Consider the following 72,089-nt stretch of genomic DNA (forward strand, 5'->3'; position numbering starts at 1 on the left):
GTTTATCATTTCTTTATCTTTTTCTCAAAGGAGCTCAAAAAAACCCTGCAGCTCACCATAATTTTCAATTTCAGCCTGAAGTTTGTGAAACGTGTAAATATCCTGACAATGCACATGAGATTTTTAAACAGTATTAATTGTTGTTTTGTTTTTGTAGATGTGGAAGGAAGAGACACACCATCCTGCTTTCAGGCAACCTGTACAGGCATTCTGAATTCTGCAGCGGGCAGTGTTATAGACTCTAACGCCAGAGCGCTCCAATACTGCACATGCAATTATCCTCGTTATTCACAGATTCCAAATCTGCCAATTCACCTACTTCTAGCTTTTATGAGCACCCTAAAATAAATACTGTCATTTTGTGGTCATTCACAGACATTAAAAATGTGGCCGGTTGTTTGAATCAGGCAACACACATGCGCGCACTAACACACACACACACACATACATACACACACACACACACACACACACACACACACACACACACACACACATTTTCCCAGCTGAGGTCAGTCAAGGTGATGCTCTCTTTAATTGTTTCAACTCCCGTCCTGTAATTGAGCACTTTCTGGGGTCAAATTAGTGCCATGCTTTTCACATTTCCGTGATTCTTGGCGATTGTTTAAAGTAGTCCCAGGCATAGGGCTGAGGAACAGTCTAGTGTCCCTACGCACAAGTGGCTGTGAGTGGACTTAGGGAAAATATACATGAGACATCAGCTTCATTCAGGCATGAGTTATATGGCCATGGGTGCTGAAAATGATACTCATGTTTCCAATATAAAGTTCGTCGGAAACCTGAAGACAAAACTCGTTGCTGCACATGGGATGCAGCCTTGGAAACTTCACTTAATTCCAAATACAGCCTGGCAAGTGTGGGCTTATGGCCAAGAAGAGGGTGGGGTGGAGTGGACTGGAAATTATTAACAGAAGAAATACAGGCTAAGGGGATTCTGGTTACATAGACTCAAAAGGATTCTTGCTAAATGGAGACCAGGGTGATCAGATACCGTGTGGGTGATAGGAGGTTTGATGGCTTTGATCAACTACTGCGGGTGATCAGAGTTCAAGGGTAGGGGATTCTCATTATTCTCACTTAGCAGGGCTCTTGACAAAAACTGGTCATGCACATATAAACACAGAAGCCCACAGGTCAAGACTAGTTGAGAAGAGAATTACAAGGATCCTGTTGGCAAAGGGGTGGTCAGGGGTCTTTGTCACACTTAAGAAGAGGAATAATGAACAGACAAGTAAACCAGGGATGCACACAGAAACACAGAGAAAAGACCATCTGAGGAGTCAGTGAGAAGACGTCCATCTGCAAGCAAAGGAGAAAGGTCTGAGAAGGACCCAAACCTGCTAACACCGTGACCTTAGACTTCTCGCCTCCAGGCCTGAGAGGAATCCATTGCTCTTGTTTAATCCACCAGTCTGTTATTCTGTAATGGCCACACTAGCCAACGAGTACACCTATAATATAGACGCAGATAGACATATATGGAAATGTAAGTATCGTATTGGAAAAGGAACATCACCCATTCTTCAGAGGTGACATGAAGCTGTGTCCACTCTGGATCTCAGCCAGCACCCTCCGCCAGAGCCCTAGAGAAGGACCAGCCATGACCATCTTTATATGGAAACATGCTTCCCACCTGCACATCACGCCCAGGCTCAAGGGGAAAGCACAGCACCTCTGCTAGTCAGAATCAGGGTTCTCAACTTCACTGACATAACTCTCTGAAAGTCAAAGCACTGATCAAAATGAACATGAAAATCTTCTGGTCATTCCTCCTCTTGCGGGCATCCCTCAGCTGTGAGCATCTCCTGGGTCTGAGGAAGGTGGAGTTACAGGGTGACATCAGTGAACTGGGTGTTTCCTTGTTTCCCCTTTGCCAGGTGTCGTGTCCCAGGTGCTGGTGCAGGAATCGGGCCCAGGACTATTGAAGACCCTCTCCCTTACCCGCTCAGTCTCTGGATTATCCATCACAAACAGTGCTCAGCCCCCAGGGATCCCTCAGCCCCCAGGGAAAGGGCTGAGGTGACTGGGGTGCTTTGGTTCTGGGAGTAGCACAGCATACAAGATGTCTCTCCAGAAATGTCTCTCCACCTCCAGAGACACCTCACAAATTCAGTTTTCCCTGCAGCTCAGCTCCGTGATGACCTAGGACACAGCCCTGTGTTACTGTCCCAGTTGGTTCAGTGAGAAGTCAGGGTGAGTCCAGACACGACCCTCCCTGCAGGGGCCTCCCCAACCACCAGGGGGCGCTCAGGGTCATCAGGAAACAAGAGGACCCATTTCAGGGCAGGTGCAGAGGTTGGTACGGAGGGATTCTCTCTCAGAAGCTGTGGTTTCTCCACTGGATCATTGCCACCCCGGAAGCCTCATCCACAATGATTCCAGGGAACTTTCTTGTTTCTAAACTTGAGACGTTTTTCATGGATTCAGGCTTCTCTGTCTTTCCCCATCTATCTTTGGAAGAGCCGCACAGATATATTTCTTCTTGAGACCTTTATTTGAAGATTAGGTTAATACTTTCTGTTATTACTTGTCAAGTTTTTAATCGTTTAATGACATAAATAATTTTTACTGTTGAACTTTAAATCTGCTTTCCACCATCAGATGGATTTATCCTACCATCCCCATTAGATATATTTATTCAATCTCTTTATATAAGTATGAATCAAGATATTTGTTTCATACATTGTGTTAAGGTTATATACTAAGGCATTTTCTTTGCTTCTGTAATTGTGACCACTTGTCAGCCACGGGGAGCTCTTTCAGATTGTCTCCTGTATCCTCTTTATGGGCCCCCATCCATTTCTGTGAACTTCCTTACTTTCTGGTGCTACAAGAGTCTGCAGGATAATCATGTGTATTCTCTTCTCTGGCCCTAGAATTAGCCATGCCTCAGCTGAGTTGCGGATCCTTTTCTGGAGAATAGTAACAGGAATCAGAAGACTGGGTATTAGGATACTAATGTTGGTGTCCTGTCTACTGGGAGCATTGGCTCTAGACCCTATAAGCTAAAAGACCTTGGAAATATATCTGTGTGCACTACCCCACATATACACACAGACGTCTGCAACTAGCTCTGTATCTCACCTTCTGACCTGTGTTAAGGTAAATGTGAGACAATTCTTACATCTCCAATCCTAGTGCAACAACACATGGTTAAATCCAGAGTTTCCTCCTTGCTTCTCTGTTACTTTCCATCCAACAGTAAGAAACCTCTCTCCACAGATTCCATCCAGCTACTAATTGTTCAATTCCACATGCACAGTAGTAACTGAATGCTTAGCCTGACTCCTGATGGAAATACCGTTATCCACCAGGCTCTAGTGCTTACGTGCAGTGGCTTAGAACTTAGTCTTCAGACTCCACTCATTTCCAAAGTCAAAACCTACTTTCCCTCCTTCTCCAGCCATGTTAATTCATAGATTCACTATATTAGGTATCATCTATACAGTGTGCATCGTTCCACCCTTCAGTCTCTGAACTTCTAAATGAAATTTATATTTATATTAAAAAGGTTCTCCTATTACTGTATATATTTTGACATATTCGTAGTGCAATGGTTCCACCACTGCAATTTCATAGAGAAGAATTTCACTATCCTTAAATATTGTCCATGTTTATCTTATGAAAATCCTTCTCCCAAATTCCTGCTAAATGCTCATCTGACTGGTTCATATATAGACTTGCCTTTTCCCAAAGGTGAAATAGATGAAACTGAACGTTTTCAGACCGATTTTTTAATTAGCAATATGCATTTAGGATTCCCTCATGTCGTTTCATGGTATAATAGTTTAATATTTAGATTGCTGAATACAATTTCACAGCATGGATACATCGCTCACTGTTTATCTGCTAATTTATGGAAGAACGTATTTGTGGCTTCCATTTTTTCTCTATTGTAAATGAAGAGACCACAATAATTCATGGGCAGTCAATGATGGAGCTCTAAGTATCAAGTCACTTATGTAAATATTACAAGCATGACCTCTGGGGTCTTACATTAAGCTCTGTCTAGGTGTGTAAGTGACTGCTCGGCCCACAGGGCCTGCACCCACTCACCCTGCTTACTCATGGGCAGCACTCCCGCCTCCCACCATCAGTCAGTGTTGGTCACAGAGAATGTGGTCATGACCAGGACCTGCAAACTCCACCCAAATGAATGAGGTTCCCCAGGGAGCTCTGTGTGGACGTGAAAACCACCCCCAAGTCGTATGTATTGTTTATGACTACAGAACTTTGACTCCAATTTGCATGCTGTTCTTCTGATCCTGGTGAGTTCAGCTGGACCCGAGCTGTTGGGTGGACTCCCTTTTGTTCTCTGTGACTTAGAAGCCTAGCCTGAAGGCAGCCAGGCTGTTTTCTTGGCCGTTTTTCTCCTGGCTCACTGCCTAACCTTTAATGCCTTACCACTCTTATGGTAAGAAAACAAAACAAAAATGAAAACAAAACACAAAAGTCAAATCCAACCAGGAAAAGATAGCTTATGAGAGAGATAACCTTGAGATCTCAGAAAGATCCAGTGTAGCCAGGCCAACCTGCTACTCATTGCTACTCACCACTACCCCCTCCCCGCCCCCCCCCCGCCTTCTGATTACCTCTTGACCTTTGATTGGAGGCTGTTTTCATTGATTTCTTATGGTGAGGATGCTGGAGAAGAGATGCTTCTCTCACTCAGAAGGAGATCCTGGGCCCATATTTTCACTTCAGCTGCTCAAATGACAGGTTTAAATAAGGATGAAGAATCCAAAAGAGGAATTCAGGTGGGTACATTATACAGAGACAAGATTATTTTTATATCCTCTTCACTCTTCATGCTTCAGAAGTCGACCCATTAGCACTTTGGCTCCGTGTTCTCCTGCTCCTTGTCCCAAACCTGCCCCCATCTTAGGAGGGAGTGGGTGCGAGGGTGGGAAAACCCAGCTTCTTCGATAGGTACTGTAACACAAAGCCAGTGAATTGCAGGCAAAAACCACTTCATCATAATTTGCAGGAAGCTCTGTCCTGGTGTTTTTTTTTTTTGGTACGCGGGCCTCTCACTGCTGTGGCCTCTCCCGCTGCGGAGCACAGGCTCCAGACGCGCAGGCTCAGCGGCCATGGCTTACGGGCCCAGCCGCTCCGCGGCATGTGGGATCTTCCCGGACTGGGGCACGAACCCGCGTCCCCTGCATCGGCAGGCGGACTCTCAACCACTGCGCCACCAGGGAAGCCCTACCTTTGACTTTTAAATGAACACTGAAATCAGCCTCTCTGGGGTATCTCGCTATTTTCTTCTTTCAGGTGCTATGGGACACCTTCAATCCTTTTTAGAGAAGGAGGACTGGAGCAGTGCCCTGTGCCCTTCCGGCAGGAGAGAAGCTCATACACTTTATCGTTTCTCTCTCCCATCTTTTGTCTGAGGGAATCCCAGAAATAGCTATGATGGTAAAATATGTGAACGGCTTACTATTTATATCTGGTCTTCAGGTGCCATAATAATCATAATACATATAATTAAATATGTCCAACTAAGTTGGTGGTAAGTCTTATCTCATTTCAATGTTACTGTTCGTATTTGAAAATCCAGGATAGTTTCATCTGGAACCGGCTGTTCTGTCATTCATCAGAACTGGCTTTCTGGAGAACTGTGTTGTGCCTCCGTGATCATGCTGTGCACCCCATGCTGGAAGCTTCACTCCCCTCCCAGTGGGAGCGCAGCTTCTCATTTCCTCAGCCTTCTGTTCATGATTTATGGATCAGATGGAGGATGATGTTGGCTCCATCTGGAAGGTGGGTCAGGCAGTCTTTGAGGAGACACATTGGAGGTCTTGAAATAGTGCTCTGGATACAGACTCCATAAGTAGAGAGACTGATATGGAAGAGAAGAAAGGGCTGGACTCTCCGGAAGTGAAATCAGATTTCTCCTAGAGTGGACTTCGTCAAAGACAGAGGCTCAGCACAGTTGAAGGCAGGCATTAAAAACCCTTTCTGATCTCAGATACCTCCCTCAGAGCCCTGTCTGAGCACCGAAACTGGCCACAAGTAGACTGTTGGCCATTGGGCTAAGTCAGTCAGAAAAGCTGACTGTGTTACCGAGGAGGAGTAATATCTTGGCACCTACTGGAACAGTTACACCATTTCTTTGCCAGACTTGTCAGTCCAATGAATTGTAAAGGGTGAGGGGTACCCTATCCCATGCTCATACCTCCCCCCAACCCAAGGAGGTCAGCCATCTCCCTGAATCCTGTGTTCATAATTTCCTTGTTTTTATTTTCATCTGTGTGAGGATAACACAGTTCATTCATCTGTTCTCCTGTGGACAGGCATTCAGGATTTCCAGGTTTGTGCTGTTTAAACAGTGATGTTATTAACATTCTTGTATATATTATAGGGTATACATGGGACAGAGTTTCTTATGTGTATATATCAAGAGTGAAAGTGCTAGACCATAGAGTAGGTGAATGTTTGGCATTACTAGATAATCCAAAATTATTTTCTAAAACGATCATACTAATTTACATTTCTACCAGCAGGGCATAAGAGATTTTGTGAATCCACATCTCCTCCATCCTTCCCACAACCAGTGCCAACAACTTGGCATTATTGGACTTTTTAATTTTTGCCAATCATATAGATACAACTCATATGTCTCGTGTTTTGATTTGCATTTCCACGCTCACTAATGAGGTTGAACATTTGCTTTATGTGTTTACTGGCCATATGTGTTTCTTCTGTTTTGAAATTTCTGTTCATGTCTTGTGCTCATTTTTCAGTTGGGATATAAGTACTTTAAACTGATACATAGGAACAGTGATTTTTCTAAGGAATAGAATTAAGTTTTATTCTAAAATTAGGATTCTACTCCCAAATGAAGTTGGCACACATTATTTTATATATTAATATTATTCTTACTCTAGGAAAACCTTAATTGCATCTGAAATTCAGAGGGTATGAATGGGCAGCCACATTCACGACCTTTGGAATATTACAATCCTGAATTCAACAATTTTCAACCATCTCAACCATTATCATCCTGCTTTCCCCATCCACTTCTAGTCTAAACCACCCTTGTCTCTCACTTTGACTAATGCAACAGCTTCCTAACTGGTCTCTCTGCTTCTATTCTTGCCCTCCTCAGTCAGTCTCTATAGCAGCCCCCATGATTTTGTTACTCCTGTCAAAACCCTCCCATGACTTTCAATTGCCCTTGTAATAAAACCAAAACTCACTGCCCCAGTGCAAAAAGCTCTATGTGATTTGATTGTTGCCTTCTCTCTCCATCCACCTTTCCTTGACCTCTATCCACACAGAAATTTTTGCTGTTCCTGGGACAGACCAGGCTTGATACTCTCTCAGGGGTTTTATGATCATTATCTTCTGCTGGGAAAGTTGTTCTCCTGAGTCTTCCCATGTATCGGTCTTTCACACCGTTCACTCTCCTACTCAATGCCACTTAACCAGAGGTGCTTTCCCTGACCTCCAATCTTGATATATCTTCTTATCCCACTTTATTTTTCCTCACAGGACATATTACATCTGAATGTAAGTGCCACAATGGCAGAAACTTGACTTGTTTCCTGCAGCATCACTTTTATATAGAATGGTGTCTGGCACATAGTGGACCCCCCAATAGGTATTTGTTAAATAAAATAAAATAATAAATAATGTAGATGAGAATGCTACCCAAAACTTCTTCGGTTGTTCACCTAGATGTTCACAGATAGCATTAAATCAGCATAGGTAAACCATTATCATACAGAATCGTTTCTAAGAACTAAGATGATTCTAGCTAGAATCAGGCTGATTCTAGAAAATCAAGTCAATCTTGGAGAATACCTAGAGTTGGTAGTTCTTTTTTTTTTTTTTAACAAACTTTATTAGGTACATTTTACATATAACCAGTTTCTAGTGTAAAACTCAAATGATTTTAAATAACTTTACTGGAAATAACTTTACTGAGTGGTACAGCTACCATCATCAGTTTTAGAACATTTTCATCCCCCTCAGTAAGATTCCCTTGTGCCCATTTATAGGTGATTCTTTTTTTTTTTTTTTTCCTACAGTTGATTCTCATTCCCATTTCCAGCCCCAAGCAACCACTAGTCCACCTGTTGTCTCCATACATTTACCTTTTCTGGACATCGCATCTCAATACAACGTGTGGTCTCTGGGTCCGGCTTCTCTCACTTAGCATAACGTTTCTGAGCTTTATCCGTGACACGGCATGTGCGGGCAATTTGTTCATTGCTATGGCTGACTAGGATTCTGCCATATGGCTGTACCACACTGTGTCTATCCATTCCCCAGTTGATGGGCCTTGTCCGTGGTTTCTGGACTCCGGCTACTGTGAGTAAAGCTGCCGTGAACATTCATGTGTGTGTCTTTGTGTGGACATACTGCTTTCATTTCTCTTGGGCAAATGCCCAGGAGTAGAGTCGTTGGGTCACACGATAGTTTATGTTCAGCTCTTTTGAGAAACTGCTAATCTGTTTTCCAAAGTGACTGTGCCACTTTACACTCCCACCAGAAGTATATGAAGGCTCCTGTTTTTCCACATCCTCACCAGCATTTGTTATCATCTGTCTTGTTTATTATAGCCCTTCTAGTGGGTACGTAATGGTATCTTGTGGTTTTGATTTTCATTTCCCTAAAGGCTAATGATGTTGAGTATCTTTTCATGCGCTTATTAGCCAATCGTATATCTTCTTTGGAGAAATGTCTATTCAAAGTGTTGGCAGTTCTTAAAGGTCTTAAAGGAGAGGAAGCGTATTTGTGGAAGTTTTCTCAATACACAGAATTAACTTCTACAAAGGCAGACATAGGATGGGAGTGTGCAAATTACTTATAAAGGAAGAGTGTAAACAGCATAGCTTTGTTAGAATGGAGTATCTCCAAAATGTAGTGGAGGACTAGTGGGATGGGCAAAAAAAGTTAGTAAATGGCCTTGAATGCCAGGTTGAGTAATGCAGTGTGAGAAGAGTGGTAGCACAAAGAGATTGGACATTGATGCCTAAAAGAAGTACTTGGGTTAAATATGCCTGCACTAGTTTTCTTGTTTGTAGGGACATAACAGGATATATTCCTCAGTCTATTATACGACTGTAGGAGAAGAATAGATTCCAATGACCATTTGGTTCATTTGTCTATCCAGGCAGAATTAAATATAGCTCATTTCTGATACATGGATATAGTTTCTACTGGAGATCACAAATTATTCTTCAAGGAAAGATATTCTCTTCTGCTCTTGGCTAATCCATTTCAATTAAAAACAACCCTGACATTCAGAAAAGCCTTCTTATTGCTTTCTTCTTTCTTTCTTTTACTTTTTTTAATAAATTTATTTATTTATTTGGCTGTGTTGGGTCTTCGTTGCTGCACGCAGGCTTTCTCTAGTTGCGGTGAGCGGGGGCTACTCTTTGTTGCGGTGTGCAGGCTTCTCATTGTGGTGGCTTCTCTTGTTGTGGAGCATGGGCTCTAGGTGCGCGAGCTTCGGTAGTTATGGCTCGTGGGCTCAGTAGTTGTGGCTCACAGGCTCTAGAGTGCAGGCTCAGTAGTTGTGGCGCACGGGCTTAGTTGCTCTGCGGCATGTGGGATCTTCCCGGACCAGGGGTCAAACCTGTGTCCCCTGCATTGGCAGGTGGATTCTTAACCGTGGTGCCACCAGGGAAGTCCCTCTTACTTCTTTCTTCACTTTTAGTTACATTTTAATTTTTTACTCTAAAATATCTGATTTGAGATATAAAAACAAACAATTGAGATAGCTACTTTTCATCACATTCGGTCTTCATGATACTGCAGATTCTTGAAAACTGTTTCTCTTTTTAGCCTTTGTTCCCTAGTCTGCTTTTTCTATGCTCATGAAGAACCCATCCCTCCGTACACACTGTGATAAATGATCGCCATATAGACTGGAAGCCAGCCCCATCACCCAAGAACATTCACTGACACAGTGAACAAAAGGAACTGAAAGCTTCCTGTGCCAAAACTTCTCTAAAATTCTCCTGTGTTTGAATAGGGAGTTGTTGGTAAAGACCAGGCAAAATTTTCCCTGAAACTATTGATTCCCAAGGGTAAATCAAAAGGACAAGTGGAAATGATTTATATATGCCACAGGACTCAGGCTTCTGCCTCAGACCTACTTAAATGCTAGTACCGAAAGCAATCAAAAGAAGACACTTCTAAGTAAACGTCAATAACTGTCTCACAGGTATGGACGTTCTCTCTTCCCTTTCCCTGGGGACAACCCAGACTTACAGCTAATCTGTCATTGAGCACTTACTGTCTGTAAGAGGAGGAGAAAGAGGAGGAAGAGGAGGAGAGACCAACTGACCACAGATTAGATAGGAAATCTTAAAGTAAATTTCTTTGCCTCCTTTTTTTTTTTTTTCTTTAGGGATAGCAGCAGAGGTCTGGAGGAAACTTTTTTTTTTTTTTAAGTAGGCATACATAATATTACTGTTAAAATAAAACGATAGATTTGCAGAACTGTTTTGTACCTGGATTCATACTTAGGTTTGTCATTTTCTTAGCCTGCGGCTATTCCTGAAACATGTGCAGTGATTGTCTTCTTTCACGTTTTGTTGGCATATATTTCCATGTTATGTTTCTTTGTTTTCCTTTTCCATACAATCCTGATGTTAAGATGATGTCTGCAATTTCAACAATATCAACGTTACTGGATTAATTTCCTTCAAGCTTTTTAAAATAACAGCAAAAATTTATAAGCAGCTTACTACTCTAAACTTGTTCTTTATAAGTTTGTTTGGATTTACAAGTTTCTGCTCTTCATCAATGAGGAACTGTCATTAGTTAGTGTATCCTATGTGTGCATGATCCTGGGCACTTGAAGATCTCAACTTGCAGAAGCTCCTGTGTTCGGATGGAGAGACGAGTCCTAAACTGATCATGAAGTAAACCCCCATTATGCCCAAGGTACTATGCTGATGAAAGCTATATCATGAATTATAACAACATATGGGTACATATGGTGTGAGGGGCTTCCCTCCAGCAAGGGAAGCAGGCAAAATCGAGCAGAGACAAAATAATCCATTTCCCATCTTTTGCTATCCACAAAGTCCATATTTCAGTAAACTTTGTTTCAAATTTTTTGGTTGTTCTTATTTCTTAATAAGAAAAAGAGACGATCCTTGCATTGAATGGAGTTGAGCTTTGAATAATTAATTTGGTGTAATTTTTTTGTGAAGGTCGTATTGGTCCTTTCCTGCACTGCTGAATGTCAGGTCAGTGTCATGGGACATTGTTTGGAGACATACTTCGCCTCAGCACATTCAGGATTCTCCTAACATAAGTGCCATTTCCTGGCGTTTTCTTCCCTTGTGATCAGGAAGTTCTTCAAGTGTCTTTAGTTTACAGAACCATTTTGTGTGCATGGGGGTAAGGGGATTAGGGAAACTAGCAATTTGGGTCAAAGCCCTAGTGACTCTATAGATGATACTGCGTTTGCACTTCACTGGGAATGCAGGAACAGCCCAAGTCATGACTTCACAGTGAAAAACAGAGGAGACGACTCTGGAAAGAGCAGGAGTGTTGTTAGAAGCGATGCTGACAGGGAGTAAGAGTTTTAAGGGTAAACTGGAGGCAGATGAGAATAAACTGCTAAGTAAAAAACATAAACATCTTGAGTAAGCTTTCTCAGTTAGAAATAGTTTTTTTTTCTTGCTAGATTTCAGGCATATTTTCATCCCTTAATTTGACTTTCTCCTCTTTCCACATTAAATGGATGGAAAAGTGTTACCAAAAAGTCAGGGATTATAAGGATGAAAAGCACATCTCAGAGCAGTGGTTCTCAAAGTGTGTTCCCTGGACCAGCAGTTTTAACATCACAGGGGAATTTGTTAGGAATGCAAATTCTCAGGCCTTATTCTAGACCTACCAAGTCAGCAGTTTTGGGGCTAAGGCCACTAATTTGTGCTTTGACAAAAGTTCTCCAGGTATATCTAGTGTGTATCAACATTTGAGAACCACTGGTGTAGTGATTAAGGGTATGACATCTGGAGCCAGATAGCTGTAGTACTTAGGGCAATTCATTTGTTTGTTTGTTTCCCATCTGTAAAATGGTAGCTGTACCAAACTCACAGTGTGGTAATGGAGACTAAATGAGCTAAAGTGTGTAAAATCCTTAGAGCAATGCCTGGCCACTGTAAGTGCTATATAAATGATTAGGTGATGATGATAATCTCTTTATAGGTGTTATTTTCATTTTTTCCCCCCACAGGGTACATTTCACAATTTACAGCACAGCTTTTTGTTTACCAGGAGAGCTTCTCCCCTATTATCTTAGAGTTATTTTCCATGGCTCAAAGCAGCATTTCTCAGCATGTGCTCCATGGCTTATTTGCATCAAAACCACCTGTGGTGCTTATTAAAATGCAGATTCTTAACTTCCCCCCAGACCTACAGCAGTGATCAGAATTCTCTAGTGACTCTTCTTCACCCAGAAATTTCAAAACCACCACCCTTGGATAACAAAGACTATGATCTTCATTTTGCAAATGGGAACGTGAGGCACAGGGGGTAGCATAAGCTCAGGGAAATCCAGAATCTCAGTAAGACCACGAATAAGAACTGGATTTCTGATTTTGTGTTCTATTGACAGATTATGCTGCTTCTTTGTGGCTTTATTTGCTTTATCAAGAATTTGATTCGGGTTGTGCCACTTTGTTTACTGAGACCTAGCATTATTTAACCTAAAAATAACATTTACATTATAAATCTAGCACTATCAAAAATGATGAGTTCCGAAAAATATACCTGGACCATTATCCATCACTCAGCTAAAACTGTTTCAGTTGTGGCTGTATCTAATACATCACTATTTTTTTTTTAAGTTAAGTATTCTTAAAAATTAATTAAATTTTTTTGGCTGCGCTGGGTCTTCGTTGCTGTGCCTGGGCTTTCTCTAGTTGCGGACAGTGGGGGCTACTCTTCGTTGCGGTGTGTGGGCTTCTCATTGCGGTGGCTTCTCTTGTTGCGGAGCATGGGCTGTAGGCGCACAGGCTTCAGTAGTTGTGCCTCGTGGGCTCTAGAGCGCAGGCTCAGTAGTTGTAGCGCACGGGCTTAGTTGCTCCGCAGCAGGTGGGATCTTCCTGGACCAGGGCTCGAACCCATGGGCCCTACGCTGGCAGGTGGATTCTTTTTTTTTTTTGCGGTATGCGGGCCTCTCACTGTTGTGGCCTCTTCCGTTGCGGAGCACAGGCTCCGGACGCGCAGGCTCAGTGGCCATGGCTCACGGGCCTAGCCGCTCGGCAGCATGTGGGATCTTCTCAGACCGGGGCACGAACCTGTGTCCCCTGCATCGGCAGGTGGACTCTCAACCACTGTGCCACCAGGGAAGCCCTGGCAGGTGGATTCTTAACCACTGCACCACCAGGGAAGTCCCTAATACATCACTCTTATGTTAAAGATGAACTAAAAGGGCTCAGAGAGGTTGAGGAAACTGTCAAAAGTCACATGACTAGACATCAGCAGTGTGGAAATCAGAGCTTGGTCTCCCAACTGCCAATCCAGTGTCCTTTCGCCATATCCCACTGTCCTAATCCTTGCTGATTTAAATGATTTAAAGGAGCACTTAAATTTTAGAAACAACTTTACCTATACTGCTCACATAAAATCTGGTCTCAGCAGTTTTTTTTAACCTCCTTTAATTTCTTTTACTTAAAGATATGCTAATATCACATCTTCCTTTTTACAGTAATGATAAATCAATAATATACTGACAACTAATAACTCAAAGCTCCACTGCATAATGCTTTTTCATCAGTGCAAATTTGACTGTTCTAAAGCAGTTAGATTGACTTTTCAGGCTGTGATGAAAACGCTTTGGGCCTTGTCACACAGGGCCTACAGGTCTTGTATACACTGACCTATTACAGTCAAGCTCCCACACAGTATTAATATGCATTTAGATAACTTAGCTCTTAACTTGAGGCTACACAGGGATATTTATCTCCTCTACAAATCACGCTCGTGTAATTGGTGGGACAGAGGTGCTATTCATGCCAGGATCACTTGATTATCCTATAAAATGATTTTCTTTTTGTCTCAATTGTTTGTATTTTTATATTATATATGAACTTCATCTTAATGCAGTCATCTTTTCCCACTTCTCTTTCCTGCTAAGTTTCTTTTCATCTTACCCTTAGCTAGTTCACTACTACTTACTACCTAGTTAACTACTCCTCATTTTTACATCTTAGCTCAACTGTTACCTCCTCATAGAAGTCTTCCTTTTCTTTCTCTCTCTCTATAAGAATCTCCCTGCCCCCATACCATGCACTCTTTGTAACTTTACAGCGTTTATTTCTTCATGGCACTGATCACAATATGTAATTTTAAAATTTATTTGTTTGCTTTTTTATTGTTTCTCTCTCTATACACTTGACTGTGAGGTCCATGTGTCCATCATGCAGGTGTCTGCCCGAGTACTAAGCATGATGCCTGATACACAGCAGAGGCTAAGCCAACATTTGTTGAATGAATATGTCTGTGAGTTGCTGTGGAATTTTGTAGTCTGCTTAGAGGGGTATGAGTATGTGTTATATCTTGGTCCCCTATGATAACTTCTTTTGGATGATCTCCTTCAGTGACAGACACTAACATAGACGTAGGGTTGTCTATCTACTCAGTTAGTTTCCTTGACTCCAGATCTATTAAATGGACAGGCCTCCTAGACCATTTGGACCATGGTACCTTATCGTGAGTAAACCTAGGTTTTCTAGATCATTCTAGACCACGATGTACTATCTTCCAGAGCTTGTATTCTATGGTAGCCTCTGGTCACAGGTGGTTATTGAGCACTTGAAATGTAGCTAGTATGAAGTTCCATATGCTGTGAGTGTAAAATACACATTGGATTCTGAGGATTTAGTATAAAAATGTAGAATATCTCATTAATACCTGTCATACTGTTTACTTATTGAATAACATTTTGGGTCTATTGGGCTAAATAAAATATATTATTACATTTAATTTCACTTTTTTTCTTTTTACTCTTAAAAAGTGCTACTGGAACATTTGAGATTATATATGTGGATCACATTTGTGACTCACATTATATTTCTATTGGGCAGTGTTGTTCTAGACCTAACTAGTTCACCTCTGTTGTTTGGCAGTGTGGACTGAAGGTGATCCCCTGAAGGGAATGCCCAAATTGCAAGAGCCTCTCATAGCCTGCTCCATTCTTGTTAGCTGTGCACTAGGGGAAGAACTGGCACTCCAGGAGAGTGGCTCAGGTGTCATTTCAGTACTCCCTCAGTGTCAGATCACGAGGCCCACATACAGTTTGCATCCCGAGACACAGAAACTTCAAATATATTGTTAGTGTCCATATATCTTGCTTAAAATAATGATAGGACCAGAACCCAGATCTTTCAATTATGCTAAGTCATTGAATTACTTATAGAAGGACTGACTAATAAAATTATATCTTCCTTTTAAAATGCAATACTAGAAAATTTTAAAGGATTGTTAATTAGTTATACAGGTTTTCTTTAAAAAAATCAATTAATGATGAAATTACACCAGTCTTTAGACAACTAAATAGAAAATCATATTGTATACTCTGATAAATTAAACAAACAGAAACTCCTATTATTGCCACGTGTGCTATAGTAGAGGATTAAACTGGGATGACCTTTATTTGGCAAAAGCGTATACACTGCAAAGCAAAATTTAAACAAGTCAGATATGAACATGAACTCTACTTGTAAATAAACACAAATCTAATAACCATTCTTTGCAAAGCTATAAAAACTCCCTTGGAGGCCATACACTGCAGTTTGGAAAACTGGTTGCTATGTCTTATTCCAAAAGCCCTCACCACTGACACATCAGGCAGACTTCTCTTCTTAGGTAAGGAGATGGATTCCTAAATAATTAGCTTCATCATCATTATCTTCTGGTTCATTCATTAGTTTAGCAAATATTTAGTGGGAACCAACTATGTGCCAGGCATCTGTGTGTTCTAGGTGCTCAAGATGCTACAGTGACCAATGCAGACAAACTTTTGCTCTTTGGAGCTTAAATTTTTGTGCTTAGGTATTTTCTCAACAGGAAGAATAAAATGAAAGGATAAAGCAAATCTAAGCAGTGCTACCTTAGAATGCCACAGGTAACTTTTTTTTTTTTTTAAGTTGGGAATCGAAGTGAATTTGAGACTTTCTATCCTGTGTCTTTCTTGGGGAATTTGAAAGTGGAGGTGCATATGGAAGGTGGAGGTGCATAAAACCATACCTATCCAAAGTACTAATTAGTATTTTCAGAATGAAAATGTCAGAAGACCCTATTAAAGCTTCAAATAAAACCATTAGACTGTGTTAAGGGATTTTCCAATCATTCTGGGGGGTCTTGGCATACTTATTCAGGTCTTCTTTCTTCTGCTGGGACATCCCAACCTATAGTTAACCAGATGTCTTAGTTCTTACATCCATTAATTCTAGGAACTCCCAGTCAGAATGGCTTCCCTTCCCGCCCAACAGACTCATTCTCATTCTCTCACAGTCCGAGTCCTGCCCCGGCACATATTCTCTCCCTTCCACATATTCACTTGCTTACACTTCCACAGGTTCCCCTTCATCCCTTTCAAGCAGAGAGGCTCCTTTAATATGGCATTTTCCCCTTAAAGTTCAGCCGGTAGATGTCTCCATTACTCCCTTATAGCTAAGACCTCGGCAAGTAGGGTTTAATCATTTCTTTAACCGACAACAAGGAAGAAGATTTGATAATTTGCCCAAAATGAGCAGATGCTCGGGAGGACACGTCTCCATCCTACGTCCCTTCCCTCCGATTTAAGCCACAAATGAAAACTACTTTCTCCCTCTTTACCAGGCAAAAGGAAAGGCTGATTTAACTAAGCATGCAAGATGCCAACACCCTCCTCCTCGGTACATCCAAGTTTCCTTCGCTCTGAGCCACCACAAGTCTGCTTCTCCCTTCACTCCGCCCACCCCACCTCTCACCCCCTCAGGTTCCCGAGTCATCAGGGAACGCGAGCGGGTGAAAGGACTCAGCGAAGCTGCATTCCGCGCCACCGCCTCCTCCTGCGCCTCGGGTTCAGCACTGGACAGCTCCCGCACCAGCCCAACAAACGGCAGTCGGCTGATTGACAGAGGAGCCGGCCAAACAGGGCACAAGACGACTTGAAGCCGCCCTACCAGGGTTTGGTTGCGGCCAAGCCGCCTCTTTAAACCGGCTTTCCTCCCGAGAGCAGGGAGAGGCAGGAGTGTGGTTTGCGGCCAAACTTAAAGACTCCAATTAACCAGCTGCCTAGCCCTCGTGGTTCCGGAAAGACAAACGCCTTAAAAGAAACCCTAGCTGCTACGCTCGCGGTGCGGGTCTGGGCGCGCGCGCTCCGCGCCTCGGGGCGAAGCGGACGAGGAGGAGCCTGAGCCGGGAGGCGGGAACGACCTGCCACGGGCGAGACGATGGAGCAGTGTCTTTGGCGGCCGCGGCGGCGGCGGCAGCAGCAGCAGCAGCAGCAGCAGCAGCAGCAGCAGCAGCTCCTGAACACACCTCAATGAGAGCGGCGGTGGAAGCTGCTAAGCAGAAAGACGTAAGCAGGCCAACTATAGCTGCCGGCGGCGAGAGGGGATGTAAGCTGCCGGGCTCCAGGCTGCGAGGTGCGCAATCCCGAGCAGACCCATGGTGGAGCAGGAGCAGCCGGCGTTGCCACAGGTGATCTGATCTCCTGCGACGGTAGCTCAGTCAGCCGCGCGTATTTCAGAACATCCCTACTTTAAAGTCCTTTTGGACTGGGTGCCAGCTGAAAAGGGGGAAGACTCCTAGAAAAAGTCTTAGTGCTGATAGATGGACGACCAAAATTTAAAAAGTGACTCCCTCCGTTACCTCCTCTCCTTGCTGCGAGGCAGATGGGAGCCATGGCTAACCCCTTACTCTGCTGCCTCCTGCTCGTTCACCTGGGATTGGGAGCTGCCGGCGCCAGCCGCGACCCTCCAAGTCGGACGGATTCCTCTCGAGAGAAGGCCCTGAGGGCGAAGCAGCACGCCCAGCAGCCGGCTCGAGCCTCTGCCTCGGACCCCTCGGCTCCCTGGAGCCGCTCCACCGACGGCACCATCTTGGCGCAGAAAATCGCCGAGGAGGTGCCCATGGACGTGGCCTCTTACCTCTACACCGGGGACTCCCACCAGCTGAAGCGAGCCAACTGCTCCAGCCGCTACGAGTTGGCGGGCCTGCCGGGGAAGTCGCCTGCCCTAGCCAGCTCCCATTCCTCCTTGCACGGGGCGCTGGACACGCTGACACACGCCACCAACTTCCTCAACATGATGCTGCAGAGCAATAAGTCGCGGGAGCAGAACTCGCAGGACGACCTGGAGTGGTACCGGGCACTGGTGCGGAGCCTCCTGGAGGGTGAGCCCAGCATCTCCCGGGCGGCCATCACCTTCAGCACCGAGTCGCTGTCCGCCCCAGCCCCGCAGGTCTTCCTCCAGGCCACGCGCGAGGAGAGTCGCATCCTGCTCCAGGACCTGTCCTCCTCAGCACACCACCTGGCCAACGCCACGCTGGAGACCGAGTGGTTCCGCGGCCTCCGGCGCAAGTGGAGGACTCACTTGCACCGCCGCGGCTCCAATGAGGGGCCCCGGGGCCTGGGCCACAGCTGGCGGCGCAGGGACGGTCTTAGCGGGGACAAGAGCCACGTCAAGTGGTCTCCGCCTTATCTGGAGTGCGAGAACGGCAGTTACAAGCCCGGGTGGTTGGTCACTCTCTCCGCTGCTTTCTACGGGTTGCAGCCTAACCTGGTCCCGGAATTCAGGTAGGGAGGGAAAAAAGATCAAAGCAAAGCCTTCCTTCCGGGTTCATGGGTAGGTGCGCGTGTGGGGAAGGAACACTGTGGCTGTGACATTTAGGCCTCCCACCTTCAAAGCAGAGACCCAGGCTGAGGGACACCCCACGCAGGCGCAAGTGCTTAGGGACAAGAAGTGCCCCGCATTTGTCAGCTTCAGACACTCAGCAAAAGCTCTTCTCTCAAATCAGTTCCCCTGCAAGGGGCAAGGGACGGGAGCTCTTGGTAGAGCTGAGAGATGCCCTATGTTTCTCTCTAACCCTCGGGAGAGCAGGGAGGGGAGTTCCCGGTCAGGGGTGATGCACTGCACCCTGGCAAGCTCAGGGCATGCCAGCCAGGCACGGAGTGGCGTGCCAACTCACAAGAGTAGGAAAGGGAGTGGGAAGAAAAGAGTTCGTTATTCCCGCTACTTCGGGATAGCCTCTACCTACTTCCTCCTATGTGTGTAGTTTGAGGCGCCAGTCTGTTGTTAGTCAGTTACCAGAGCGCCTAATGAAAACGCTGCAATCCCCTGGGCAGTTCTGTCCCTTCAGCAGTGAGTCAGTCCCAGCAGCACAGCTGTCTCTAGGATCCATACTTGGCAGTTTGACAGGTGCGCTCCTTCTACTTGTCTCCCTCCTTCCCTCAACCCATCTCCCATTCCTTGGTCCCCTCTTTCTCCTGTTTTCTGTGTTAGGCACACCTAAGGGTTCTCTGGCCCTTCACATACACACACTTTATAAATGAACCTGGTTGAGTTATCCTAGGGAGGGAGGGATCAGTTCTCACTGAATGCACTCAGGGAGCTCAGAGAAAATTTAGTAATAGTTCTGTATTTCCTGCCTCAAGGTGTAGCATTTGTGGGAAGATGAGAATTTGCAGATTAGCAGGTGGTAACTTGTGCCCTGGGACGTGCCTGATTTTTGAGGTGAGGGACTTTTAGAAGTAGCCCTGTTGAGTGAACATGAGGAACAGAAAGGAAAGAGTGGAAACTCCAAAGAAGGCCTGGGAGAAGGCCACAGATTGACTGGTATCCTCCCCAATTCCCAATGGGAAGAAGGTCTTGGGGGTTGAGGTTGCTTCTGTACTTTTTGGGAAACTGGGCAAAAGTGAGAAACCTGTGTGTGTTTTAATGCCCTTTTGGTACAACAAGGACAGGATGATGACCTGGTGAAAGTTACCAGGGGGAGTACTGGGTGGGCAAATGGGAGGAGTCAGAAAGCTTATTTGTCTTGGCACTGTTATTTACTGCTGAATGACCTCGAGAAAGTTGCTTAATCTCTCTGGGCCTCAACAACTTACCTATCAAGTAAGGGAGTTGAACTAGATGGTCTCTAGGGAGCCATCCAGTTATAAAACTCTGTGGCTTTTAATGCTGGCAACACTTGAGAAGGTATAAATGAAAAGTAACCTCCTTTCTCTAATTCTGTATGACCATATTAAATGTTTTTTGTGTGTGTCTATCTCTTTAAAGGATCTTGTCTTAAACCAGCGTAACTCTTTCCTACTTTAAGGATAATCTTACTTCCTCCTGATTTCTGTAGGATCCTATTAGTAAAAGCTGAGCCCAGCTTTGAGTCTTTGCTATATTATTTGCTCAGAAAAGATCTGCAGATGCCATTCACTGCTAGAAAATTGCTTTTGGCCTTCGCATAAGCCTTTTCAGGGAGTCCCAGGGCCCAGGACTGAAAGATCAGTTGATCAATCGATCGATTGATCTATCCATTCATCCAGCTTACTAACGTGTATTGATACTTTATGTTAGGCTCTGTGCTAACTGCTTTGCATGTATTATCTTGATTAAGCCTCACGACAAACCTGAGTTAGGTTTTATTAGTTTCCCCGTTTTACAGAAAAGGAACCTGAAGCACAGAGAGATTAAGCTTCTTTCCTAAGATCACGCAGCAGTTAAGCAGCAGAGTCGGGATTTGAGCTCGACTCACACTTTTAACCACTATGCTAAACTCTGTCTCATGAAGGTGTCCTAGGAGTGCTGCATGTATTGCAGCTGCTGCATAAAAATATATGTATTTTCAAGGGTCAGATGTGAGACTGGGGATGAGAACCATTCATTTTCAGAAGTATTTCTCATAAGGCTCAGAAACCATAGGTCACCTACATGAACTCAGGCCTTCCACAGGCCAAGATAAAAGGCTGAGACACCAGGGGTCATGTTGTGTAGGCTCACACGACCCTATCTAATTTTTGGACTATGTTCAGAAAATAGATTGTTTCCTCTGGCTGAGTCTCTTTAAGTGCCTTCCTAGTCATCGATGGTGTTCTTTAGCCAAGGCACGAAGCCAGGCCATTTAGTGTGTGGCTCTCTACAGAATCTGGCTCCTCCTAGCAGCACGCATGAAGAGCAGAATAAGTGCTCTCCTGTGAGTACTTTTGCCCCATGTCCCATGCTCCTCAAGTACTGTATTGAGGATTCGCACAGATGTTAATTATAGGAACTGGAAGAAATCTTAGATCAGATGGTTCTTCCTGTTTCATAAAGAAACAGATAAGAAAGGTGAAGTGACTTGTCCAAGAATCACATATCGAGCTTTTAACAACAGCAGAAATAGGATCCAGGCCTTCTGCCTCTGGTTCACACTATGCCATATATATATATAAATTTCAACGGGCCTTTTCTGTCTCTTCATACTCATAAAAGGCAAATGTTTTTGATGTTGTTGATGTTTTATCACCTAAGATGTGTATTCTAAACTTTTATAACGTAAGTGAATAATATTGTACAGGTATGGTAACAGGTAAACCTCAAATGAATTTCTGAGAAACCATGACTAGGCTCTAATCATGATTTTAAATCTATTTTGAATCTATAGAGTGTTATTTGCAAAAAGCCTTATCTGTAATAAAAAAAATTTGCTAATGATTTCCTCATGGAAGAGAAGAGGAGGATAAACTTTGTAGTTAAGACTTTCATTTAACTTCAGTTACTATTTCAGCTAATATTTCGCCAGGTCTTACTTACAAGGTTCAAGATTTAAATTATATTTTATTTTTAGAGAATTCAAATCTGAAATATGAAATTCAAAAGTAATGTGGAAAACATGGTCAACTACCTTCTTATATTAATGCTTATCACTGTAAAACACCTCTCAGAATAAATTTTATTCCCCTCTGCTTCAGAATGACACAGGTTTCTTACATTTTAAGGCCTAGTGTAAGACTCACATGTGAAGAGAAGTTTATTGCTCTTTTTTTTCCCCCCCAAAATGGCATTAGTGTTTTACCTAAATGGCTCCTGAGTCTTGTTATAGACCTATAGTATAAACACTTAAGTTCTCATCTTCTATCCCAGCAAAAAAAAAAGAGAGACTAACAATTTAAGGTATACTCTAAATTATTTTTATTTATCATCTTAGGTTTGTGATGTCCTTGCAGAGTTTTCTTCAAAGTTAAGTCCTTTGCTTTTGTATACTAATTTTTCTGTGTGGAACTTAAAGTACTATGGAGTTTGAGCCCATTCTAATGAACTCATAGACATATTCCTGGTGGTGGTTGGAACTGTTTAGTGCCTAGGATGAATATAAGGTACCTAAGTGTTTGTTGAATTTAAATTAAGGTAAAGGAACCTTTGGGAATTCTTACTTGATGAGCCGTAAGGGATTTTGGAATTCATTTGGTTTCTTTCCTCTTCTCATTGTACAGTGGAGGAAAGTGAGACCCAGAGGGCTAAAGGAATTTGCTAGAGTGGCACAGCTCTTTTGTGGTGGGTTAGAATTAATGGGAACCAATATATATTGAGCATCTACTATGTGTCAGATGTTTTATAAATATCCCACTGCATGTAGTTCTTAGTATTCTCAGGTAGTTACAACTTCAGGAAAGTTGAGCAACTTGCCCAGGGCAACACAGCTAGTAAATTAGGGAGCGTGAATTAAATTTAGATCTATCTAGCTATGAGGCTTGTATTGTCTTTCTACTACCCTATGCTGCTATCTCTTAATTACCAATTTTGTTTTCACCTTGTTATTAAAAATGTAACATGGTATTGGCTTGAAATAATTAATATATTTGGCCAAATACGTGACAGACACTTGTTTTTTTGGCCAATCATATAATCAAGTATGTTGTATAGAGAGAAGAGTATTAGACTTGAGTCAGAACTTTGCCCTAAGTCCCAGTTTTGTCTCTGACTGGCTGTATTACCTGTCTGAAAATCAGTTTCTGCACAATTAAAACGTGGAAAGAGACTTGGCGATATCCATATACCTTTATAACTCTTTGTTCTATGAGTTCTTAAGCGACCTATCCAACGGGCAACAAGGAGGCTTTGGAAACAGGACTGATACACATAAATGCAGTACCTTGTGGAAATGATATTGATGGGGGAGGAACGTGCAGAAGAAGAGGACACCAAATGAATGTCAGGTGTGCATTTTTCCACAATAGTGTGGAAACGCCTTTTTAGAAACTTACATAAGTAACATTGGTGTCACTGAGTCACTGACTCCTGAGGGGTTACTTCTCTCTCCTTCACAAACATGTGCCCACACACCTCCATCAGAGATTCTGGTATAGATCTCTGCAGATGGCAATTTACATAGTATTAGAGAAATGACCATCTTGCTCTAGGCCAAACATACCCTGTCTCTCTTGTGGGTACTGGTAGTGGTGAAGAGGTTACCTACAGGAACACGACAGAGCTGTCTACCTGGGTAATGGATCAGAGTTTTTAGATGGACTTCTGCTATTGAGGCTTTTGAGTCTCAATTATTTCATCTTTAAGCTGTGAATAGTAAAGTGTATCTTTGGGATTTTGTAAAGACTAAATGAAGGACTGTTATCACACAGGAAGTTCAGTAAATATTTTGTGTCACAGCGTCTGTCTTCCTAAATACTGAACACTTTTAGTTGTATTAAAGTCACATGATTTATAGTAATTTATAATTTATATAATGACTTAGTTTCATTCCTATTATTGCGAAGGCTTGTAATTACAGTGGATCACGGGGGAAATACTGGCCTTGGAGACAGGAGACATTGACCCCAGCCTGGACCACATCCTTGGCTATGGTGTTCCCATGGGCAGCAGTTGCCTTTCTAATCCTGTTTCCTCATCTGTAAGTTAAAGGGGGCTGGACTAGGTGACCTGTTGGGCTCCTTATAATCTAAAAGCCTATGATTATGTACATAACTAAATGTGTCACTTTAACTTGTGAAGTTTCGATGGTTGTGCTGAAACCAGTTAATGTATCCTCACCTGAATGCAGATCATGTTCATATATGTTCAGTGTTTAACTTTATCATGGTCATTTACTCACAGGCTATTTAGAGAAAGCCCTCTCGGTGTACACTGGATTAAGTATACATACTAAGGGAAATGAGAACTCCATTTCAAAATAAGAATAAGCATGATCTGAGTTTCTAGATCTTGAAAGATCACCTGAAATTTACTTAAAGTCAACAAGAAGCTGTTTCACAGATTTCTAAACCAAGGGCCTCAGTACACTTGTGTAATTTCCCCCAAGGTAATCAATGTTTAGGCATCCTGAAGCTCCTACTTACTGTTTAAAAACAACCTGTCTCTGACTTAACTCTGTAGTTGGTGTTAATACTTCAAAGGAGGCTATTTAGTGTGGTGTAGCAGTGGTACAGCATTATCTTGCCACCTTCTAGAACACGCATTCGGAAGCTGAAATGGGATTTCAAGACTGCTAAATAAATGACAGGAGTTTGGGCCTCCCCTCTGGGGAGAGAACTCATGCCTCACAAGACTGATTTTATGGCCTCAATTGCTGGCTAAGTCAAATTTTACTTTCAACTTCATAAAAGCATCAGTTTTTGTTCACTGTTCAGGGTTTTAAGGCTACCTTTTTCCAAGATGCACCGTGTTTTATGATTATATTGTAATATACTGGGATGCCAAGAAGTATGCTGTTGGTGTTATTTGTACTTGGTTGGTACAGAAGCATTAGGGCCTTGTTTGTCTTCTCTATTCAGCTCTGGATTGATGTTCACAGGGTTATTTAAACAGAATTACTGAAACAGTACATTGGAATTTTGATAACTTTAGCAGCTTGATGGCCACTATGTGCAAACAGGCAGTTCAGCGGTCTTGGGACTATGTTTCGGACACTTTGCAGACAACAGCATCATTAGGCTCTTGCCCAGCACAGCTATGGCACATACGTACATTGGCTTGTTTTGCTGGTCTTTTAGTATTATTCGTTTTCCAAGTTTTAGCAAGAAACCTTTTCTGGTGTAATTTCTACTTTGGCTGGGCATTTACTCATCTAACAAGTCTTTCTTCCTAAAACTTGACCTATGAAAAGATTTAGGTGGATAGGCTGTTCTATAAAATACTTCTTCAGTTTAGGAAAAAATTAATGCTCTTGGCTAAAAGTCTTTCTCAGGTACCCACCCCCCCAGCCCCATTTTCTACAATACCAAACTTAGTGTAGGAACCATGACTGACTTTCTCTTTTACACCAAAGGATATTATAGTGTCTCAAAGCAATCACAGGAGTCACCTAGTTTTATTACCTTCATTATAGGTAGAATTTATAGAAAACAGAGATTAGCTTAAATGTGATCTGACCCCAAGATCATTTTCTCCAAAAAACAGTTTCCTTCCTTTTTATTAAAGAAGGCAGTCTCTTTCTCTTTTATAGTTAACTGATACTTATAATTAATTGAAATCCAGTTAATTTTTATTCATTATAATATCTCTTGTAACTTTCCCCCATTTAGAATAAGACAAAACAGGATTAAAAAAAAATCCTGTCCAGTTAGCAAAGTACCCAGTGCACTTATAACCTAAAAGGGAACTTAGAATTACATAAGATGTTGGTTTACTTTCTTAACCTGGTTTTCTCACCACTTATGTGTTTTCCAACGTGTATGCCTTATTACATTATCGTGGAAGGATTTTTATAGAATAACAAGACACATGGCTTTTATCTGAGAAAGAGGAAAAGGTATTGTAGTACAAAATAATGTATTTTATCAATTCTAAGATGTACCTTTTCCACATTTTGATGTCTCTCAAACTGAGATGTGTCTTAATGATTGGGGGCATGTCATTTCCAATTGGCATACACTTTTCTTTTAGTGGTACAGAATGTAATAGCATATCTTACAATTAATGGCATCTTATATTTGATGAACTGTGATATTAGAAAATGGGAAATTAAATTCCATGGTCTCTCCAACTATAAAGTTCTACTATCATCTATAAGCTATCAATATGCAGCAAAATATGCCTACATGGAAACAAAAAACCTAGACCTTACTGCTGTATATCAGATTGCTATTTGTCTTCATAATAATTTTTAAAACAAGACAAGCTATACTAAAACATGTAACCACACTGTCTTTTTAATATATGTGAAATACACAAAACATCGGGCCAGAAGCTGCAGAAACTTATTTTCAGAATAGGTGAGGTAAGGATTATCAAAATCTTTCCTACACCATCTGGCAAAGAGTTTCACTCACACTGTGGGGAGATGGATAGGACAGTGAGAATACAAGACCACTTATAAACTAAAAATAGAGGGACTAGATCTGTCTTTCCTTTCTAAAGTGCTTAGAGGTTTCAGGGTGGAAATAAAAGCTTTGTGGTGTAGCCGTGTAACTAGTTTTGGTTAAAGAGATTTAAATGGAATTGTGGAGGTATGTGTTTTTTCTCTTTCTTTTCTAGTCAGTTGCCGGGAATGGAATGAAGAGTTTGGCTGTCCCCTTATTTGATGCCTTAGACCACTGTGTAGAGCAGGGTGTCTCAACCTCAGAACTATCGACATTTGGGGCCAGATAACCCTTTTCTGTGGGGGCTTTTTCGCTGTAAGATGTTTAGCAGCACCCCTGACTCTACCCACAGGATGCCAGTAGCAACCTCCCTGCCCAGTGTGACAATCAAAAATGTCTACAAACATTGCCAAGTATCACCTAAGGGGTAAAAATGTCTCTGGTTGAAAGCAGCTGGTGTAGAGGGAACACATATAAAAATGCTATTCTGTGGCTATCCTATTGCAAGAGTTCTATATGTATCTATGTGTGTGTGTGTGTATGTGTGTGTGTGTGTGTGTGTGAGAGTGAGTGTGTGTGTGTGTGTGTGTGTGTGAGTTTGTCAGATCACATTTCTATTTGTTTGTCTGGAACATAAGATCACTGCATATATAGAATCTGACATGAATGAGAACTGGAAAATTTTGATGAATCGATGGAATATTAATTCACATTTAGATGTCATTAAGGCTCAAAAAGAACATCTGGCCAAATTATTTCCAGAACTTGTTGCTAAGCATGGATTTGCTACTTATATAGCTAAATGTCTCATTTTTAAGATTTCCCATTAAAGGATGCATTTGGAAAAGAAAATGTGTGTGTGTCTGTGTGTGTGTCTGTGTGTGTGTGTGCGTGTGTGTGTGCGAACCTCTGTGGGGACAAAGAGGAGAGAGGGAGAAAGCAGGGGGTAGAGAGGAGTGTGGACAGGGAACAAATGGAGATGAATGAAACGAAAAACAGTTAGCAACCTATGATAGTGTTTTACTTTTTCATGAAGCTCTGTTTACCACTGAGCACTTTCATAGTTCTGATGAAACTGAATTATTCTTTTCTAGCAAGTAGTGAGGAATCAAGTTCCTGACGATTTAATCATTATAAAGATAGGTTGGCTGTGCTTGCATTTCAGAACTTTATCTCAGGAAGTCAAAGCTATAAACAGGCTGATGCAGAGCTTATCCCATTAAAGGAATATTAATACCTTACAATATATATTCTTAAAATGCTCTGGTTTTTTTAATGATTTTTTGTTTTTTGGCTGCGCTGCATGGCTTGCAGGATCTTAGTTCCCCGACCAGGGATCCAACCCAGGACCCCTACAGTGGAAGCTCGGACCCTAACAGCTGGACCACCAGGGAATTCCCTAAAATGCTCTGTTTGCCACTTTACCTTTATTGATTCAACTAGAAGCTGTTCATAATTTGAACATATTATAAATGAAATTTCCTAGAAGAAATAATTAAAATGACATATTATATAGACATTATTTAAGGCTTTAACATGTTTAAAGACAGTTTTTAACATTACTATGTTTAGAATCCTGTCAGAAGAAACCTTAAAAAATAACAATGGCTACATGATGGAAAAGAATGTTTAGGCTTTACAAATTACCATAGCACAAACTGATGCATGCCTACTTCCTCCTGTGCCATCCATAAACATGTAGTACATGTGAGCTTCAGGGGCAAGAAACGAGGAGCGTGCTGCTGTATACTGTGTTGATTACAGAGAAATGAGAGATGATGTTGTGAATGTTAAGAGATGAGACCAAAGCTCATGAAGCGAAAGATGAAGATTACTATTTATCTGGATAAGGCACACTTCAGAAAGCTGTTTCAGGTACTAACTTAATAATTAGATTTGTGGGAAGGCCCTCATATTACAGCCCTCTGAAAGTTATTTAGAAATCTATTTGTCTTTCCACTTTTTTGAGAAAGAAGCAAATAACAACTGGGGCATTCCTGAAAGAAACAATGTTCTAGTAAACATCCTGGGAAAGCTCCTTTTTGAAGAATTAGAATTTTAGAAGTAAAAAGGATTTTAGAGATCATGTAATCCAACTTATTTTTACTTTTACACATGAGGAAATTGAGACCCAGGGAAGTGGTGACCATCACTTGCACTGGCTATGGCTGCAGTGAACTTGTAGTTTAATAACAGGCACAGATAAAAAGACGCTGAGTCATCAAGTAAACGTTAATTTACGGTCATTATTCACTGATTACAAACTTAGCTGGGTATCAGGATCACCTGAAAAGCCTGATAGTACATTCCTAGGCCCTTTCAGACCCTGTGAAGAAGACATGTGGGGACAGCTTCAGAAGTCTGTATCAAAAACAAAGTCTTGGGGCTTCCCTGGTGGCGCAGTGGTTAAGAATCCACCTGCCAATGCAGGGGACACAGGTTCGAGCCTTGGTCCGGGAAGATCCCACATGCCGCGGAGCAACTAAGCCTGTGTGCCACAACTACTGAGCTCGTGTGCCACAGCTACTGAGCTCGTGTGCCACAGCTACTGAAGCCAGCGCACCTAGAGCCCGTGCTCCACAACAAGAGAAGCCACTGCAATGAGAAGCCCGCGCACCGCAACTAAGAGTAGACCCGCTCGCCACAACTAGAGAAAGCCCACGTGCAGCAACGAAGACCCAACACAGCCAAAAATAAATAAAAATAAAGTAAATTTCAAAAAAACAAAACAAAACAAAAACCAAAGTCTCCATAATTCACAAGGAGCTGGTCCTTAAACACAAACTTGGGAAAAATTAAACAGTATCTGATAAGCTTGAAACACATAAAATTCCTTTTAAACGATTTTAAGAGTAAGAATTAAGAGTTGTAAATACTTGGCAGCTTCAGCTGTAGTCGTCCAAAAACTTTGGCTGCCGGCCATGACCCTACTGGCAAGGGCAGAATGACTAGAAGGTTATGAAGGCAGGGGGATCACAGAGACTATCATGAGAGCAGCTGCCTCTGGTTGTTATAATTTGTCTCTTTATGTAAACATAATATTTCCCCAACCAGTTCTACAGGTCCTTCAAATGCAAGGACCACATTTCATGGCTTCCCATATTCACTGCCTCTTGAAAGTGCCTTGCATATTTCAGGAAGTATGGAATAGTGTCTAAGAAGAAGGGTTTTAGGATTAAAAACCTAGATTTGAATCTATGAGCTTCCACTTTCACTTACTGTGTGATACTGGGCAAGTTATTTCCTTCTGTGACTCAATTTCTTTATCTGCAAAGAGTACAGATTACACTGTAAAGAGTAAACAATCTTACCTATGTAAAGAGCTTAGCATAATGTATGGAATGTGTTATTTAAAAAAATAACGTGGGCTTCCCTGGTGGCACAGTGGTTGAGAGTCCGCCTGCCGACGCAGGAGACACGGGTTCGTGACCCGGTCCGGGAGGATCCCACATGCCGCGGAGCGGCTAGGCCCGTGAGCCATGGCCGCTGAGCCTGCGTGTCCGGAGCCTGTGCTCCGCAACGGGAGAGGCCACGGCAGTGAGAGGCCCGCGTACCGCAAAAAAAAAATAAATAAATAAATAAAAAAAAAATAAAATAATAACGTATATAACATGCGCCTGGCTAGGAGTATGGGTACTGAGGATATAACAGTGAAAATGACAGATAAAAATCCCTGTACCTGTGGATTTTTTTGGTGGGTGGGGGAATATAGATGACAAACAAGCAAGATAAATATAATTCTTGATACAAACAAATGCTATAAGAAAATAAATATGATGTGGTAAAGAATGGCTGAGAGGTAAGGCGTGTTGCAGTAAATAGGGTGATTAAGGAAAACCTCTCTGAAGATGTGACTCTGAGTTAAGAAATGAAGGATGAGGAGACAGCCATGAAACAAGCTTAAGCTTAGGAATCATGCTTGAGATAGGGCACAGCGAGAACAAAGGCCTTGAGATAGGAATGAGCTTCAAATGCTCTAAAAGCAGAAAGAAAGTCAATGTTGCTGGAATGTAGTGGGGGGGGGGTTGACATAGAAAATGAGAGTAAGGGATGTAGAAGGTGCTCAGTAAGTGGTTAAAATATAGAAACATGTTAAGGGCTTTACAAATGTCTAGCCCTGCAGTACTATGTAGATTGTGGATGTATTTTCGTTTTCTTTGCTTTCCATTTTTCTTTCCTCCTTTCTATCTTGGCCTTCCTGCCCAGTGCCTCCCTTAGCTCTGAGAGCGTGGGCTTTCCAGCTTCTCTGATGAGATCTCAGTCAAAGAAGCTATTTACAGCTGCTCCATTCTTGACTGTGAATGAATACACGGAAAGAGTTGAGTGGTAAGGGAGGTAGAGATTGAAAATCTAGAATTTCTTGCAAAAATCAGCTGGGTACTTTTCTTGCTCCCTGGCTTAAACCTGTACGGTGAAACCCTTTCCAAACACAAACAGCAGGAGACTAAAGGCAGAGGCACAGCAGGCAAACTCAGGGGCAAAACACTTTTCTCCCTCACCAGCATGCCTGAGATGACATGCAGCGGGTCCCCTACCTCTCTCAAGCTTGCGGCGGGCAGGTCTTGTCGTTTGGCATTTCCCGCCTCACTCTGTTGTCTTTTATGGTGAGGACTAAGATGTCTGGTTAGGGGCTGCCTCACAAAGTGCCAGTGAGAGGCACAAGATACAGAAGTGAGACTGGAAAAGCCAGAAGGGACACCACAAACATTTGGACATGAATTTGGAGGAAGCAGACTTTGTACCATAGGAAAGGAAGTATAGGCAGAAGTACATCTCTAATGAAGAGCATTATCTATGGAAAATTGGGATTATGAATTTTGGGGATTAAAATCATCACCATGATACACTGATGATGATACGATGATCAGCTTCTCTGATACGACAAATGTGAAACTTAGCTTCTTTATATTTCACTTTTCCTTTCTCTACTCTCTCCATTGTTTTATTAATTATATTTAAAATTTTTCTATTGGTTACCTTGACTTTTATATCCATCAATTTAAAATAGTATCTTCTATTCTTTTCTTTCTTTATGCTCCTACTCTTATTCCAGTATTTTTAGGTAATTCAAGATGGTAACATTTTCAGTCTGTCACTGCAGTAAAAAAAAAAAACCCAAAACCCACTTCTGTTTTGTCCATTAGTTGCTTCTAAAAATTAAAATCTGAATATCTGAATCTATGCCATTTTTAGAATGTTCCAAATTTCAAGGACCAATGGATTTTCTCTCCCTTTTTTTTAGATCAGTTGCACAAAACCATGTTACCTTTAGTTTGTGCATGTCTGCATGGAGACTTTTCACCTATTTTCCCTCCATGCAGCTGCCAATTGCTTTTCTCTTCACGTTAAAGAAATAAAAAGAAACCCTATGTTTTCTTATTTCTAAGATCATCCAACTTCTTAATCAATCGTTTGTTAAAGAAAATTTACATTTTTGTTGAAGACATGCTTCTTGGAGTCCCATAATTTGTACAAATTGCTTTAGGTCTTCTGCAGAATAACTATCATGGAACTATTTTCAAATTATTGAAATTTTGGATCCAACTGTGTGTTGGGTGCTGGTCCTCTTATTTCAAGAATTCTTCTTTTTTCCCCACCCCCCAAAACGCAATTTCAAGTACTTTTTCAGAAAGAATCTGTGGAAGGTAAAATTTCTAAGTCTCCCCGTGTCTGAAAATGTCTTTGTCTTCATGCATGATTGATTGTATATAGAATTAGGACAAACTTAAAATTTGGCAAATGATGCATATTGTATGAAATCAATATTGTAAGGCCTGCTTTTGTAATCAAAGCTGAGAGATTGCAGAGCACTGTACCAGTAAATATTCTTCCCCTTTCTAATATCATGTATTAACTTGTTTTCATGGAGTGGCTCTTCAGAATTGGCAGGTTCCCACATTCTGTTCAATTTAACCAATACTGGCTTGCTTTTTCTAGTGAAGGATCAGTTTTAAAACATTGTGATACTGATACAGAGAACTTGATACAGTATTTGTATCTTTTAATCAGTGTAGCCTTTGCAGTTATGAGCTTCTGTTGCTCAAGAGCTGTGTCAGTACAGTTTGCGTGCCATCTGTCCTCTTGACATTAAGGAGATACGGAATCGAATGTTCCATCGTTGGGGACAGTATCCCTCACTCCTCCCCACCCCTTTACATTTACATCAAGTGTTAGAACAGTGCCCAGGCAGCATAGCCACAAGCTGGGTTTATGTGGGCCTCCAAGTCTAACCAAACTCCAGGCTTTGAGAGTCATTTTGGAGGAAGCCTGTGTGCGGTGTTTTAATCTAATAAATTTGATGAGAGCAGAGGGGAAAGAAACTATCATAAAGCAGGTAAACGTAGAAGCTTCTTTTGTATCCCAGGTGTGGCTTCTTCAATGGACCAAGCTGCTGCAACGCAGTATTGATTTGACAGAGCCTCTGCTTCAATGATGTCTGTCTCACAATGGCTCCAGATGATTTCTGTACTGCAAAATAAAGCCAAACTCTGGAAACCAGCTCCCTCTTGTTGGTCTTTTGTGTCCTGACAATTCAGAGCTAGTAAGTATTGTACTGGCCTTGACACAGCTGCTCATTTCCTTCACTAGAGCTGAAAACGGATGCTGGGGAAGAGTGCTGAAGACCCTAGTGGTTGGTGGAGTGCTGCCATCTGGCTTCACTGTGAGTAGACCCCGAATTACTTCTTGGTACAATATAATTATTAGACTCTCTTAGATATCCTTAGTAGTGGTGTAGAACAAGGATTCGTTCCCATCAGGGAGTAAGTGACATCCGGTGGAATGGGTGCGTTAATATATTTATTTAATAAGTTAATTAATTTTATTTTTGGCTGTGTTGGGTCTTCCTTGCTGTTCACGGGCTTTCTCTCGTTGTGGTGAGTGGGGGCTACTCTTCGTTGTGGTGTCTGGGCTTCTTGTTGCGGAGCATGGACCCTAGGCACGTGGTCTTCAGTAGTTGTGGCACGTGGGCTCAGTAGTTGTGGCACACGGGCTTAGTTGCTCTGTGGCATGTGGGATCTTCCCGGACCAGGGATCGAACCCGTGTCCCCTGCATTGGCAGGTGGATTCTTAACCACTGTGCCACGAGGGAAGTCCCAGTATTTTCATTTAATTCAGATTGTAGACAGACAGTTTTTAGTGGTAACTCCTTTCCCCTTGATTGTTACAAGCCTCACTGTATGTGCTGTCATTTACATCGAGGACATTGTATTCTCTTTTATAGTTGAGTCTGTCATTTATGTCGGAGGAATGAGGACATTGTAACTGTATTCTCTTTTAAAGTTGAGTCTGAAGGACATAGACTAAGGTAGGCAATCTGTTAAAGGATTTAGGGTAATAATAACTTCGATTATCCAAGTGATTACTTTAGCTTTCTCAATCTCATACTGTCCATTTTTGGCCAAAGAATTTTTTGTTGTAGGTGGGCTGTCCTGCATATTGTATGCACCTCCCTGGCGTGACAACCCCAGATCACCCCGGTTGAAAACAACTGCTTCCTTTTCATAAGATTATCTAAAATTCCAGCAGGCCTTTCCCCTCTTTTCCTGCAATATTTCACATTGTGAGCCGTTAACGCAGGTGGAGGCACAAGCTGGGTTAGTAGTACGAAGGAAGTACCAGGATGCCTTCATATTCTGCATTCGGCATATTTATGGGAACAACTAACATTTCTGTGCCAGGCCAACGGGGCACAAAGGTGATGAGGGCAGAGTCTCTGCAGAAGCTCAGTCTGGAGGCGCCTGCTCCTCTGTGGCCTGGCTAAGCCTTCAGTTACAGAACGGGCGGCCTCGTGGGTGCTGGAAGGTCCTTCAGGGGAGGAGCACGGCTGGCAGGTGCGCTGTACTTTCCTTTTCCGTAGTAATTTCAGATTAATTCAGTGTACCAAATACAGTTATGGTCCTATTAGATTCTTATCCCTGGGGTAAAGATCAGCTGAGTGGGTCTCTAAGCAAGAGCTAGGGTAAGAATTAAAACTCAGTCATTCTTCCTCCTCCTAAGAACATACCGAGGGGAAAGGAACACTTTCGGTTCTGTAGGGGGAGTTTAAAAGCAGATAAATGGCTTTTGAGGGAAGTTCCTGTGCAGGCTGACATGACCCCCTGGAAGGGCCAATTGGAGAGTTGTGAGGTGTCCTCTTGCTGGAGCCTGCTGCTCGGCACCGCACGAGGGAGGGGAAAGCACCGGGCAGGCCTGCGGGGATGAGGCTTGACAGATGGCGGCCAAAGTGAGGTAAGTGGTAGGATTCTTTTGGAAGCTACTTATTCTGCTAAATGGCCTAAAAAATTTAAAGTGCTGTAAAACATTCTCTTACAAATTTAATATTTGCTATAAAATCATTGCAGAAGCAGTTGAATGATTTTTAGTTGTCTTTATTAAAATGAAACAAATTAGGTACAAAAACCTTTGTTCCAAATAGATACTATGTATCTTACCAATGTTGTTGCTTGGTTTTGAGTTTTAAAGATTGGTGTAGAAATTATTTCTAATATAAATAAATGATTATTTCTTCCTCAGAGGGTTGATTTTTGTAGTACGCTGTTTACAAAAACTGAGTAAGTGAAAATGACAGTTTATAAATTTGTACCATTTAGGAAAAAAATGTTTATGTAGTGTAGCATGAATAACAGCAGATAAAACCATTGAAGATGTTAGTTTTTACACAGGTGGTAAAACCTTTAAAACAGACTCCAACATGCATTACATGTGCATTTCTGACCTTAACGTGCAAAAACAAAGCTACGGGTTAAAATAGACTTATTTTTGCTACAACTGAGCACACTTGTAAAATCCTTATTTTTATCATTAATTTCAATGAATAGCTTTGAAGCTATTCTGCTTAAAATGAGAATAATTTAAAACAATAATATTGAACACTGTAACCCAAAACTAATGGAAAACTACAGTGCTGCTGTGAACAAAGCCAGACAACAAAGTCAGACATTCTGGCAATGTGTAAAACACGAAGAAAAATGTTCCCCCAAGTTGTAGAACACTGAGGTACACAGAACAGTCTTCTCATATAAATCAAAGGTTTTCAAAGAAAAGGGAAAATACTCATTTGTTGTTGGCATCACCGATGTCTAGGTAAGCTGTAGTTAAATCACCCGGACAAATACAAAATTGATAATTCCGTCTTTAAAATAAAATAACCAAGAACTATTCCATAAATAGGATGCTACCTACTGGGGAAAATGGCTATGCATGTAGGCTACATTGTCTTCCGTCCTGGCAGCAGATGGGCTGCAGGTGAAAACACTCATAGAATGGAGGTTAGTTATTTCATTAGTGATACTTGAGAAAGTCCCATTTATGCCAAACCAGCAGCGCCCCTAAATAAACAAAACTTTCACAAGAAAATTCCTAAGTCACTTCCTCCATGTGGCCTTCCTCCGATCAACCCCAAAGATCTGTGAGACCTCCTTTATTCTGTATCCCATCATCATCTAAATCCCAAAATTTAATTAAGGATTTTCCAGACTTCTTCTTTAGAATCTTTTCTGAAACAAATGGATTTGTGAGGATCTGGAAGTCATATATAAGCTTTCCTACAGTTATAGACTTTAAATGAAGTTTGGCTTCTATATTATATTGACACCTGTGAATCTGTTGCTTAATATCAATAAAAGCTCCCCAGACTCTCTGAGTGTGATGCTTTTCTTTCCAAAGGCACAGACCTAGGCTTCCTGGTGTCATCCTTCTGTATATAGCTGTGCTCAGGTCAGCGGTGATGGTCAGCAGCCTGCCCGGGGTGAGAGTCTCCCTAAAAGGGACCCCAGAAATTGATCTACCTTTCAAGAGGCTCCATCAGCATCCAGAAACACTGTACCCTATCTCGAAAGGCATCGGTCCTGCTGCTCTGCAAATCAATGTTCTCCAGGCCTCATTTTGGCAGCGTGGGCCCTGGAAGTCTTTCTGTGCTGTACTTCTGTAGCCTTCCTTCTTGTGCACCCGCACTGCAACCTCTGCAACTTCCCCTTACTTGGCGCTGGGATTTCAGGACCTAGGAATTTTCCACGATGTCCTTCTACATGCTTTTCATCGGCAGGCCTGGGCTGGCATGTCACACAAGGCTAGCTCCTTCGGCCAACCCCCTCTGCTTAGTCAGTGGCAGCTCCGCAAATGCTGGAGGGATGACTCAATGCACGGGAGTGTGTCCTAAATACTGCATTTGAAAGTGATAGTTTTCCTGAGCTTCTCATGACAATGACTAACCTCTCTGAATGTTTCTTTATGCCTGTGAATAGCTTATCGAAACGGATTAAGCATCCTTTTATGCATGTTCTTAGTAATACTGGCAATATAGTTCTTTTTGTTTGTTATGGAAATAACCCAAATTGGGAAAGGTAGCTTTAAAACTCCCCCGCTAACCAAAGCATGATCAATTGGGGAAAAAATTTTGAATTCTTTTCTTTTTCTTGTGAGAGGCATGGGAAATAATAGGAAAGGGAAAGTGGGGAGCACCACTCATCAAAAACATATTTTAAGAAATGTGCTGCCTTCTATTTCAGGAAGGTTTACATCAACACTGTTAACAGACAAATGAAGGAAAAGGAAATGTGGATCATTGGTATTGGTACTTTTCAGAAAGGCTGATTGATAATATTTTCTTGTATTTGAGATAATCAAGGACAGAAAGCAATGTCACAGGATGTGAATTACTCCTCATGACGGTGAGGAAGGTGCCTATTTTCTGTCTGTTGTACAGTATGTCTGGGAAGTCCCTCCCACACTGAGTCCTTGGTCTTTCTTCCTCTGACCCTTTCACATGACTTTGACTCCTTATTGGCAGGGCCTTTTCCTAAGATTCTTTTGCTGATAATCCAGTCATGCTGTTCTCACACAAAGGCGAGTACTAGAAATAGGCATGTCAGGCTATGACACAGCCTTCCTCCTCCTTTGAAGGGGTAATGACCTTATTCAAGATGCTTTTATTAGGTCTTCTCCGCAAGTTACCGGAGAAAAGTCATTGCATTTCATTCACACAACCATGCTGCCACTGCCAGTCTGGGTGGTTCTTCCAAGTCTCGGTCAACCCCCGTTTTACATGGCTGAGGCGAGGTAAGAAGTTGGACAATGAATTGTAATAACCTGGCTGATTTCTTACTTTGATTTAAAAAAAAACAAAACTAAGCATTATTATTTTTTTCTGCCTGTAAAAGTAGTCATTCCGACCGTAGAAAATACAGGGAAAACATAAAGAATAAAATTAAAATCCCACAAAATATCATCGTTATTAAATTTTGGTATTTTTCCTTCTATATCTGAGTTAAGTTATCTTGTCCCACTGGATGGGTGGGACCAACAAAAGAATTTTCTTTTTCTGTTATGGCCAAATCTACTGTTTCAACCTGGGAGGATCTGTCAGTTTTCTCATAGTGTGCATCACAGAGTTTAAAACTACTTGGAAATACAGCCCAAGCTGGCTGTGCTTCTTCACCTGGTACCTGGCAGTCAGGACTAGAAGCTGGTGACACTTCTTTAATTAAAGAACTGAAGGAGGGGAAAAAAAAACAGAAACAAAAACAAACAAAAAAAAAACAAACAAAAAAAACAACTGAAGGAGAAGTCTGAACCAACTTGAACTTCCTCTGCAACCTCAAGGGCACAGGTTTCTTTCGAAAGTATGAAAGCCACTGTCTGTAAGTTATCACCTTTTCTCTCACTTTCTCGTGGTTTCATTGACGTGTGATCAGCAGAGTTCACATCAGGCACCTCTTCAGGCTCAATTATTTCTTCCGCTGTCTCCTGAAGCTCTAAGCAGGGTAACGGGGCCTCCTGCTGCTGCTCCATCTCACCAGCGGATGCTTCTTCCCAGGGACTCGTGGGCGGTGATATGGTGAGAGTGAGGTCAAGGTCAGAATCCTCCTCTGATAACTCGAGGCTGACTTCCTCTCTATTCACAGATAGGCTGGTTTGTTTGGTAAATGCAGAATTAAATGTTTCAAAACTCATGTGTTCACTGTTTAGACCACTCTTGTCATTCTTTAGTTCTGAAGAGCCATCCGAAGCATTCCTCACTGATGGGATGCAGTCAAGTGAATCTTTTTCTTCCAAGGGATCAGAAGCTGACGATGAGACTACTTCTTCAAGCTGGGACGACTCTACAGTGTCTTCCGAAGAGATGCTGAAGAGACTCTGGCTCGACAGAAAACATTCTTGAGAGAGCTTCATTTCTTCTCTGGGTAACAAATAACTAGAACTTTTAACTAGTGATAATGCCTCTGTTACAAGGCAATTATCAGACGGCGATGGTGAGCCTGCAACAGCCTGCCCTTTCTGTAATGAACACATTTCTTTAGCAAGTATCTCTCTACTCACTGAGAAGGCACAAAGGTACTTAGCGCCTTGTTGTCCTGACATTGCCAGAGAGGGAACGTCCCTAAGACCCTGTGTCTTTTCAAATGCGGACACAGGATGTCTAAGGCTTGTAGCAGGTGATACTTGTTTAATCAACTCCACATTAAAGGGTGTAGGTTTATCAGCTCTGTTTACAACTTCTGTCTGTATTGGTGCATAGGCATTTTTTTCAAAACTGAATGTAACTCGTTCCAGATTAATCACTCCATACTCCGTATCATCCTCCCCTTCCAAGGATGACTGACATTCTTTGATTATAAGGCTGCTATGCTGGATAAAGCCCTGCAAAGCACCTGTTTTTGTTTGCATTTTTGCATGAAAAACATCAACTTTGCTTTCAAGGGTGCTGTACACAGACTTTTGAAAAATCATTGACGGATTGCTGATCCCATCGTAAGTCCTGGCGAATGTGGACTGTGTGACAGTATCATTATAAGATGTCACCTGTGTGCCATCAAGTGGCTCAAAGGTTTTATCTTCAGCAGGAATAGAAGATCCATTAGTTTGGGTACTTCCAATGCTAGAAAGCACCAGATTAGAGGTCTCTAGTTTATCTGATGACTCTTGTTCGGCTTTCCCCCCAATTATCTGAAATGATAAAAGCAAAAGAAATAAATTAATTTAAAAAATCAAGGGCCAAATAGATCTTTTTTTCAAGCATTTACATATGTGAAGAACAGAACAGACAAAGATCAATTTTAGTTTGCTCTGTTCTTTTGAATCTTCATAGGGTAGAGATCAAGCAAATCCCTCTCTTCTTAGGCTTAAAATACCCCCCAAATAGGAATTTGTTTTATCTAAATACACACACACGAGAACTCCAAAACTTTCTTAGTTGCACAGCCTTGTTTTTTTGTTTTTTTTTTTAATGGACTTTTGGGAAGAAAAGCGGCTAGACCACTAGCAATTTAAAGACTTGAAAATGCAGACTGTTTGCTAAATAGCATCACTTAATTCAGAAATGCAGCAGTAGAGGAAAAAGTGCTCAATTAATTTAAATTATTTTTAGTAAGATTAAAAGATAATCTTTAAAGCAAAGAATAACTTATTTTAAACACCAGCTTTCAATTAGACTATAAATGCACTGTCATCTGGAATGTTCCCATGAGGAAACACTAATTATTATCTCTTGTACTCAGAATACACTGATAAGCAGCTTTCCCAAGGTATCAATCTCTATCTTGTTAAATAAAAGTCCCTTACCCCTTAGCTGTCTTCTTAGCTTATAACTGGACATAATCTCTCTCTCAGTTTAATACCTCCCTATTCAACAAAGCAGCAGAAAACACAGTGCAGCTTGCATTAATAAACTCAACTAAAAGGACTGATTTAAACAGTACCAGAAAGGATTTAGCATAAACAGTAACAGAAATACCTCTGGACAATTTTGATAACCTCATAAAAAGGCTGTTTCTTTTCTTCTTTTTTTTAAAGGCTGAAGAATGGTCTTGTTCAGAATATGGTAAAGTGGATTGACCATACAGTTGACCTACACCTGTAGCTCTGGAACACTACGGCCACAGATTTCCTGCCAGATTTTGAAGCAGTCGTGTTGTAAGTCAGGACCTGTGTTTCAAATCTCTTGTTAAAAACATTTCTGCCTTAGTCAAAGAAAGACACTGACCTGAGCAATTGGCAGGGAGGAGCTGAGACTTGGTTTTAAGGGGACACGACTGGCCAGATACAAAGCGTAGAAAACTCTTGATGGCACACTCATTCTGAGAACAGTTCTATGACCCTCCCAATCGTACTGTGGCTGATAATGTTGGGCCATAGTCGTGAATCTCACCATGCCTGTGCTCTTAGTGAAATGAAAACTTTGATAATCCTAGTTTGCCCTAGAATAGGGAGTGGTACAGGATGTGTGTGCACCTTTAAAGTATGGGTACAGTATTCAAGAAGATGACGGAAACATGTTTCTAAGTATATGCTATAGAAAGTGTTAGGAATCGTTAATTTTAACATTCTACTTTCTACTTAATACTCTTTCATGTTTGCAAGAAAATCATTCCTAATTGGACATTACTAAAGTAAGTTAATATATATTACCACGACCGAAAATACTTTATAAGAAACTAGTGTGTGTATAAATATATATGTAATAATTAAAATCTGCCTGACTAAACATAAATACTTTCTTATTCTAAGGTAGTGATTTTATGTATCTCTTTGAGAATAAGATGAAATTTATGAACCCCATCCTCAGAAAAAGAACGCATACACACGTAACATATATTTTATGTGTACACATATAAACACACACATATGTGCATATATATACATAAATACATCCACAGAATTAGACACTGAGAAACAGCTAGAGTGTCCAGATCTGAGTCTTGGCCGGACAATTTACTATGTGCCTCCAGGCCATTCTGTACTTCTCCATCCTCAGTCTTCTCACCTATAAGATGGGTGGCACGGTCCTTACCTCACCCGGCCGTGTGAGAATTAACTGAGCTAATGCGAGTGAAGGGCTCAGACCAGTCTCTGGCCCACAGCGTTCCACCAGTCTTCATTCTGATGAAGATGAGCATCTGCAGACACTCACAGACCCTCTGAGGCTCACCCCTGGACCTGCAAATCCCCACGGAAGCCCAGGTACAGAAACTCAATGTTAACACAGGCACTGAAGGTGCCCAAACCCATGTAAAATTATTCTGTAATAAATCTGCTCTGAAAGCTTAAAAAGGCAGGTATTTTGTCAATCCATTTACTTAGAATCTTGATACAACTTTTTAATTTGCTCCAATTAAAATTCGATTATCAGGCTTCCCTGGTGGCGCAGTGGTTAAGAGCCTGCCTGCCGATGCAGGGAATACAGGTTCGTGCCCCAGTACGGGAAGATCCCACATACCACGGAGCGGCTGGGCCCGTGAGCCGTGGCCGCTGAACCCGCGCATCTGGAGCCTGTGCTCCGCAAAGGAAGAGGCCACAACAGTGAGAGGCCCGCGTACCGCAAAAAAAAAAAAAAAAAAAAAAAAAAAATTCGATTATCCGTCCTATCAGTTGAGAACAGTGAAATGAAACAAAGTGTATTTTTCATATTTACAAACAGTTATCTGCAGACTATGAGAGGTCTGGCATTTTATTTACTGTCTCAGGATTTGTTTTCTGTTTTGGTGGTACGCGGGCCTGTCACTGTTGTGGCCTCTCCCGTTGCGGAGCACAGGCTCCGGACGCGCAGCCTCAGCGGCCACGGCTCACGGGCCCAGCCGCTCCGCGGCATGTGGGATCTTCCCAGACCGGGGCACGAACCCGTGTCCCCTGCATCGGCAGGCGGACTCTCAACCACTGCGCCACCAGGGAAGCCCTCAGGATTTGTTTTTAAAAATATTTTTTAATATATTCAATTTTAGTTTCCTTTAAGGTTTATCAAAGATTTTTTATATTTATTATTACTGCATTTGATCCATAAACACTATTATAGGTAAACAGAATAAGTATTATTCACCTCTTTTAAAAGATAATAAGCTCAGAGAACAAGTAATTTGCCCCAAATCATACAACTGAAAAGCTACATAATTATGGTTGGCTCCCAGATCATCTGAGGCCTACGATTTTTTTCCTCCTTTTGTTTCTTCAATCAGGATGGTAGATAAGCTCCACCTGCAGACAATCCAGACTTTGTAAACTAAGTTTCTGGCATTCTAATCCTTTACATAGCTAGAGAATCCACTTTCCTAAAAGAAACCAATGCCTTGTTATGAATGTGATTTTACGTACAAAAAATATTTCTTCAAAAATAACACCAGCATTTACAGTATTCAGCTTGACCTACCTCATTATTACAGGAATAGATGAAATTCTGGCTTTCTGGGGTCTCTGGATGACCTGCTGTTGCAAACATTTCTTTCTGTTCATTCTGCACCCAAAGCTCCAAGCCTCTCACAGGCGGTGGTTTCATGAAAGGAAGCAGGGGGTCAGTGATTGGGAAGGACACTTTGGCAGTAGGACCTCTGGGAGCCTCATTAGTCTCCAACAGAGGGTCTACGGAGCACCTTTCCACACCGGAGGACTCTTCAATTTCACTGAATTCAAACGATTCTAACGTGCTATTTATGCACACGTATTTTGCTGGGTTGCTGTGTTCTACTACTTTTCGGGATGATTGTATGACTTTGTTTTGATTGCTATAAAACAGAGCTACCCACATATGAAGTAAAAGCTTCACTTCTTCCATGGTATCTGGTAAATCAGTATTCCAAGGCCTGAGATTTTAAAGAAAGAAGAAACCAAAATCATTGAAAATGACTATTTTAGTTGATTATCTTATAAGTAAGTGCCTTAATTATTAACCTTAGTTTTTGTGTTCATTTTTATTTTAAAAATTACATGAACATGAAACAATGAGTAAAATAAAAATGAAGTTGATATAACAAATGATTACAGTGAATCTGCTTGGTATTATTCCCAAGTTACTGGATCTTACACACTTCCTTCTCCCTCCCCAGAGTTTAGCACAAGTATCCCTTCTCGCTACATTTATCTCAACAGAAAAGTTCATCCACTTTCATCCAGGGTCACTCCCACTCACCCGTGTAGTGCTCTGACTACAGTCTTCTCCAGGGGGTTGTTGCTATACTTACTTGCCGTCTAAGCTGAACACGTAATCTGCTTCCCATACGAAAGTGACCTTAAAGGAGCCGTCACAGCTGAATACGGCACGAGAGCGGCAGAAGTCCTGCAGGCTGGAGGGCAGCACCCCGCTCCTGCGCCTGAGCGCTGGGGCCTCGGAAAGCTGCTGCAGTGGGGAGGTGACCTGCTGATGCCGAAATGGCATCACTTTCCCCACTGGGGTTCCCGCTTCAGGGCCTCTTGTGCCATTCTTGGCAAACGCAGGGCCTGGGGCCCCTCTCTGCTGTAGATGCTTCTTTGAATGTTCTGCAAGGAGCAGGGCATAGGAATGCTCCACAGCAACGACAGAGCTTTGGCTTGCGTCGGAACTTTCTAGGGTTTCCTCGGGCAGTGCTGACTGGGCTTCTGCAGGGGCCTGAATGCCAGCAACCAAGCTTTCTTCCTCCTGGCTGACCGTGGGGTCTGATGTCAGATTACCCTTATCAGAGGAGGGCTTGGATAACGGTCCACCTTTTTGACTTTTAACTCCTCTGTGATATTCATGGTCTGATGTACCACGCAAAGAATGTTCTTTAGAAAGCAAAACATCGTTCTGTGGCAATTCAGAGGAGCAGGGCAAGTTTCTGGGCTCAGAAGATGGTGTGGTAGAGGTAGCAGCGCTTAATGCAAGATCAGCCAACATATTTAGGGCCTGGGAGTCACAGTTGACAATGGAGTTTTCAGGTGGGTCTTCTGGAGCCACTGTGATATTTTCTGGTTGAGCTGTACTTATGCTAATAACATCTTCTCGACCATCTGAAATTTCTGATTGAAGCTGTGAAGAAGTTTCTCCTTTGGCTTCAGCATAAAAGAAAAAAAGACACATAACACTTGATTTCCATAGAATTAATTCTTTGTCATATTCCTATGGTTCAGTGAAAATCAACAGTTAAGTCAACATATTCAAGAAAAACCTCTTGATATGTTGCATAAATTGTATGTTAAATTTTTATTACCAGAGTGAGGTCTTGTCCAACTTCCTGATGTATTATAATGTATTTACCAAGGAACAAGTCTTAAGGAATGTGCATATTAATTTAAAAAGAAATCACCCTTCAAAACTGCATGTACTCAGGCTTCCCTGGTGGCGCAGTGGTTAAGAGTCTGCCTGCCGATGCAGGGCATACGGGTTCGTGCCCCGGTCCAGGAAGATCCCACATGCCACGGAGCGGCTGGGCCCGTGAGCCGTGGCCACTGAGCCTGCGCGTCCGGAGCCTGTGCTCCGCAACGGAAGAGGCCACAACAGTGAGAGGCCCGCGTACCGCAAAAAAACAAAAACAAACAAACAAAAAAAAACCTGCATGTACTGACCTACACACAAGGCATACTGCTCAGCTAAAGAAATATACAAAGAGAAAAAAACAAAAACAAGAAAACAAGACTCCTGCCCTCAGAGAGCTTACAATCTAGTGAGAATCTAAGAATTTCTAAGTTTAAAGTGTATATTATAGAAGGTTAATGTACTTTCTTAGAAATCATTTCCCTTGGCAAGTTATTAGAGAAACCACCTAAGTTCAAAATAGAGATGATTTTTAACCGTACTGATGTTTAATTATAATACGTTACGATACAAATAAAAAATGAGAAAAGTAAGAATATTCAGAATCGCCAATTAATTTCAAGTTTTAAAACTTCAGTTTCTGCATTAAAAACATTTCCTCTCTATTCTATCTGCAAAAAAGCAAATCTCCTCATCTACTGATAATTCTCCTTACAGCAGGTACTCAAATCTACCCACTGGCATTCGGTCAGAAAACTAACATTCTCAGGTGGTTTACTTGCCTTCTCAGGACTTTGATTCAGCCTTTTAAAATGTGATTATCATGAAGGACAAAGTTCTCAACAATACTGGGCAGTGAGTCCCTGTAGCAGGTGGCTGGATGGACAGAAAAGCCAACTGTGCTCCTCTTTATAATTAGCAGTAGCAGGTCTGAAATAAATTACTAACCTGTCTGCAAAGCCCAATGACAGTACATTTACAGAGAAAACTCTGGCCTATGAGGTCATCAAACAGAATGACAAGAGTGTGTGTATGGTGAGGAGGGTAAAATTAATCAACCACTGCCCAGTTTTTATTTAAAATATCAAAGCCCAACGGGGTGAGGTACGAGAAAGTGGCCCAAAGAGGGCTGTCTCGTGAACCCTCCGGGTGTACTGGAAACACATTCATTTTAGGATCTGATGTGTTTACTGACACTAAGTTCATTCTATCCTTAAATACTATGGTTCTTACACTGAGTATCACTATGAGGAAGGTCGAATCTAGAGAACACTGTATTGAGTCAAGAAAAAGGGTTCATTTTCATATGTGTCATTTCAGGTAAATCATTTAATAACTGACTTGCTAGAGGTTTTCAATTAATTAAAAATACAATACTGATCATCTATCTCTTTTAAGAAATATAGATAAAATGATGCCAAATAAATTATAAAAAATTAAAGAGTTCAGTAAATAAAAACTATATTGAAAACTTTAAAAAGGACAGAAAACCATTAGTTTCAGTAACAAAATGATTGAGCCTTCTTAAACTCTGATATTTCAAGTAAAAGAAATGAAGTGGATTAGCATGGGTGATTAAGAAATAAAAGAAAAAATTAACACATTATTTAAAAGGTGGTAATCTTAAAATTTTAACTTGGAATGTGGCTGCACAATATATACAGACACTTGCAATACAAATCGCCCTATTTCTGAATACCCATTCTGGAAACTTTTCATTTTCTGGGCTCACTTTTCTGCCAATGCCCAGTTGCACACCTCCTCCCACTAATCGATTAGCCTACAAGTATATAGAAGCCAATTCAGCACAAGGAATTCTAATGACAAGGCTGGGAATACAATGCATTATGTATGTATCTATACTCATCCTGTTTACAAACTAATTGGAAAGACAGGACCAAGACACACCAGATGATTGGAAAATAGTATGAATTAACTCTTTAACGTTCTCAAAAACCCAAAAAAGAAATGGAAAAAAAAGGAGAAATGAGTGCAGATCAGAGCATCAGGAAATGACTCCGGGTGGACTTAGCTGAGCAGAGGGGACTGCACAGGAGTGACAACAGGCGTGGTTCGTGTGGGTGGCACCATGTGCCTGGCAGGGAAGGCACGCATTGGGAAACGGCAGGAGAGAAATGTGGACCCGTGGGTAAGACCACCTCGTAACTGCCTGGGGAGACAAGCAGAGAGGCTGTGTTGGGTATGACTCTCTACAGGCTGTACGGTGATATGACTGAGGAGCTTTCAGAAAAATCTTCAGCCATAAACAACATTAACGAAACTGAGGAAAGGGACTTCCCTGTGGTCCAGTGGTTAAGACTCTGCGCTTCCAATGCAGGCAGTGGGGGTTCGATCCCTGGTCAGGGAACCGAGATCCCACATGCTGCAAGGTGTGGCCAAAAAAATTTTTTTAAACAATGAGGAAAGAAAAAACCAAGCTCATCCATAATACCATCACCCCAAAAAAACAAGAGTTTCTTTCCCTGAATTCCACTAAATTTGAGGCTTTTAAAAAACCTAAAGGTAGATGAGAGAAAGTAGAATCATGAGATTAGACAGAAAACTGATGGAAATACAGAGATATGAGGAAATGAAGGTTTTTCTAAACAAAAAACACCACCACACATACAACACAGTAGGACTCAATACCGAAGATACTGTAAAATGTATAGATTTTGCAGCTTGGTGGAGCTGCACTCTACTCAGAGAGACGGGTGTGAAGAGGGACATGGAGCTGGGAGAAAAGTGAGGTCCGCGGTGATGAGGGAACGTGCCAGCAACGAGGAGGTTCCAGCAGGTGGAACACGGAACCAGCAGTCAGCTGCTGGCTCACAGAAGGAGACTTGGTTATTCACTTCCGCACAAGTAGAAGTAGAAAAGTAAAACTGCTTTTAAAATTAATTTAATGCCTTTTGAAACCAAATACAGGGGCTTCCCTGGTGGCGCAGTGGTTGGGAGTCCGCCTGCCGATGCAGGGGACATGGGTTCGTGCCCCGGTCCGGGAAGATCCCACATGCCGCGGAGCGGCTGGGCCCGTGAGCCACGGCTGCTGAGCCTGCGCGTCTGGAGCCTGTGCTCCGCAACGGGAGAGGCCACAGCAGTGAGAGGCCCACGTACCGAAAAAAAACAAGAAAAAATACAAGTGAAATACAGGATTCGAGATTACTGACTGCTTTGAACCATGTCTTTACAGTTCCCTCTGGACAAACTTATAATATCTTCTATAACTGATTATGGTCCAGAAAAATACTGCCAGATGCTACTTGCTTGTGAATTTAGTCATTAAAAAAGGCCATTTATACTTTAACTCTGCTAAACAGTTCATGTTCAGGCTTTCTGCAGAATGAAAAGTAGGGTCTATTTAGTGAAGGTATGAATCTTGGCACTTTCTTATTTATTCACAATGGGAAACCAAGTTACTTGTCCTGTCAGTGTCTGAACTAAAGAAGACCACAAGAACGTGACAGATTTCAACTGATCTTATACTGTTTCAATATACTACTTTATAATCTCGATTAGTCTGTATTACGGTGCTGAAATTTACAGGAAGAGGACTTCTTACCAGGTTGTGGCTGCTTTCTGATTCTGGGATTCTGATTGCCTTTTACTATATTTTCCCTCTGTTTTTGTGGAGAATTCTTCACAGGTGGCTCAGCCCTTGGAACAGTTTTGACTGGAGATGTCTCTCGTTTCCTTGCCCTTTTAGCATTCGTTGACCCTGGAACAGCTTTAGAAATAGGAGCTTCTTGGTTTTTCCAATCCAATTTGGTTGTCTGTACAAACTGTGCAGTCAGCACTTCAGCACCTTATGCAGAAAAGACACCGTTTTCTAAGGGGTAGGGGGCGCACATATTTATCAGCATAGCTTTCCTTTGATTTGTTTTGGGGGGGAAACTTTAATAATGGGGAATAAAATATAAAATTGGGGGTATTTCATTAAAAGATTTTTGAACTTGCTAAGTGTTGGTCTATACCCCTAATTAGGATTAGGAGAAAAATATCAGAGTAGTAACTTTATAGAAACAAGGCATGACTTAATTTTTAAAAAAGATTCCATAATCTTTGCTGACTGATGTGGCAGGTAAGGCTGAACATGCTAGTTCACAGCACAGGGTGACGGATAATTCAATTTACACAAAAGCGACACAGCTCCCACAAAGCCATGTGGTTAAAACCATGATCACACTGTAGAGAAGAGACTGTAGGTTCACAAAGAGCCATCTTACATATTTTCCTTCACTACACCTAAATATCAAAGCTTTAACACTGCCTGAAAAATCATCTCTTAAGAGAAGACAGAGGAAGGTACATTGAAGAAAGTCCTCTTCTGATTTAACTTCCTATAAATCTATTATAATTGCTCATTTCTCTTACAAAATGCTCAGCTTTACTTCTCGCAGGGAAGGAAGGAAAGAACTAAAGGTGGAGGCACATGAGGAGAAAAAACTATTAACAACCTGCTTGTATCACACGCAGAAAGTGTTTCAATCCTTTAAGAGTTAAAAAAAAATGTTAATAAATGTTCCCTGTGAAAACGTTTTCCCCATTGACTATATAAAATAATCACACGTGTGAATGTTTGCAAATATTTTAAAATCACGTTATATGGAAAATACTATTTCTAATTGATTGAGAACAGAAAACATATTAAACAGTTTCAGAATGTGATGGTTATTAGTGAAATGTAGAAAAGAGACCAGTTTCATTTTATTCTTTTGAAGGTTAGAAAAATAAACGGTTTTTTAAAAAAGCTTTTAGACTCTCTTAATGTTGTACATTTCCCTGGGTCTAATTATTTTCTTCCCTACTAAACTATCAAAGGCAATAAAGCAGCAGTTTTGTTTTTAGAGTAAGACTTCTGATTTTATACTGGTTACAATTTCTAAAATTTTTAGCATAAAAAAAGGCAAAATATAAGTCAAGCAGGAAAACTGTTAAGACTAAATTAAGAAGAGAAAGAAAATAAGATGAGATGATCAAGACTAGGGGAAGCGTAACATCTGCACGGGCGGGAGGGGAACATCTCTCACAACCTAGGTCCTGCGAGGAAAAGGAGAAACACGAAACAGGTGACCCTGCACGGACTGCCCTGCTTATTTGCATCACTCAATGACATGTTTCTCAAGCTGCATGCAATAACCCATGGGTGTATTATAAAATAAACTTAATGGGCTGCAACCAGAATTCTTTGTTAAATGAAACAGAAGATATCAGATTGTATTACACATAGTTAGGGTAAATGCTTCCTGAAATTTCTGTTTCAGTAATGTATGAATTTGTGTGTACTGGACTACAATATACAATGTATTTCTTTTCTATTTTTTTTTTGAGCTTTTGTGGTATTATATTTAGTCATCTTGGCTGGTTTAATCACATCGTTGTTGTTGTTCATTTTTTGGCCACACTCTGTGGCATGTTGTGTCTTAGTTCCCTGACCAGGGATCAAACCCGTGCCCTGTGCACTGGAAGTGTGGAGTTGTAACCACTGTACTGCCAGGGACATCCCTAAAACATATTTCTTATAGTGGATGAAATTAGCACACTTGAGAAACAGTGACAACATATATGTTGAATTATAGGTAATTTATTTAATACCTTTAAAATGGTTCATATAGAGAGAAACCCAATATGGTTGGCCTGGAATTTGTGAGGAAATGTAGAGTGTGAGTTGCTGCTTCATACTGCCGTTCTCTCTACCACCCTCCTAAACACACACACACACACACACACACACAATTTCTCAAACTATAATTGGCCAGAAATAACTACTTGTTAAACCACAGGGTAAAATCTTAATTATCTAGGATCCTGGGGATCCACACACCTCCAGTGTTTCTTCTTTAGGCATCAGAATTTTAAAATTCAAAATACTATAGATAGGGTTGGCAAATTTTTTCTGTGAAGGGCCAGACCTCAGTCACAGCCGCCCACCTGTGCCAGCACAGTGAAGTACAGAGACAACAGGTAATGCCTGAGGGACCCTTTGGCCCAAGTCTGCTCACCTCTTCGCTAAGGGGTCATAGAGCATAAGTTCCCTAGTTTTAAACAAAATACACCACACATAATCTGAGATGACTCTAAGCCAAAATTGTGTTATTTGTCGTGCTCTGTTCACTGAAGTGCATTTGACTAACATTAAATGGCTCTGGATGCTGATTCTCCCTCAGTTTTCAGGGGGCAACAAAACCACTTGAGGAACTGTTTCAATATATATGTCTCGAGGCCACTGGACCTTGTTTCAGTAGGTCTGTAGTAGGATCCAGACGACCACTTTTAAAACACACAAAGGATTAGAAATTCTGCCCCAGGATGCTCTAGTTCTGGGAGAGTCCAGGCACTTTCCCCCCTCTTTAAACATGTTCAGGCTATCACTTACCAGTTTTTGCCATCTGTTCTTAGTGTGCCTGATTTTAGCAGATCCTCTTCTTCCACTCGAATTTGTCCGAGGACAGTTCAGAAACTGAATGACCTTATTTCTTGGACAGGTAAGTAAATAACTGAGTGATGATTTGAGCAGTTTTACAAGTGAAATACAAGCTTTTGGTGGGTGGGCTTTTGTCCTATTTCTTGATTTTCATGTTATCTAGATTAGCGCTTCTCCAACTTTAGCATGCACACAGATCACCTGGAGAGAGCTAATGGACACTGTCAAGCTACAGTCCAGGATGGTCACACAGGAACAGGGTTAACACACAACAGTTATTACTAATTGCTCAGCTGAAAATCCATACAGACCATGCTTACCGTTTTCTCTTTTCTGACGGAACTTGAGAGTTGTGCGAGAGTCTGGACGCTTCTTTGCTCCACCACGAGTTCTTCTGGGAAAGGGACGGCACAACTTCACCCTTTTACTCTGTACCACGGGCAGCGTGCCTGCTTTTCTCTTACGCTGAACTCTCAGATTTGATGCGGGACTTAATGGGACCAGAGTTCCCTGTCTTGTTTTAAACATCTCTTCAGAATTCTTTTGTGTTTCTGTTTCTTTTCTTACTTCTGCCGCTGAGTCGTGAAATTCAGCACCTGGAGTCATAACTAAAGAAAATCCAGCATCACAAATTCCATCTGAAATACCTTATTTCTTGGACAGGTAAGTAAATAACTGAGTGATGATCTGAGCAGTTTTACAAGTGAAATACAAGCTTTTGGTGGGTGGGCTTTTGTCCTATTTCTTGATTTTCATGTTATCTAGATTAGCGCTTCTCCAACTTTAGCATGCACACAGATCACCTGGAGAGAGCTAACGGACACTGTCAAGCTACAGTCCAGGATGGTCACACAGGAACAGGGTTAACACACAACAGTTATTACTAATTGCTCATCTGAAAATCCATACAGACCATGCTTACCGTTTTCTCTTTTCTGACGGAACTTGAGAGTTGTGCGAGAGTGTGGACGCTTCTTTGCTCCACCACGAGTTCTTCTGGGAAAGGGACGGCACAACTTCACCCTTTTACTCTGTACCACGGGCAGCGTGCCTGCTTTTCTCTTACGCTGAACTCTCAGATTTGATGCGGGACTTAATGGGACCAGAGCTCCCTGCCTTGCTTTAAACATCTCTTCAGAATTCTTTTGTGTTTCTGTTTCTTTTCTTACTTCTGCCGCTGAGTTGTGAAATTCAGCACCTGGAGTCATAACTAAAGAAAATCCAGCATCACAAATTCCATCTGAAATACCTTATTTCTTGGACAGGTAAGTAAATAACTGAGTGATGATCTGAGCAGTTTTACAAGTGAAATACAAGCTTTTGGTGGGTGGGCTTTTGTCCTATTTCTTGATTTTCATGTTATCTAGATTAGCGCTTCTCCAACTTTAGCATGCACACAGATCACCTGGAGAGAGCTAACGGACACTGTCAAGCTACAGTCCAGGATGGTCACACAGGAACAGGGTTAACACACAACAGTTATTACTAATTGCTCATCTGAAAATCCATACAGACCATGCTTACCGTTTTCTCTTTTCTGACGGAACTTGAGAGTTGTGCGAGAGTGTGGACGCTTCTTTGCTCCACCACGAGTTCTTCTGGGAAAGGGACGGCACAACTTCACCCTTTTACTCTGTACCACGGGCAGCGTGCCTGCTTTTCTCTTACGCTGAACTCTCAGATTTGATGCGGGACTTAATGGGACCAGAGCTCCCTGCCTTGCTTTAAACATCTCTTCAGAATTCTTTTGTGTTTCTGTTTCTTTTCTTACTTCTGCCGCTGAGTTGTGAAATTCAGCACCTGGAGTCATAACTAAAGAAAATCCAGCATCACAAATTCCATCTGAAATACCTTATTTCTTGGACAGGTAAGTAAATAACTGAGTGATGATCTGAGCAGTTTTACAAGTGAAATACAAGCTTTTGGTGGGTGGGCTTTTGTCCTATTTCTTGATTTTCATGTTATCTAGATTAGCGCTTCTCCAACTTTAGCATGCACACAGATCACCTGGAGAGAGCTAACGGACACTGTCAAGCTACGGTCCAGGATGGTCACACAGGAACAGGGTTGACACACAACAGTTATTACTAATTGCTCATCTGAAAATCCATACAGACCATGCTTACCGTTTTCTCTTTTCTGACGGAACTTGAGAGTTGTGCGAGAGTCTGGACGCTTCTTTGCTCCACCACGAGTTCTTCTGGGAAAGGGACGGCACAACTTCACCCTTTTACTCTGTACCACGGGCAGCGTGCCTGCTTTTCTCTTACGCTGAACTCTCAGATTTGATGCGGGACTTAATGGGACCAGAGCTCCCTGCCTTGCTTTAAACATCTCTTCAGAATTCTTTTGTGTTTCTGTTTCTTTTCTTACTTCTGCCGCTGAGTCGTGAAATTCAGCACCTGGAGTTATAACTAAAGAAAATCCAGCATCAATAAATTCCATCTGAAATACCGTACTTCTTAGACAGGTAAGTAAATAACTGAGTGATGATTTGAGCAGTTTTACAAGTGAAATACAAGCTTTTGGTGGGTGGGCTTTTGTCCTATTTCTTGATTTTCATGTTATCTAGATTAGCGCTTCTCCAACTTTAGCATGCACACAGATCACCTGGAGAGAGCTAACGGACACTGTCAAGCTACAGTCCAGGATGGTCACACAGGAACAGGGTTAACACACAACAGTTATTACTAATTGCTCAGCTGAAAATCCATACAGAACATGCTTACCGTTTTCTCTTTTCTGACGGAACTTGAGAGTTGTGCGAGAGTGTGGACGCTTCTTTGCTCCACCACGAGTTCTTCTGGGAAAGGGACGGCACAACTTCACCCTTTTACTCTGTACCACGGGCAGCGTGCCTGCTTTTCTCTTACGCTGAACTCTCAGATTTGATGCGGGACTTAATGGGACCAGAGCTCCCTGCCTTGCTTTAAACATCTCTTCAGAATTCTTTTGTGTTTCTGTTTCTTTTCTTACTTCTGCCGCTGAGTCGTGAAATTCAGCATTTGGAGTCATAACTAAAGAAGATCCAGCGTCACAAATTCCATCTGAAATACATGGAGACTGAGGACAGTCTGCCAATAAGTCTAGTGCAGTAGATACTTCCAAAATGTACCCATTAGGATTTGAAGAATAAGATCTCAACTGAGTTAAAGACTGTAAAGGGCACTTTTCAGCTGGAGGAGTCAAGTCAAAACCACTGGACACTTTGCCAAAGAATGCAGTCTCTTTAATTCCATCCTGAGAAGCAGCAGTCAATGAAGGACTTTTGTCCACCTTGTACAGTTCTTGGAGATTATGCTTTACTAATGTGTTTGGACAGATTCCTTTTTCAGAAAATGATTTCTTTGCTTCCAGCAGGGCACAATTAAGGGCAGGTAAAATAGGTACCACCTTCAATGAGATGTCATCTTCAACTTTCAAGTCTTTCAGCCCTAAAATATATACACATGTATTAAAAACCCAAAGTTCTTGTTTTTTCAAAAACATGCAGGAAAAAACGCTTTAGATTACAAAATTACAGGATGGTTAAATATGATACAGTGTTTCAAATGGTAATCTAAATAGCAATTAATAGAAGACTTATGGATGCACTTAATGAACATATATTATCTCCATATATATGAAAACACGCACACACAGAACCAAAAAAGAGTCACTCAGATGGGATCACCAGGTGAGAATGAAGAAGGCAGGCCCGCCTGCAGCTCCATCTCATCTGACCAGGAGCCCAGCGTGGGCTCAACGCACCGGCATTTAGAGTTGGCAGAATTACTTTTCTATTCTCATCTTCTGCTTTTAAAATGTATCTAATCTGTACCTTATATGACCTACTTCAAATTCTCTTAAGAAGGTAGTCACAGGTGCAAACTTTCAGTTATAGGATAAATAAGTACTAGAGATGTAATGTACAACATAATAAAAAATAATTAACACTGCTGATGTTACATATGAAAGTTAAGAAAGTAAATACTGGGACTTCCCTGGTGGCGCAGTGGTTGAGAATCCACCTGCCTTTGCAGGGTACACGGGTTCGAGCTCTGGTCTGGGAAGATCCCACATGCCATGGAGCAACAAAGCCCGTGCACCACAACTACTGAGCCTGCGCTCTAGAGACTGCGAGCCACAACTACTGAGCTTGCATGCCACAACTACCGAAGCCCGCGTGCCTAGAGCCAGTGCTCTGCAACAATAGAAGCTACCACAATGAGAAGCACGTGCACTGCAATGAAGAGTAGCCCCCGCTAGCCGCAACTAGAGAAAGCCTGCAGCAACGAGGACCCAACGCAGCCAAAGAAGGAAAAAGAAGGGAAATACTAATAGTTCTCATCACAAGGGAAAAAATGTTTTTTCTATTTTCTTTAATTTTGTATCTATATGATATGATGGATGTTCACTAGAATTACTGTGGTAGTTGTTTCATAATGTATGTAAGTCAAATCTTTATGCTGGTAAACCCTAAACTTATATAGTGCTGTATGTCAATTATATAATATCTCAATAAAACTGGAAGAAACTAGAGTTACAACACAAACCAGTTGAACTAAAAGAAAGTAAACCCTAAGTAACCCCCAACTCTCATGGTAACTACTGCTATATATTTCATCACCTTCTCTAGCAAATGCAATTTTTTAATATTATGTAACTAGACTGACTAGTCTGTATTTTACTTCCTCTCCCTGGTTCACTCTCTGACTGAAATGCTAATTTTTCAGCAACTCAATAACCTAAAGGAAAAGAGTACAGGAAAAAAGAGAAAAGGTCAGGTCACTGAGAAATAGGTAATAAAATCCTAGAAAATGTAATTTATCAGTAATAAAAAACCCACAGATAATAAAGACCTTTGGTGCCTACTAAACTGAAGTATACCATTCTTTTTAACGAAAAAGTAACTGCAAAATTAAGAAACACCTAGCTGAATACGTTTATACTTGAGCAGGTATCAGGAAAAGAATGGCAAATAAAAATAAATGGGAAAATGTGGCTAGCCATTAAAATAAAAATTCCTTTCTCTGCAGTTCATTTAGATAGTAAAAGGAAAAATAAAACATGACAAAGTTCTTATGTACTGCTAACAGTTCACGATAAAGCAGCAGTTTTCTAGACAACTTCATTATTTCAAGAATTTGGAAAGGCAGAAGTCAGAACGATTTGTAACAGGCTATTATGAAATCTAAGAAAAAGAACTTTTTAAGTCTGCTAAGCGAAGAGTCACTCAATTTAAAACAAATAACCACAGCACTGAACATTTCTGAGTGACCAGAAATAGAAAAGTGTCTTAACGAACTAGAGGAGGCTGTGAGCATTGAACACAACAATCCAATGTTTACTCAAAAAGAAATCCTGTGCTGTTCAACCCCAAATGGTACAGGAACTAATGTTTCTTATTCAGGTGGTAGTGTACACCTAAAAATAAGAATAAAGGCAGAGCTCCTGCATACGGAGGGAGGCAGTGTGGGAACAGAGCTGGAAGCCAGCTCAGACTCAGCTGTTTGACCTTGGGCAAGTTTAAGTTTCAGTTTCCTCATCTTTGAAATGGTCACAATAAAAATACCTATTAAGGGCTGTGAAATCAATTGTGCCTAGCAGAATATCAATGTAGTAAATGCTTGAAAAATGCAAGCAGCTATCGCCATTATGTTATTATAACTGGTAATATTTTGCTTATTCCAAACAGGTCATGCCAGCAGTTCTCTGCTTTGAGTAGCTGAATACAATTTAAAAACATCAATTAAAAAATTTTTTTGGATTGGTTGTAGCTTTATAAATACTATATACAAATCATGTTTAAACATACACAGTGTGATTATAAAACAATGAGGAAAATTTCCTCATATGACAAAAAGAAATGACTCATTTACTTTAATTTATTTATTTGCTCAGCAAGCATTTATTACTTTTTAGGTGCCTGACATTGCTAAGCAGTAGGGATGCAGTAGAATACAAGAAAGGCAGGCATTAAATAATTATAAAAATAAATATTTAAATTATATTGGTGAAAAGCCTAGGGGTCCTCATTGAAGGAAGAGTGGTGATGGGAATAAATAAAGTGATATTTAAACTGACACCTGACAGCTATGGGTAAGTGGCTAGACCAGCACTTCTCCTCCAATTTTATTCATTATCTACCCCCACCAAAGACAGCCTTTCTAGACTTTGTTTCCTAACTGCCCTCTGAAATTCTAATACCACAGATATACTGTATATCTATTTACAGACTGCAGGAGCAATATTTTTTGCCCCTAGCAGGCAATTCCTGGTTCTGGCTTGGGGGGCGATCAACATCATCTGATCAGGGGGAAGGAGACAAGTAGTCCAGACAGAGGGAAGTGCTTCTGTGAGGACCTTAAGTCCTACTGACGGGGAGACTATGATAAAACCAACTCCCAGCTCTTGTTGTTCAATAACAAATGAATCCAGTTTTGGACATGCTGAATGTGAGGACCATCTGAGACATTTAAGTAGAAAGAAATGTCCATAGGCAGGTGGATATCTGAGCATGGAGCAGACAGGAAAGGATAAGCCTACAAAGAAAGGAGATGAAGGATTGACCAGGGAGAGTAAAGGAAGAAAGTTATTTAAGAGAAGAAAAGAGTTACCAGGGTCATATGCTGCTGAGAGTTTAAGATGAGGACTGAAAAATGGCCCACAGGTGCAGTGAACTGCCAGTCCTGGTCCTTACCTGCTGACGGGGATGAATGGAATAAATGCAACCCGTGAAGACCCATCTGCTCCTCTCCAAAACCTACACAGAATGAGAATCAGAAGAAACGTGAGGTTGCTGATCTTACACAATAAAAGTAAACATACTGAAAAACATTTATTCAAAAAGTTGTTCTTACTTGTTTCTGACATTAAGGCTGACGACGTAAGTAAAATGAAAAATTCTCGATCTTCTAAGCATTTGACGATTGCCTTAAACATAAAATAGCAAGAAAGAAGATTCAATTCCTCTCTCCTTCTCCCTCTACCACATTCTTCAGTGATTTTTAAGCTCATGAAAAGTTAAAGAAAAAAATTCTTGAAATGTCAGTATTTATGGGAATCAGGACAATTTTGTCCCCAGTATCAGAAACTGCAAGCTCCTTAGCATTCAAGTAATCTTGGCCTTGTTATGGCTACATATAATAAATAACTAGAACATCATGGGTTAGTTTTAGGATAGTGTTCAATTACATAACAAATCAATCAGAAACAACGTCTTTCATTTTTTTTCATTGACATGTTGGACATTTCATACTGCTAAGTAGCCGCTCTGTTCCCATTTAGCCACTACAAATTCAAGGTCAATCAGACCTATGATTAACATGTTAAGCTCATTTTAATACAAAACATATCACAGAATCCTGGGACTAGAAAAACTGGAAGATACCATCCATTAAAAGAATCCTTTCTACAGCTTCCTAAGAGATGAGTAATAAAAGGAAATAACATCATTAGGTCCCCTGGTTATAAGAAATGCAGATGAAAATAAATACTTCTATTTTCCCTCTACCACAGTCTTCAGTGGCATCTTCTGTCATTCTAAATCACAGAGATAACAGCTCTTCTTCCCCATTAGTCACCATTTCAAAAGCCTATATACCCTTAACAAAGATAAAATTCAATGTCATACAATAATTTGTCAGTTAAAAAAACAGAATAAAAGATACCACTTTATAAAGTGATAAAACATACTTCAAAACTTGACAGGTCATAAGCCTACAAATATGATAAATCAATAAATTATTCAACAACTCAAGTATGAAAAAAAGACTTCTTTTCTAATTATTTATTGGAACTAATTATGAGACTGAAACTTCACCCACAGGAACAATCACTATTGTGAGTCTCCAAACATTTCTATCACAGCCCCTATGCATTGGTTGGTTTACATTTTTGTCTCCTATAGTCTTGTAAGTTCCTTGATGGCAGGGACAATTTGTCTTTTTGCTTCTGGCACACAGTAGGCACTCAAGAAAGAATTACTGAATAAATGTATCAACAGTTATATATACCCATATCTTTGGTATTTATCAGCAAACAGATGTAATTCTTGTTTTATCTTTTTATCGGTGTAAAGAGTAAAAGTGACAATAATTAGCTACATTATTCTGAATTTTAGTTTTGTAATATAGATGAAAGTAAAATCCTATATCTGCTTAAAACTGTACATTCCTTTATTCCAAAATATGTGCACGTAAAACAAATATGTAGTGTATCTTATTAGTCTCTCAAATTATGCGCTGAAAGGGCTATATAAAATTCCTATTTTAACCTTTGTGGGGAAAAAAATCATAGAATCTTTGAAATATCTACTTCTAGCCTTTTCCATTCACACACAGAAAAATCCAGCCATACATGTCTTTACCACCTTTTAAAGAAGAGACCTTCCTCAGTACTGTTCTTGAAGTCCAGTGTTGTAGGTACAAGGGACATTTACTGCTCGTCCACTATACACCAGGCACCAAGGTGTCAAAGATGCTTAAGACATGATACCTACCCTCAAGGAGCTCGATGTCTAGGTAGGGAGACCGATATGTAAAGATTATTCATTATAAAATGAGGCAGGAAAAGCAGCCTGGAGCACTGAGAGCGAAGGACCTTATGTGATAAGTAATTTCTGTTAAGTAATTAACACACAAACTGTGAAGTAAAGCTGGGCACCGAGTCTCCTGAGTTCAATACCAGAAGCACTCACAAGTAGACCCTTCACTAATGCATTTTCTCAAAGTATCTTTGAACTTCCTTCCTTTGAATTTCCAAATATAAAATGAACTACACTACTTCGAAAACACATAGCCTGTAGTCCCCGTCGATACTCAGTGGTCACCTGCTCAGCATCCTGTGTCAGCCACTGCACCTCCTTACTGCAGAATGGGGGCCCTGACCTCGCACCCAGTTCTGGAAGGTGGGCTCTGAGTGGCCTGAACTAATCAGTGTGGGCCATTCCCTTTCTACTTGCTGCTGAGAGACATGCAGATGATGGAACTGGTCTAAGGACAGAAGCCATGGTTTGGAGGACGGGTTCTCTCTGCATGCAAAAAGGAAGCACGCAGCCCTGACTGGCAGCCTAGGACAGAACTATTGCACAGAGGAGGGAGAAGCTGAAAGAAAAAGAGTCCTGAGCAAACAGCACTTGAACTTGCTTTACCATCTAAAACTCAAAAGTAAGCCTATCAAAACTCTTTATTGTTTAAGCCAGTCTGAATTTCTGTTACATGCAACTCAAGCATCTTACCTGACACTTCCCCCAAGGCAGCTCACCTATCTATTCTGTTAATTTACCGGTTTCATACTGTCTACTATGGGGATAAGTCCGTTGTGCCACTAAAGGGCTGAGCAGACTTGTTTGCTCACTTCCACCATGCACACTGTTTCCTTTGGGATGTTTGGGAATCACTCACTGTAAGGTCAGCATCTACTCCTATCCTCAGACCGAGGAGCCCTGGTTAACACAGTGGAGAGGTCTTTGGATGTTACATATTTCTCAGTAGAATCGTGCTTTTCTACGCTATGAAAGCAATAGAAGCAGCAACTTTTTCTTCTTTATACACCTATGTGTTGACAAGGGTCACTTTTAAAGAAATATCCCACAAATCAATCTCCTTTGATTAATGCAGAAATACTAGGGATCTACTCAATTCTTCCATCATAAAACAAAAACAACAAAAAAGGATTTGAGAAAAACTGTCCTCCTATACTTAAAACCAGGAGTATGAACTGACTAGTGAGACACAGAAAAAGTAAACTAAGATACAAAGGGGATGAACATGTTAGCCAATACATATCATGTCAATAAATATTAAATGATAAATATCCTCTTAAGGGAATTTCCTGGCGGTCCAGTGGTTAGGACTTGGCACTTTCATTGTTGTGGGCCCGGGTTGGACCCCTGGTCAGGGAACTAAGATCCTACAAGCTGTGTGGCGTGACCAAAAAAAAAAAAAAAAAAAAAAATCCTTTTGAGCAAGCTAAAACAATTCAATCTAGGCAGAGCCAACTAATAAACAGATATCAATTTCTCAATTTAAGGAAAACATAATAATAATATTTTAAACTGATGATTCTTACCAATTGCTCCCTTTTAATGTACTCTGTTAGTTTATCTACTTTTTCCCCTTGTTTGTTGGACAGTTTCACCTCATACATATTGAAGCACATATCTTGGCAACAGACTGTGGAGAAAATCAGAAACACAGAACATTTCCTATTTTAAAATGCTATCGTGAAAAATTCCGTTTCTCCCTAGACCCACCGTGTGGCTGACATGGTTGGTCTTGGTGCTCCGGCCTGGTGTCAGGCCTGAGCCTCTGAGGTGGGAGAGCCGAGTTCAGGACACTGGACCACCAGAGACCACCCGGCTCCATGTAACATCAACCGGCAAGAGCTCTCCCAGAGATCTCTGTCTCAACGCTAAGATCCAGCTCCACCCAATGGCCAGCAAACTCCAGGGCTGGACGCCCCACGCCAAACAACCAGCAAGACAGGAACACAACCCCACCCATTAGCAGAGAGGCTACCTAAAATCATACTAAATTCAGAGACACCCCAAAACACACCACTGGACGCAGCCCTGCCCACCAGAAAGACAAGATCCAGCCCCACCCACCAGAACACAGGCATCAGTCCTCTCCGCCAGGAAGGCTACACAAGCCACTGAACCAACCTTACCCACTGGGGGCAGACACCAAAAACAAAGGGAACTACGAACCTGCAGCCTGCGAAAAGGAGATCCCAAACACAGTAAGTTAAGCACAATGGGAAAACAGAGAAATATGTAGCAGACGAAGGAGCAAGGTAACAAACCATCAGACCAAACGAAGAGGAAATAGGCAGTCTACCTGAAAAAGAATTCAGAGTAATGATAGGAAAGATGATCCAAAATCTTGGAAATAGGATGGAGAAAATACAAGAAACGTTTAACAAGGACCTAGAAGAACTAAAGAGCAAACAAACAATGACGAACAACACAATAAATGAAAATAAAAATTCTCAGGAAGGAAGCAATAGCAGAATAACTGAGGCAGAAGAATGGATAAGTGACCGGGAAGATAAAACAGTGGAAGTAACTACCGCAGAGCAAAATAGAGAAAAATGAATGAAAAGAACTGAGGACAGTCTCAGAGGCCTCTGGGACAACATTAAAAGCACCAATGTTTGAATTATAAGGATCCCAGAAGAAGAAGAGAAAAAGAAAGGGTCTGAGAAAATATCTGAAGAGATTATAGTTGAAAACTTCCCTAACATGGGAAAAGAAACAGCCAGTCAGGTCCAGGAAGTGCAGAGAGTCCCATACAGGATAAATCCAAGGAGAAACATGCCAAGACACATATTATTCAAACTATCAAAAATTAAATACAAAGAAAAAAATCCTAAAAGCAGCAAGGGAAAAGCAACAAATAACACACAAGGGAATCCCCGTAAGGTTAACAGCTGATCATTCAGCAGAAACTCTGCAGGCCAGAAGGGAGTGGCAGGACATATCTAAAGTGATGAAAGGGAAAAACCTACAACCAAGATTACTCGACCAGCAAGGATCTCATTCAGGTTCGATGGAGAAATTAAAACCTTTACAGACAAGCAAAAGCTAAGAGAATTCAGCACCACCAAACCAGCTTTACAACAAATGCTAAAGGAACTTCTCTAGGCAGGGAACACAAGAGAAGGAAAACACCTACAAAAACAAACCCAAAACAATTAAGAAAATGGTACTAGGAACATACATAGCGATAATTACCTTAACTGTAAATGGATTAAATGCTCCAACAAAAAGACATAGCCTGGCTGAAGGGATACAAAAACAAGACCTGTGTACATGCTGTCTACAAGAGACCCACTTCAGACCCAGGGACACATACAGACTGAAAGTGAGGGGATGGAAAAAGATACTCCATGCAAATGGAAATTGAAAGAAAGCTGGAGCAGCAATTCTCATATCAGACAAAATAAACTTTAAAATAAAGACTATTACAAGAGACAAAGAAGGACACCACATAATGATCAAGGGATCAATCCAAGAAGATATAACAACTGTAAATATTATGCATCTGACATAGGAGCACCTCAATACACAAGACAAATGCTAACAGCCATAAAAGGGGAAATCCATAGTAACACAATAATAGTAGGGGACTTTAACACTCCACTTTCACCAACAGACAAATCATCTAAAATGAAAATAAATAAGGAAACACAAGCTTTAAATAACACCTTAAACAAGATGGACTTCACTGATATTTATAGGACATTCCATCCAACAACAACAGAATACACTTTCTTCTCAAGTGCTCATGGAACATTCCCCAGGATACATCATATCTTGGGTCACAAATCAAGCCTTGGGAAATTGAAGAAAATTGAAATCGTATCCAGTATCTTTTCTGACCACAACTTTATGAGACTAGATATCAATTACAGGGAAAAAAACTGTAAAAAATACAAACACATGGAGGCTAAACAACACGCTACTAAATAACCAAGAAATCACTGAAGAAATCAAAGAGGAAATAAAAAAATACCTAGAGACAAATGACAATGAAAACACGACCCAAAACCTATGGGATGCAGCAAAAGTTCTAAGAGGGAAGTTTACAGCACTACAATCCTACCTCAAGAGACAAGACAAATCTCAAATAAACAACCTAACCTTACACCTAAAGCAATTAGAGAAAGAAGAACAAAAAAAACCCCAAAGTTAGCAGATGGAAAGAAATCATAAAGATCAGATCAGAAATAAATGAAAAAGAAATGAAGGAAACAATAGCAAAGATCAATCAAACTAAAAGCTGGTTCTTTGAGAAGATAAACAAAATTGATAAACCATTAGCCAGACTCATCAAGAAAAAAAGGGAGAAGACTCAAATCAACAGAATTAGAAATGAAAGAAGGAGAAGTAACAACTGACACTGCAGAAATACAAAGGATCATAAGAGACTACTGCAAGCAACTATATGCCAATAAAATGGACAACCTGGAAGAAATGGACAAGTTCTCAGAAAAGCGCAACCTTCCGAGACTGAACCAGGAAGAAACAGAAAATATAAACAGACCAATCACAAGCAGTGAAATTGAAACTGTGATTAAAATTCTTCCAACAAACAAAAGGCCAGGACCGGATGGCTTCACAGGCAAATTCTATCAAACATTTAGAGAAGAGCTAACACCTATCCTTCTCAAACTCTTCCAAATTATAGCAGAGGGAGGAACACTGCCAACCTCATTCTACGAGGCCACCACCATCCTGATACCAAAACCAGACAAAGATGTCACAAAGAAAGAAAACCACAGGCCAATATCACTAATGAACATAGATGCAAAAATCCTCAACAAAATACTAGCAAACAGAGTCCAAGAACACATTAAAAGGATCATACACCATGATCAAGTGGGGTTTATCCCAGGAATGCAAGGATTCTTCAATATACGCAAGTCAATCAATGTGATACACCATATTAACAAATTGGAGGATAAAAACCCTATGATGATCTCAATGGATGCAGAAAAAGCTTTTGAGAAAATTCAGCACCCATTTACGATATAAACTCTCCAGAAAGTAGGTAGAGGGGGAACCTCCCAAGAACTGAATCACAGAGCTACTCTACACCTTTCACAAAAGACCCTTTTAAGAAGTACTTAAGGGAAAACAGAAGTAAGAGGGCGAGAGAGAGAGTGCACATGCACGCGTGCATGTGTGTATGAAAGAGAGGGTGGAAAAGAACTGGAACAGAGCTCAGGACATGCAGTGTACCATGACATCTGAACAGACCTTTGTGCTCCACGTAATTCTGTTTTCTAAAAGCAGCTTCTGGTAGTCTGTTTTTCAAAGACGACACTTTCATTACATACTTAAACTCTAGTTCGTGTGGTCTAAGAAACAAAATAACAATATCATGTAAAGTAATAAGCACTGAAACTACAGCTTCATAAGTTTTGGTTTTCTAATATAAAGCAAACAAAAATATTATAACCACAAAAAATTCTTAAATCTATAAACGCCAGATCAAATAATGTACATATTCATAAATAGTATAGATTTTTGAGTATGTGACCTCATAAACCATGGTCTGCAAATGTGTTCCCATTTTCTGAGTGCATGCATTTCTGTTATAACCAAAATATCCAGACATGTGGAAGAATTATGCATATTGGAACGAGAATCTTCTAGAAATTACACTACGTAAGAACTTTTGATAATATGGGACTGCCGACCATGCAGTGCCACAGGATGAACCGCAGCCAGACTTGCATCATTTCCCCTGACTACCTTTTCCTTCTTTAAAACTCATTTTTAAATACTTGCAGACTTACAGATGCCTCCTTTCCCCCCAAATACTTCTTAATGTGTACCCTTAAGAAAAATATTTCCTTATATAACCACAAAACAATTAGCAAAAATCAACAAATTAACAATGATACAGGACAATTTTTTAACCTACAGACCTCATTCAAATGTTGCCAACTGTCTCACTAAGGTCCCTTGTAACAAAAGAAGGTACTTTTTTCTGGTTCAGGATCCAATCCAGGATGCCACATTGCATTTACATATGTCTCTTTAGTCTCCTTCAGTCTGCAACAATCTCTGAGTCTTTATCTTCAGTGACCTTGATATTTTTGAATAATATAGACCATTTATTTTGCAGAATGTCCCTCAATCTGGGCATGTCTAACCTTTCTTCCTGATTAGATTGGCAGGAGCACCACAGACTGATATCGTGTTATTCTCTGTGCATCATAACAGGAAGCACATGATGTTTATTCCTCTCCTGGTGACATTAGCTTAACCACTTAGTTAAGATGGTCTCTGTAGCTTCTTCCATTGTAAAGTCTTTATTTTTTCCTTTGCGAGATATGTAAATACCATCAAACTTTCACCTACTACATCAAGCCTCCACTGATTATTATGATGTTGCCAAAATGTGATTTCCAAATTCCATCGCTCTTTCTATACCTATTAGTTGCACTCTACAGTGAGAAAGAACTTTCCCTTCTCTCCCATTTATTTATTCACAGAATCCTTAATTTATTCTATGGGCTATAAATTCCCTCTCTCTTCTTAAAAAAGGCCAGTAGAAAGTAAATGATTTCTAATAGCACACCAGTTTTCATTTTATTTTTCAATTAAAGCATGTCTAACTTTCAACAGTTTTGGGTGCAAACTAAGAATAGATTAAACAAAAAGATATCACAAGATGCCCTTCACAGTTCTCTCTGCAGAAGCAAGTACTGTAATTCATCATAATGTAAATACATGTAAAGGCTACTCTAATACTAGTCTAGGAAAATCGTGTGAAAATTAAAAAGCTAGATACTGCAAACCTTATAAAGATTCTAATAGAATTCAGTGGCTAGAATCTGTTGCATCTGTTATCTAGGCAAGTCCAAGTTGTTTCTTGGGGAAGGTCAAACTTCTAGCATCAAGTAAATTAATTTAGCCTGAGAGATCATTTTCCCATAAATGGATTAAGATACTAAAATATAAAAAGTGATTTGTCAAAGATTATAAAACTAACTTATTTCAAGGCAACGGTCAGATTTATATCTGAATTTAGGTCTCCTGTGTCATGGCCCTGTGCTCTATACATCTCCCCAGGAGTAATCTAAAACCAAGTACAGTTGCTGTATTTCACACCAGTGCCAACAAGCAAGACCTCAAAATGAGAATCAAAAAATTATACAAGCATCAGTAAAGGCACTTATTCAATACTTACAGTTGTTTTGGAACCAATGTGCCGTAAGAGGACCAAAGAGTTATATCACACATCAGACAGCCTTGAATAATTAATTTCCCTTTCCATGGATAGATGAGAACTGTGAGAAATGAGGGTAAGAAAGAAACTGATTATTTTATTTATGAACAAAACATTTACTTAAAGAAACAGCTAAAAGAACCAATTAAATAATTTCTTACCATCTTCTTTGAGTTCAAGTCTAGGGGGAAAAAAAAGAAGCATATTTTATAAGAGCAAAGGAAAGAAATCCAGTAAAACAAAGTATGTACATAATTACTTACTTGCTTTTATGATTATGAGCTGGTGCTGCCATCTTTTTAGGTTCCCTGTACTGAAAAGCTACAATCACATAAGGACAGATCTGTCTGGGTCGCTCAATAACAGTGCTGCCTGAAAGTTCATAGAGGTAATACCGAAAGAAGCAAAATAAGTATTATCAGGGTAATACTACAGAATTCCACGTGCATCAAGTTTATTTCAACCCTACCCAACCCCAAAATTTAACTCCTTAGATTTAGAAATGATTTATTCCCAGGTGACTATACCTGATTCAGTTCAAAGGTGCGAAACTGACTTGTCTTGTGAGAAAACTTGTTAGTACTTACAGCCACGTGGCAATCATAGCCAGAAGATGGGCTGGTATAGTTAGTTGTATAATTCTCAGACACAAACTTGACTCTTCCCTAGAATGAAAATATTAAGACTAATCAAATGTTTTCAAATAGCAATAATCTGACTCTAGGATTTATTTAAAAGTAGCCTAATAAAGAACATATACACATGTTTGCTGTCAAGGTCCCGCCTCTTCATCAACAGGACCACCAAAGGCAATACTAAGAAGACAAATAATATAAATGGTACTTCAGTGAGCAATCAAAACCTGTATTCTCTCCCCATCAAACAGCTTATGATGTTGGGCAGGGCTGGCTTCTAAGCAGTAAAGTAAGGAAGACTGAGAGCACATAGGCAAAAACTAAACAGCAGTATCCACCAGACAGGGTGGGATATGGGGGCACGAAACCAATGGCGAGGCACAATCTGACATAAGCAAAAAATGTTTGTTACCTGAGCTGACAGGCACGTTGTCTGCGGCAGAACTACAGCACTTATCACAGAGCAGGAGAGGGAAGAGTAAGGGAGGGAAGCAGTGACTATGAGCCAATGCAATGCTACTTTCCCTCCAGTTCTTGGGGACAAGTTTTGGAATATGAAGAGTTCACACTCTTAAAAAAATCAGTAGTGTTACGTTTATGACCAAAGAACTTAAGATAGTAGGAAAGCTAAAACAAAAGCAAAACCAAAACGAGACCACAGAATATGTCCTCAAAAAGCCCCCCAACCTCTAAAATTAGAGTTTTCCTACTATCTGAGTGAAAATTCTAATTGCGTGATTCATTTATACTGGACTATTTAAGGGCATTTAAAAATTTCTGAGATCATCAGTTGCAGGTGCCCCATGAAACTGTGAACAAGGTCTCAATGTTTTAGGGGTTAAAAAAATATATAAAGGTTTCTCATTTTGACAACTTAAATCAATGAATGTTGCTTTCTAAATTCATCTCTTATAACTGAAATCACACTGCTTTATAAGCAGCTACTCGTTTTCTGTTATTTACTATTTAAAAAGTGGCATTGTGGGACAGGGTGAGAGGAAAGCTTTTCACTGAATACCTGTTGTATTATTTTGAAGCTTTTTTTAAAAAAACATATTCATAGATCATCTATAAAATGAATTTAAAAAAAGCTTTGTCCGTAAAGGAAAGCAAAAAGCAGTTATTTTCTCTGACTTTAGATAGCTGTCTTTGGCAAGGACTATGTGTAGCAAATGATCTGCAAAGAACATTATCACAGACTGATAATCTTTCATTTTTAAAAGAAAAATTACATAGAAGCACATTTAGTCTTTACCTTAATTAGATTAAAAATTACAACATAACCAGACTTCCCATGATACCAAGGTCTTGCATGAAGATAGTCTGAGTATTTGGAAATGTATACACCTATAAAAGTATAAAAATAGATTAATTTACACTTTAAAAAGATTATTTACACATGGGTTACCTTTAACTGAACAAGACAACACAAAAGACAAATAAATGCTAACATTAAAAAACTATTTTGAAACTGCTTACCTTTTAAAAACTATTTGAGATATTCTAAAGGTATGGAAACATTAGAGCTAAGATACAATACATCTGTTCGACAACCAATTTTCTATTTGGGTATGGTAAGTGAAAAGGGATAAGAGTATCACATGTTTGGAAAAGTCTTCGTGAGTCTGTTTTTTCTCCATGCAATCATTCAGTGAAAAGGCCTATAGTAATCTGATTCTCAAGTTATTTTTTGCAAAACATCTCAGTAAGTACTCATATTTAAGAATGTGTGCTGAGGTCTACTACACTGCAGCTGTGTGCCAGGCAGCAGTGCCACAAAGGGAAATACAACGAGGTCCTGCCTTCAAGCAGCTTATTCTGCTGGGCTGTGAATTCCAGGGAGGCGGGGGTTATATCTGTTTTGTTCACCACTGTAGCCACATCACAGCCCACTGCAGCTTAATAGAGAAGTGAGTCTCAAGAGGGGAGAGACTCCTTTAAGTTACGACAGGAGAAGAGGATCCCCACCCGGCAGCAGCAGTGAGAATAAGGAGGAAAGGACACATTTCAGAGATATTCCTGAAGTATCTCTTTTGAAACATAAAAGACAATGGTGAGGACATGGATATAGCAGACAAGAGCAATAAACTTGTGGCCAGAAGATTGGGTTCCAGTTCCAGGTTTTTCACTTACTGCTAATAATAACCATGTGACTGAGGAGTATGTCACTTAAGCGGGCAAGGTGGGCATGAGTATAGATACATAAGTCACAGGGTTCTCAGGAAGATTTAAAAAGATCCATAAACTTTTAAAACTATAATACACTACAGTAATATAAAGGATTACTTTCATACACAGAACTATCCATTTCTATTTGAGCCCAAAACTATAGAACACACACAGGCAGTAGTGCTATTTTATTATTACCCCCAGTACATGTGATGAAGAAGATTGTGTATTTATAGGAGCAATCCAGCCTCTATCTACTCCACCACCCTACTGAAGCCAGCCTCTCAAACATCAACAATAAACTCATGTGACTGCAGTAAAGCGCAAAAATGGCCTTAATTTTTAGAGATGTAAGCTGAGGTGTTTGCTTGTAATTCACTTTCACAATTTTCAGAAAAAAAAACTTTTTTAAACAAATGAAGAGAATAATGCAAAACATTATCTGTTAAACGTAGGTGATAGGTATATTATACTATGCTCTCTACTTTTTCTATGTTAGCATTTTTCATAATGAAAAGAAGGGGGGGGTTAAAAAGAGTAGGGGAGAAGGAAAAAAAGGTTTTAGGTAAACTGTTATTGGGGTTATGAACTTATCCCCTTTCATGTCCTTTAGAAGAGCTGAATATAAGTTTAAAAAAACATTTGTTTTACACAGAGTTACCATATGAGCCAGCAATTCCACTCCTAGGTATAAACCCAACAGAAATGAAAAAACATGTCCACATAAAGACCTGGACAAGAACGTACATAGTACCATTTTTTATAATAGCCAAAAAGTAGAAACAACCAAATGTCCATCAAGTGCTGAATGGATAAAGAAAATGCGGTACAGTGGAATATTATTCAGTCAAAAAAGGAATGAAGTATATGCTACAACATGGATGAATCTCAAAAACACTAAGCTAAGTAAAACAGTTAGTCACAAAAGGTCATATACGATCCCATCTACATGGAATGTCTGGAATAGGCCAATCCATAGGGGCAAAAAGTAGAGTACTGGTTGCTTAGGCTGGTGGGAGTGGGGAGTGACTGATGAAAATGGTCTAAAATTGATTGTGCTGATGGCTGCATATTCATTTTAGTGAATATGCTAAAAAAAAATTGTATACTTTAAACAGGTGAAACGAATGGTATGTGAATGTTATCTCAATAAAGTTGTTATTTAAAAGAAATGGTCAGCAGGAATGTAGCCATGGAGCCCAGTAATCCTTCTCAGTGCTGATCTCCAACTTCTGTAGCATCTGACACTGCTAACACCCCTCCTTACAGCCTTCTGTTCTCTGTGAAACTCCACCTCCTGATTCTTCATCCCCTGGACTGCTCTCAACTCCCTCTTCCTAGCCTTGCCCCGTGGCCCCATCCCTTGCTCCCATAACCACCTGAAAGTTCTGCTCTTGCCATCTTTGCTGCCCCATGTAACAATGTTTTTGGCTTCAGCTAACACCCACCCGCTGCCACCTTGAACCCCAACCTCCAGTTCTAATCCCTTTTCCAACTATTTTTACCACCAGCAGGACAGCTTTCAGAAACACTTATGACCACCTCATTATTTCTCAAATTTAGCTCACTGAAGTAGTAGTGTTCATTTAGGTGTAAGCTCCAAGCTAAGCACTTGACACAGTCTCATGTAATCCTCACAGCAAATCTAGATGATAGTTTCATCTATTTTACAGATGAGGAAAGTGAAGCTTAAAGAAATTAGTGCTAATCCACATTCTTGACAGTAAGATTACCTTTCTCTTTTAACTCAACAGCTTCCCTACAATTTCCTCTCCTCCGTGTCTCTCTTCTACTGACAATATCAGTGCAGTGTAAGTTACCTTACATTTGATTCTTTGTTACTCCTCACATTCCACAGTTGCCAAGGTGCGTCAGTTCCCTCTATTATGTGTTCCTACTGCCATTATGATAATTCAGAAGAAATCCTCACTAGCCCCAGATGACTGCACTGAACTCTTGGCACTGAAAGATACCTTCAGTACCTTTTCTAGTCCAACCATCCTTTTAAAAAAGATAACTCCTATTAGAAAACCTTAAGTCTTAGACTCAAAGCTCATTTATATGTTTAAAGGTCTGCTTCCAAAGATCACTATTTATCATCAATGAAACTAGCATTTAACATAGGTATCTTATGTAACTAACTAAACCCCACTTCACCTTGTAAAAGAGATTCCTTTTCCTTACAGACGTACCTTTCCCTGGGTCACCCAGAGTGCTGATAGCACTGCTGCCAACACAGAGTCCACGCTGACATACCAACTTTGCCTTAAACAAAAGATCGTACTTTGCTTATCATATCGTTCTTGGGAGGGTCCATGAAATAACTCTATAATCTATATACAGACTTTCAATACAGAATCTGTACGTTGTATGCATTCATGGCACAAAGCAAGCTTACGTAAGGCAATTGTGTTTTAGTTAATATTAACAGTTCAAACTTTTTCGTGAAATTTTATTATTTCTGTTAACAAAAATGTCACCGGCAAAACCAAATTAAACAAGCTCACAGATAAGTCCTCTCTTGAAGATTTCTTTTTCAATTACAGCTTGGGAATCACTAAATTTGAAAATGTCTTCTCCGCAAATGCTTTTTTTTTTTTTTTTTTTTTTAGTATGAATCCATAACATATCTTATTTGGAAGTTAAACAAACTCTCTAGTATTACTATATAATCCATAAGTTATATGGTAATGTTAATTATTCTTTAGCAAATCTATCCCTGTTCTTTAAAAATCATGACCTCAACCGAAATACTACCTTTGAATTACTTTAATTTGGATTATAGATCTCTAGCATTGCTGAACTGTATCTAGAAGCCACACACATCTCTGGAGACATACCTGCACACAGTAGTTTCCTTCTCCACAATTTAGGTACAACCAACAAT

At 40.7% G+C, this 72,089-nt stretch overlaps 1 protein-coding gene and 1 pseudogene across 1 annotated transcript; one reads left to right on the plus strand and one right to left on the minus strand.

The window, feature by feature from the left end:
• The first annotated feature begins 17,568 nt into the window (after window positions 1-17,568).
• Window positions 17,569-29,684, plus strand: LOC149749489 (metabotropic glycine receptor pseudogene; annotated as a pseudogene).
• An 8,053-nt stretch (window positions 29,685-37,737) lies between these two features.
• Window positions 37,738-54,174, minus strand: LOC149749490 (protein TASOR 2-like). Its single transcript, XM_089908626.1, is given in 6 exon segments — window positions 37,738-39,217; window positions 42,411-42,840; window positions 43,167-43,219; window positions 43,221-44,044; window positions 47,809-48,051; window positions 53,400-54,174. Coding segments are annotated over 6 exon segments (3,777 nt in total). The 5' UTR covers window positions 54,160-54,174; the 3' UTR covers window positions 37,738-37,750.
• Window positions 54,175-72,089: the final 17,915 nt, after the last annotated feature.

The sequence above is a fragment of the Delphinapterus leucas genome, chromosome 3 (genome assembly GCF_059928025.1).
Source record: "Delphinapterus leucas isolate spDelLeu-1000000601 "Yukka" chromosome 3, BTC_Dleu_Yukka2, whole genome shotgun sequence".
Classification (NCBI taxonomy): Eukaryota; Metazoa; Chordata; class Mammalia; order Artiodactyla; family Monodontidae; genus Delphinapterus; species Delphinapterus leucas.